Below are 72,089 nucleotides of genomic sequence, written 5' to 3' on the forward strand. Positions count from 1 at the left end.
ACCAAATGTGGTAATAGTTTTATAATTGGATTAATCAGATTTAAAAAATGTAAAAATAGATGGAGATCTATGAAATTATATCACGGTTGTGAAAATACAGCATTCCAGGGAAAGAGTCCATATTATTATAACAATAGCATTATTAGAATAGGTTATGTCTGTCACTTCCTCCAGCATCAGCGCCAATTTCAAAGGGAACTGTCCAAACAAGGAAATATGCTGTGAATAAAAATACAAAAACAATTCAAACTGGATATAGATAGATAGATAGATAGATAGATAGATAGATAGATAGATAGATAGATAGATAGATAGATAGATAGATAGATAGATAGATAGATAGATAGATAGATAGATAGATAGATAGATAGATAGATAGATAGATAGATAGATAGATAGATAGATAGATACTTTATTAATCCCAAGGGGAAATTCACATAAGCCTTTCTGAGTGATCTTATTGTTTTAGAAGGGGAGTTTGCATTTTGATTTCATAAAGAAGAAGCAACAACTACACTCTTAAAAACAAAGGCACCGGAGCAGTTCTTCAGAGCCGTGATATAGGGGAACCATCTGTGGTTCCCAAAAGAGCCTTTATTTATTTAGGTCCATAAAAAGTTCAATAAGTAGTGATGAACAGATATAAAAATTTTGTGAAATACCATTGCATTCATGATTTTAATAGGAATCTTGCTGCATACAATAATACAGGTTAAGTTTTCATGATCTGTTGTATCCAGCTAGGTAGCCTACTAACCAATAAAGATTTCTGGATTTTTTTTTCCCCACAAAGTAGGAAATTTTCCAGTATCCAGAGAACCAATTTCATATGCAAACACCCTTTGTGAGGTGCCACAAAATATATATTGTCACACACACGCGAGTAGGAGTCAACTAAAGGGCCTGAATAATGACAATTCTACATCCGACCAGGGAGTGGTGGGGTACACTAACTGTCTTTCTTGATCCCATGCTGACCATTCTTGGGGTAATTCCACAGGGTTCCGGCACCTTTGATGACATCACCTCCACTTCCGGCGCCGTTGATGACGTACTTTTTTCTGTCCTGCCTTTGATAAAGTCACTCCCTGTCCCGCCTCTGATGATGTCACTTCCGGTCCCACCTCTGATAACATCACTTCTGGTCTGGCCTCTGAAGATTTCACTTTCACTTCTGGCCCCGAAAACGTCACTTCCTACACTGGCCTTTAAAGCCGCCATTTTTAATCAATATTGCAGTTCTATTTTGGACTCAGTCAAGGGAACAACTCACAACCTTTAAAATACCTTTTTGCAGCCAAGGTACATTATATGGGTGGCTGCCCCAAACCTTTATCATGTCTACTAGTGATGAGCGAGCATGCTCGGCCGAACATGTATTCGGCTCAAGCGTCGCTATGCTCGGAGCATGGCGCTACTCGAACGAGCGCCACATGTGCTCGTACACCATGCTCGAGTCTCCGCCCCGCACGTTTCGCGGGTTGGAGACAGCCAATCAAGGGGCAGGTAAATACTGCCCTCACTGTAATGCAGGCACTCCCATATCATGTTTTAGAGCGTCAGCTCACCTGCAGGCACTGGCATATAATGTTTTAGAGCATCATTTTTCCTGTAAAATTGATTTTTTTGGGGGGGTTTTGGGCGTGTTTTTGTCAGTCTGTAAAAGTGGCGTACAACTCAGACAAACTGATTCCCAGCAGCGACTTGGGAGTCCAAGATGCATCCGGACATCGTCCCCATGCTGTTCCCGGTCCATTTGGGTGGTGTTTATGTCACTTTCAGAACTTTTCCAATGGACCAGGCACCCTCCCCTCTTCAGAGCAGGGGGTGCCTGGTTGTCTCCCATTGACTTACATTATACTCGGGTGCTCGGTAGTGCACACGAACATCGCGATGTGTTCAGGCTGAACACCTGAATACTTTGGTGCTCGCTCATCACTAATGTCTACGTGTTGTTCTTCTCACAATATATATATATATAAAAAAATAAAGAACCAGCATTTTAAGAGTGTATGTCCTGGTAGCCCAGGTTGGTCAGCGCTATACTGGACAGTGTGGAGTTGACGGTTCTCCACCCGTGTCTATGATAGTGGGTTAGGATATTTGGTGTACCCTCTGCCCCCACTAAAGAAGCAAATACCCAGGAGGTGGACCTGATCCAACTGCTCCCAGGTCTCTCTACTTGGAGGTGTGTTTGCTGAACAATCATCATCAGAGTGAGCGTCAGCAGAACGTGTCAATTCATAGATTTTTCCAGGAGTTGGTTCGGTTTCATCAAACATTCTGATAGATTAGATTATTTTAGATTATTTATTTATAAAAGCACTAAGGGGCTTTGCCCCCTGGTTGCTTCACTTGCCAACCCCCCTGTCTGCACTACACGCCAGCCACTTCACATCTCTGCCATTAGTGTGTGTGGATTTCACTTTCACCAAACAACAAAACTTTTAATTCTTGTGGATACGCCTCTTCATAGGGAAGAAACACTCACTGATGGCAACACAAATTATTAGACAATCTACAAATCTCCAACTTTAAGTTTAAATCCGAACAATACATTCAATATCTTTTCGCTGTTTCGAGTAAGAATTTCTGTTTGTTTGCGATAATGCAATCTTTATATCATCTTTTTGAGACTTTCGAATTTTCGTACTTCCATTATTTCTAGCCAGCTCTGCATGTGTATTGCGCCAACGTTTTTGAATTCTTCACGATGTTCTACTTTGTCAAATACTCTTTTGTCTTTTATTTCCGGCCCCAGGTGTGGTTAAATCTGTTGACACAAAGTCTCGCAGAACATGAAAGCATCTCTCTGGAAAAGTCACATCTCGTCCCAGGCTAAAAAGTCTCGTCTCATCCCAGGATTTTTTTATTATAATAGAGAGACATTTAAAACAACAGGGGTTGCACCAAAGTGCCATACAAAGACGCATTAGAGTAAACACAATACAAACAGTCATACAGAAAAAGATCAATAAGACAACTAATTATAAATCCACCACAATCCCATCATACATAGTGAAAAGCAGAGGAAAACAAGTAAGGCTTAAGCCGACTTTTAAAACCTCGATAAAGGATGAAGACCTGATGTGAAAAGGCAAGTCATTCCAAAGCCTAACAGTAACAACTGAGAAAGCTCGGTCTCCCCTCGACTTCAGCCGAGATCTTGGAAATACAAGGAGAAGTTGTCCAGATGACCTCAGTGCTCTTAGTGCCTTATAGATAGATAGATAGATAGATAGATAGATAGATAGATAGATAGATAGATAGATAGATAGATAGATAGATAGATAGATAGATAAGGCACTATATGATAGATAGATAGATAGATAGATAGATAGATAGATAGATAGATAGATAGATAGATAGATAGATAGATAGATAGATAGATAGATAGATACTTTATTTACCCAAGGGGAAATTCACAAAGGGATGAAGGAGGTTACAGATATATTTTAGAGAGAGACCATGCAAGGATTTAAAAACAAACAAGATTTTAAAATCAATGCGACCCCTCACCGGTAGCCAGTGAAGAGAGGGGCTAAAATGGGGGAAATGGGATTCTTTTTTCTTAACCCAAATAATCTCGCTGCAGCGTTTTGAACCAGCTGAAGACGCGACAGAGCACATTTTGGCAGACCCACATATAAGGAATTACAATAATCTAGGCGCGATGTAGTGCGGTGGGTTGGCACCCTGCCTGGGGTTTGTTTCTTGACTTGCGTCCTGTGCTGGCTGGGATTGGCTCCAGCAGAACCACGTGACCCTGTAGTTGGAATATAGCGGGTTGGATAATGGATGAATGGATAGGTGAGATGTAATAAAGACATGAATGACTGTTTCCAAGTCCTTCTGTGATAGAAAGGATTTTAGTTTAGAAATTTGCCTCAATTGGTAAAAAGTGGACTTTACTACCATGGAGATTTGTTTTTCAAAACTTAGTGACGACTTGAAGATGATACCTCGGTTCCTGATATCATTATGAATCATTGCTGAGTGACGATGTCAAATGCAGATGTGGTAGGAAAAAATAATGACCTCGGTTTTATTTTCGTTTAACTGTAAGAAATTCTGTGCCATCCAATATTTAATGTCCTCAAAGCATTTCAACAGCTTTTTTTTACACATGAAGTGATGCCAGAACTAACTATGACGTACAGCTGCGTATCATCAGTATAACAATGCTATTTAATTTATTTTGAGCTGAAAGTCCGATGAGCATTCTCCTCCTGAACTTCTGCCTACAAACAAGAGCATAGCCTACCTCTCGCCTTTCATTATTTGAACATGTGTTATATTGTATTGGGCGAATAAATACTAAATTAAAGGGCGCATCATACAACACAATGACTTATAGATTGACATAATGGCATGATGGTTAGTTCCACTTTGCGCTGAAAACTGTGTGAGATATTAAGGGAGGAAACTGGTTTAAGAGATTACAACACAAAACCAGCGAATGGATCCGGTCTTTTCCAATATTGTCCTGTGGTGTTCCGCCCACTAGAGGGCAGGCGTGAGTTTGAAACTAGTTGGTTGTTGCCATGGAGACGAGCAAGTTGCTAGCTGTCGCACGCAGATTTCGTCTTTCATGAAGTCTTGGCCGACTTCTTACTTTTTCTTGCGGCGAAGTCTCGTCCCAGCCTAGCACTGAGTTGTCCCGCTGGCCTCTACCACAGTATCTCGTCTGGACGACGGTGAGTTCCGAACAGCTTGCGTCGCAGTACCGGCTGGCCGGTGGGCTAATAAAAATAAGACGCTTGACACTTACTGGTGTGCTATTTAGATCAGCACGCGGGAAGCTGAAGGCTCTGCTGCCTTTATAAGAATAAAGTTTCACTGAATAGAAAGAGTGATAAAATGCATGTACAATGAACGCGTGGAAGGAATCAACTAGACAGCCGGCGAGACGCGTTTATTTTGCCTGCGCTTACCTCTGCTAATTATGGATGGGAAGATCGATACCACAGTAATCGATACTTCAGTACTCAAAGTGTACTCATTTGGTATCGAGTACCATTCAAAAATACCGATTACTACTTTTTTTATGTAAGACACAGTAGCAAGGTTCATGCAAAAGGCGTAGAGTGTATTAACACACTTTCCGCGCTCACGTACTGATATGAGCAGACGCGCTGTGACGCAACAGCACCATAAACCCCGCCCCTTACTCAAGCGCAGACTGTACGCCAATGGCAGACCGAGAGCTTAGTTGTATGCTGCTACTTTTTGCAGATGGAAAACAATACAGCCGCCCCATACCATGTTTGTGAGGAGAATCAGCAGTATAGTGGCAAAACAATCAACCCATTTAAACAGTTAAAAAATACACATGCTGCTCAACAAAAAGACGTTTGTAAAACATCAAAGCGATGCAAATCTGAAGCCTGACAATCTGACAATTTAGCTGCAATCAGTGTCAGATAAGGGAGGTTGCAGGAGAGTTTTCAAAGATGCACGAGACGTTATTCAGGTAACTCTGCCGCATAAACATAAATAAGAATGTTAAATAGTCTTAACACTATCCAAAATACTAGCTAATATCTAAAACTAATTTGAAGTTAAAAACTTTAACTGAAAGTAGTTTTTCTTTCCGAAAAATAAGTGCCTGAGTAAATGTTAATAAAAATATTATTTTGCAAGTTTAGTGGATTCTTCACTAAAGTACTTCAATTGCATTAGTAACGCATCTAGTGTAATAAAATACTGTATATAACTTGCTTCTTAATTTTGTATTGTTAAAAGTGCATTGTGCTCCTGTTTCTTTCCACAGTTCAAAGATACCAAGTTAGGTGTATTGATGTATTAAATTGGCCCCTGGTGTGTGTGTGTGTGTGTGTGTGTGTTCACCATGTGATGGGCTCTCGCCCTGTCCATGTATTGTTCCAGCATTGCACCCACAGAGGCAAAATAGGATTAAATGTAAAAATGTCAGCATTATTGTTTCTAAATACATATTTGAAACTTAACTAAAAGTAAAACTAATATGACAAAATCTTTCTCAATAAAACAAGGTCAGAATATAATAGAAAATGCAAATGTGGAAGTATTAGTTTTTGTAAATGTTAGTGTTCTAAGGGGACCAGTTTAAGTACATTCGTGAAGTGATTGCCTGTTTTACATGTATTAAAGAAATAACCAAATCTTTATAAAACGTACAAATTAATATTATCTTTATTACATCTATGTTCATGCTTTGCTACCCAAATCTTTCCTGTGTGGAGTTTGCATGTTGTCCCTGTGGCTGTGCAAGTTTCCTCCCACAATCCAAAGATGCGCAGGTTAGGTGAACTGGCAAAGCTAACTTGGCCATAGTGTGCGTTTGGTGTGTTTGCCCTGTCCACGGTTTGCTCCTGCCTTGTACGGCAGCAGGGATAGGCTCCGGCACCCTCCCATAGCCCTGGTCTGGATTGAGCAGGTTAGAAAATGACATGCCATGTTCATTCTATTAGTATATATTTTGTAATAAATTTGTTATGGTGACCTTTATACTGTGTTGTGATATTAGTTCATTTAAATAGAGACACTGACCCCTTAATATTAGCCATTATAAACACTATAATCATTTGAGCATTTCAGTATCGGTATCGGAAATCTGACACACAAAATACTTGTATCGGTATCGATTTCAAAAACAGTGGTATCGCCCATCCCTACTGCTAATACACTGTATTATGTCCATTTAGTTTTTAACCAGCGTATCCAAACCCACAGTGGCGTAGGAGGGGTTGGTCCACCCCAGGCAGCATATTTTTGTGAGCGGCATTATTGGCCAAAAGGCTCAGTACAATTCGTGTGTAAGCGGCAGGGTTCGGAAAAATATCACTCATGAATGAAAAAGTAAAATTCTCTGATTTTTATCTACAAATGCTTCAAAAATAATTTTCAGACTATCCTTCTGTGACGGCATCAGACATAGCAGTTGAAATTTATGAGGCAATAACAAAAATAAACAGAAACATTACACCGATAATAATTTCTAGGAAGATACACAACTAATATTACAATTCATAATTTCCTTTCGTTATCAATCCGAATGCGTTCTTGCTCTGCGCAGAAAACATCCCCAGCTATCACTTGTACATTACACTGGTTCTGGTTTTCGCAGCGTAATTATATTAAACTAATAATTAGAACATGGCTTATCAGTGCGTCTATACTATATTCTTGTCTAGTTGATGCTCATAAATAATTATTTGTGAAAAATATTGCTGTTTCTCTATATATGAATAAATCTATGCAAAATGTATCTTAATTTTGCTCTATACGTCATTTTAATTTTCTATTTAAATAGGTTAGCATATTCAGATATGTTGGAGGGCGGAAAATTGAAGCACCGCCCCGCTCAGAGCGGCACGAACTCGAGCTACGCCACTGCAAACCAGGGCTGAAGTATAACATTCTCTATGCCGTTAATCTATTTAAGCACCGTGGGGGACTAGTGACGATGCCAGGAGAACTCGGTGCAAGCCAGGAAACAGTCCTTCACAGGGCCGCGTTGGAAATACCAGTCAGGATAACCAGCATCTCATGGGGGCTATAGGAGAAATTCTGGAGTATCCAGTGGAAAACACACAGAGACAAAGGGAGATCATGCAGACTCAACATAGACAACAACCAATCTTGGGATCTGACCCCAGGGCAGTGGATCTGTGATGCAGTTGTGCTAACCACTGTGTCCGTATTGATGATATAATATAACCATCTTTTTTTTCCAGCTGCTCTGTCATGGAGTCTTCATCCAGTAACTTTATGCTTTCTTTGAGGAGGGATTTGGCTGCTGTGGTGAGTTTCTTTGTCAGTCTTTGCCTGTTTAAGCACATCTCTTGAATTTTTTATATGTCTGTGCTAAAGTATTAATGCACTACTTGATTAACTTGATTTGTCGTGCTTTAGTGTTATAAATGTGCTCACTAAGATTCTTTTTACATTTTGGTAATTTTTAATAGCTGGTTTATCTTAAGGTGAATTGCTCACAAAAATTTAATTGCCATTACAAATTTCTAAGTTCAAGTGTAAGGTAAAATATGGATTGCAGCAGACCCCCGTGACTCTGTGATAGGATATAGCAGGTTCGATAATGGATGGATGGATTGGTGTGTATCTGCATGGATGGTAGCAGATAAAAACTGATTTTTATGGATAAAATGTGTGAAGCATATCAACTGTGTCGATGGACAATTGTGTATCTTGTAGATAGACAGGCTGTAGTGGCAGCTGGTGAAAAAAAAGCAGTTTTTAGGAAAGACAAACTGAAACAGCACTTCATAGCTCAGGAGAAAAGAAAAGAAAAAACACAAACTGTAATGTTGCCTACACACAGAGTGCTCTGAGTAGTTAGAAAAGTGCAACATGGTAAACGGTAAATGGCCTGTATTTGATATAGCGCCTAACTAGAGTTCAAGAACCCCCCTAGGCGCTTTACAACACAACAGTCATTCACCCATTCACACACACATTCACACGCTGGTGATGATATGCTACTATGTAGCCACAGCTGCCCTGGGGCACACTGACAGAAGTGAGGCTGCTGAACACTGGCGCCACCAATCCTTCCGACCACCACCAGCAGGCAAGGTAGGTTAAGTGTCTTGCCCAAGGACACAACAGCTGCATTCTCATGCCGGGAGCCAGGATCGAACCTGCGACCCTCCGACTGAGCTACTGCTTTACATAAATGTAAAGAATTATTATTAGTAGTAGTAGTAATAGTAGAAGCATAGCCAGAAATTTGTTTGGTGGGTGGGCATATAAAATGTCACGTAGATGAGACAGTTTATAGAACTTGACCATCAGCAGCTGGATGAGGGCGATCCACTAATAAAACCCTGCTCAGTAATGCACACAACGGTGGAACACGCACACACACAAATTCAAAGACCCAGCCATTAAAAATAAAAATCTATCCTTCTTGGCTATTATGCGAAGAAAACTAAAAGTATAGTCTTACAATCATGCAAAAAACAAAACAAATAAACAAAAAAAAAAAATTAACTGGCATGACAGCAGCCAAACTGTAGACACCGATAATACCTGCCTATGCCTGTGGTGAACAACACTGCCACGTGAATGTTTTCATCTCTCTCTTTTATCTCATTTCTTATCAATACAATACAATACAATACAGTTTATTTTTATATAGCCCAAAATCACACAGGAAGTGCCGCAATGGGCTTTAACAGGCCCTGCCTTTTGACAGCCCCCCAGCCTTGACTCTCTGAGAAGACAAGGAAAAACTCCCAATAAAACCTTGTAGGAAAATGGAAGAAACCTCGGAAAGGCAGTTCAAAGAGAGACCCCTTTCCAGGTAGGTTGGGCGTGCAGTGGGTGTCAAAAGTAGGGGGTCAATACAATACAATATACAGAACAGAACAATTCCTTAAGACAGCATAATAATAAAAATTTTAGAAGTACGGTTTAACAGTAGATGATATGACATAATAAGGTTTGGATATTTTTAGAGTCCTGGAGACCTCATCCATCTAGCTGCCTCCCCATTTGGCCATGCCACGGCTGAAACGTTGCTCCGATGAAAGGACCCCTCTTTCCCATGATTCCTGTGATCCTCCATCAGGGATGACTTTACCATAGGGAGGCAAACAACTTGGCAGGTGGGCCGTGGCACAATGGCCACATTTGGGTACCGAGAAAAGAAACAGAATAGGTGAGGGTTAGTATTCAAATATAATTATCATGTTACTTATGTTATAGTGCTAATGACTAACAACAGAGATGCAGTATGTACAGTTAATCAGCAGCTCTAGTCAGGATATGCTAAACTGAAGTAGTGAGTCTTCAGCCGGGATTTAAAGGCTGAGATTAAAGGGGCATCTCTTATGGAAGCAGGAAGACCATTCCACAGTTTAGGGGCCCTGTAACTAAAAGCTCGACCTCCCACTGTTATTTTATTAATCCTTGGAATCCTAAGCAGACCGGCATCTTGAGATCTTAATGTGCGCTCAGGTTTGTAAGTCATGATAAGTTCAGACAAGTAAGCCGGACCTTGGCCATTTAATGCTTTATATGTTAAAAGGAGGATTTTGAAATCTGCCCTGAACTTAACTGGGAGCCAGTGTAAAGATTTAAGAACTGGGGTTATGTGTTCATATTTTCTTGTTCTTGTAATAATTCTTGCAGCGGCATTTTGGATTAACTGGAGGCTGTATAAAGAACAGTTTGAACAGCCAGTGAACACCGCATTGCAGTAGTCAATCCTACTAGAGATAAATGCATGAATTAATTTCTCACAATCCTGTTTATTTAGAAAGCGCCTTAATTTCCTAACATTTTTAAGATGGAAAAACAGGTTTTGGACGACTTTGTAATATGCGCTTTAAATGACATGCTAGAGTCAAAGATAACTCCTAGATTGCGGGCTGATTCAGTAAAATTAATTTGGATTCCAACTGAGTTAAATGATGACAAAATATTGCTGTGATCAGCGTCATTCCCTCCAACAATTAACATCTCTGTTTTATCTGTGTTTAAAGGCAAGTAGTTGTCATTCATCCATTCCTTTAATTTACTAACACAACTAATTAAAGACAACATCGGAGAAACTTCATTTGATTTAAATGAAAGGTATAACTGGGTGTCATCTGTGCATCATCTGTATCAATGCCCGTGTTTTCATTTTTTAAACATGATAAATACATCCATCAGTTTTTGTTTTTCCATCTGTGAACACAGCAGACAGTTTTACTAAAAACAATTTATAAACTCTACTTACATGGACACAAATTTGAAGTAGTCATACTGTGAATGACCCAAAAGATGGGAAAGGAACACCACAGAGACACCAGTAGTGGCTGAAGGCCCCTTGCAATACCGATTGTTTGAATTTTCTCCTCAGTATTGTTCTGCCCTCAGATAAAATCAGTCATAAGCCACCCAGCTGCAGCTCCACTGGATTTCTCCTCACGTTATATATATTTTGCTTTGCATGCTTTTTTAAATTACACATTACAGTTACTCCTTATTAGCTAGCATATTTGTCTTTTCTATGTTGAGCACTTTTATTGATGTGCCACATTTGTATATACTTTTCAAATTGAAAAAAGTTTTTTTAACCAATAACGTGTATTAATGATTAATGTTGCACACACAGACACAATTATTTATCTGTCAAAGCCTTGTCAATGCTCTGCTGCTCAAATGGAGTCAACAGCAAGTGCCTCTCCAGCCTGAACGGATAAAATTGCAGCTTCTTCCCCACATCACTCACATCACCGCTACGAAAATACTGGATAAGGCAGAGTTTTTTTTTCCCTGTCCTGATTTCCCTGGTTCAAAATAACCAGATTTAAAAATTCATGATTTCTCAAACACACTTAATAAAGTTCAGAGGCACAGGGAGTAGACAATCATGTTGAACAGAACATCCGTATTAAGCATTATTCTTTAAGATGTAGGCTTACTTATTACATACTGTCCAATTTTAAGTCCATCCACATAGATATTACCTCTAAGACGCTAATACACTGACTTAAAACTACAATTCCTATTTCCTTTTGCATACACATATTTTCATATTTTGTGATGATTGTTTCCAGACTTTACACATTTTTTTTAGCATTCCAGTAAAACATTTTAAAATCTGTACTGCAAGAAGAATTTCATCCAGTGTAAAAATTCAACTAGCATTCTCCACTCACCTAAATCAGGTCCATAGTATTTGGACAGTGACACAGTTTTAAAAATTTTGGCTCTGCATGCCACCACAGTGGATTTGAAATAAAGCAATCATTATGTGAATGAAGTGTAGACTTTCAACTTTGATTTAAGGGGTGTCAGGGATGCCAGGGGCAACAACCCGGCCGGGACACCGTGAGGTACCGGATGGGGGTCTGAGCCCACCCTGGATCACGTGGGGGCCGCCTTCCTGGTTGCTTTGGGGGCCATGGGTTGAGGGCATGGAAGCCCCACCCTGCAGGAGCCCGTGGTCACCGCCAGGAGGCGCCCCAATGCCTTTGGGACCTGTTGCCTCAGCACTTCCGCCACACCAGGAAGTGCTGGGGGGAAGAATTATAAGGATACCCGGAGAGCTGCCGGGAGGACAGCCGGCACTTCCGCCACGCTGGGGCGTGGCCAAGAGGGGAATGCTGGGAACCACCTGGAGTTCATCCGGGATAGTATAAAAGGGCTGGAGTCGGGTGGAAGAAGGACAAGGCATGAGAGAGGTGTGGAGGCGGCCCGAGAAGAGGCATTTGTGTGGCCAGGACTGTGTGTTGGGGTTTGTGCACTTTTGGACTGGGTCTTAGTGACCATTTATTGTAAATATTGTACATAATAAAACGTGTGGTGGTGATGAACAACATGTCCGCCTGTCTGTGTCTGGGTCAGCTCTACAGGGGTTTTCAAAAATATCTCAGTTGGGCGTGTTCTTACTCCCTGTCACCTCTGATTGTCCTAACTGACAAAAAAACTCATTTTTCCAGCCCCCAGCAGCAGAAAAGAGCAAAACATACAAGCAGGGAAGCAGTCCTAATAAGTATCAATCTTTAAGTATTACTATAGCCATAAACAAAAGCAAATGGAATGTGGCAATCAACACCACATCACCTCATTCATTCTGTAGTTCTGGAAGCAGACTAAGAGACCAGCAACCCGATCAATTTGTTTGTCAGTTCCAGGCAGTGTTCATTTTATTGTTGCTTGAAGTCTCAACAGTAACGTATGGCATTCTTGATGACATATGCTCTTCCTCAGAGAATTTTTATAATAACTCAGCTCATCTAACTTAGCAGCTCTACTGCTTACTTCCTTATCTCCTAAAGTGGTGCACCTGCCTCTTATCAAAGTGTCATAAAATGTAAAATTCTGCCTATCCCATCCCCTATGCTTTCTTTTTTGGTGGGGGGGCTCATAAATTTAAAGCCTGCCCCCCTTTGCAGAGATCTATATTCTTTTCTCATAAAATGAACTCATGTGCATACTTCTGATGTCATAGATGGAGTACTGAAGTGTGCTTTGTACCCAGAAGCAACACCTGTGAAATAAGTCAGAAATGGAGGCTATCAGGTCAGGTTTGTGTTACTTCACACTTAAACTTTGTACTTCTAAAACCAGACAGAAGCAGAACTCACATACAGCAGGAGTGGGGAAGGCTAAGCGGAGTTATAGCAAAACACTTAAAACTCTTTTATCATCCTTTAAAGACATTGTACAGACAATTATCACAAAATGTCAGATGTTACACATGCACAGTAACAGGTGAGGGAATGCTGGTGGAAGCATATTGCTGCCGCTTCTCCTTGTTAACACTTTTGTTAAGATTCGTGTTAACCTTGCACTGTTTGGATTTCTTTCACTTTCTCATTCTGTATATATAGTTCAAGGATGCAATTGATTACTTTTTGTATTGAATTTTGATTTATTTGTATGGACTTTGTTTGCCTTGACTGAGTTTGCAACCTCAGAGACAACTGATCTGAACCTGTTTGTGGTTCACTGGACGAAACTTTCTTTTGATTGCCCGCACTTGCCTGATGCCCGATTTGTGAATATTTGTCTTTGCATTATGGAGAACTGGGAATATTCTGTGTTCTTAATTAAAATGGATATCCTGGATTGCTGTTGATTCCTTCTATACAAGCTTCAACTGGGCAAATGATCTGATGTTCACACCCACCTGATTTGCGGTGCTAAGGCGATCACACTTGTAATGTAACCGGTTATACTGTATGTATGTGGTTATATGTTGGAACCTTGGAATTCTGATAATTATCTTAATGTGCATCTTATAATATCTCCTACTTTTTTTTGTATTAATCCTCCAGTGGCATCAGTCTATGCTTCTGGATTTCTGCTGTGTTGCTGTCGCAGCTCATTTACTCAACCCCACCCTACTAGTCTCACCTTCTCCGCTCTGCTCTGCTGCTTAAGTGTGTTCTTCTACTGTCAGAAAAGTATTGTCTTTCTACTGTGTTGAAATAATCTTGTGATAAACTCCTGCATATTAAACACTTTGTCCAGAGCAAATAGTTAGATTGAAATGTCCTAAAAGACACTGGTATTGTGTGCCACCCAGATCTAGACGCCAACACCACCATGCTGTGAAATACCATCCTACTCATGGTTTTGGAAATAAGAGTGTCAGTGCCAAATTTGCAATATGCTAAAATAAACTCTGATTATGGGTCTGTGCACAATGAACCCTTACTGGCTAATATTGCTTTATTTAACACAAGATCTCTTATTAGCAAAGCATTGGTGCTATCATATTCATTGCAGATCCCAACCTTGATATGCTATGCTTAACAGAGACAAAAAATGAATGAATTTACATGTCTTACAGAGGCAACACCATCCAGATCTGTTTACTTCACAGAGGCTTGCAGCTCAAGGCAAGGTGATGGGGTTGCAGGGATTGTTAAATCGAAGTTAAATATCAAAAGAATCCCAATTGAAAATCTGTTGTCTTTCAAGTGTCTGACTCTTAAACTACCGTATAAGTCGGGTCTTGAAACCCAAACCCTTATATGCCCGTTCAAAAATGCGATACTTAAATCATTTTTTTTAAACGTCTTCTTGCTTCCTCCAATCTCACACCAGTTTCTCAGACACATCGAATTTTGTTGCAGCAGCGCAGTTACCGATTTCTTTTGCCACTTCAACGACTTTTAATTTAAAACCAGCTTCATATTTTCTTCTAATCGAATTCTCCATCATAAATAAGGGATGCTGTTACGATAAAAGTGTATGAGGGTGTGAGATACAAAAAACACGAAACAGTGCAAACGTCGCTTCAGAATAGTTCAGGTATTACCGCGTGGTCATGAAGTACAATACATAGAAAAAAAAAGGCAGTGTTCTCCGTGGTTACTCTCTCAGGTGGGCGTTTGCATATCGTAATCTCTTGGACCAATAGCGTGAGTTTTTCACATTCGACTTATACGACCGACATTATAAAATGCCGGAAATTATACGGTAAAATCAAGCCCTGACGTATCCGCGGGAGAACTTACCGTAAATATGAGTATATACAGTAAAAAGAAAATCTGGTCCTATGTTACTTGTTGTTCTCTATTGACACTTGTTTATTATGACTGCCTCCGTGGCGCAATAGAATCAGCCACCGACTGGGAATCAAAAGGTCGCGAGTTTGATCCTGTACCACTCCATTTTGAGAAGTAAACTGTTCTTAGTCTTACTATTTTAAAATAAAAACATACATTTGATTTCAGTCTGTAACAGCCGGTGTAACTTATGATACTTGTAAAGGTTAGCTTTGGTTTTCTTTTTTTTTTTAGTCAGTTTTATTATCTCAGCCGCGTTCACGAGCCCAAACACACCCCACCCTCGCATCTGACACTACTGTTTTCACATAGACGTTGTTCGTTTTCAAATAATATTGCATTTCTCTCTATGTTGCGGTTTCACACCTGAAAGAAAGAGACAGTATATGTGAAAACATCATCGCACAAATGCAATATTATTTGAAAACAATCAGCTGTAAAAGTATGGCATTTCTAAATGTTTGCTTTTTTTCAGTCTGGTTCTCTCAGTCAGACTGTATATTTGTCTCTTATTCAGTGTGCGCAAGAACATGCAGGTGGCCAGATGCTGTGTGCTACAACATGCTGACGGCGATCAACGCACATTTTAAAAAAAGAAAGAGACAAATATATGTGACGTTTTGAAGAAATAATTTTATGACACAATTTACCTTTATTTATTTACTTACTTCCTAAAGCCTAAAGTCACAAGTACTGTGCAGAGGGCATGCTCAAAAATGTGTGTAATGCCACGAAAAGTGCCTGCTGACACTTTAGTATGCAAGCAATGGTATGTGCATTCTTGCTCCGATGTAGAAAGGAGCTGAGTTTACCTCTGTTACAGCGCGTCTATGTGGAAAACAGCAGTGTCAGATGCAGGGGTGGGGTGTGTTTGGGCTCGTGAACGCGGCTGAGATAATAAAACTGACTAAAAAAAAAAAGAAAAACAAAGCTAACCTTTACAAGTATCATAAATTACACTGGCTGTTTACAGACTGAAACCAAATGTATGTTTTTATTCTAAAATAGTGAGACTAAGAGCAGTTTACTTCTCAAAACCGAGTGGTGCAGGATCAAACTCGCGACCTTTTGATTCCCAGTCAGCAACTGATTCTATTGCGCCACGGAGGCAGTCATAATGAATGGCTGTCAATGTCACATGTTAAGGCGGCTTTTTGTTTCTGCAGTTATATTTTTGAATAAAAGCGCAATTGTTGTGTTAGATTTATACCTTTTGTGAAAGTATTTCTTTGATATTTGGACTTCAGGCTACATACATTATATAATTTATGTCTACATTTTGTCATTTACTACTAGAATATGAAAAACGTTTCTGTTTTAACAATGTGTTTACACAGATTACTGTAGAAATGGAATAGACATGAAATGCGTGTGTTCCAAATAAGGATCTATTATTTCCACTCTAAAACTCCACTTCACTCCCAAAAAATCAATCAAGGCATGAGCTGGGAGAAGTTTGTGCACGTTCTAAGTCAGTGGGGGGATGGAATAACCGGGTGCTTGCAGCCTGATTTTATCAGTACATTTAAATGACAAAGGATGCTGGTGGAGAGCTGTGAACGATTTTAAGAAGCGATTTAAGGTGGGACCGATTTACGAATTTTTTCGTAGGCTCTGGTAATTCTAGTGTAAAAACATAAGGAGGTTTCCTTCAAGCATTAAGCTCCATGGTACAGCTCAGAATTATGGTCTATTAAAGAAGTTGGCCTAATCCTTGAGAGAATGTAACATAAGACTGGCCTCACTGTGCACGTCCAGGCATTCTCTGACCATCAAATGGCTTACAGTGATGCACCAACTGCAGCCAAGAATATGCATTATGGCAGAATAACATAAAGTGGCAATGATAACCTGAGAGATTTGTTCTGTGTAGTTAATAAACTACTTCAACCTGTATCTGGCCCAAATGTCTCCTCTACTGAAGTCTGTGAAAAATAAAATTTAAATTCTAAATGATTCAATGAATATAAATCCATCATCAATTTATATCTTGCCCTATCTTCCCACTCCGACCAGCTCCTTTTCTAAATTTTCACCAGTTACGACTGCATTTGTTAATAACCTGCTTTGTAAGATGAGGCCAACTATTTGTATACTGTACCCTGTCCCTACCACTCTTCTTAAATCTTGCCTTCATGCCATAATCCAGACTGTTACAACAATAATAAATACGTTCATCCCTTGACAACGGCTTTGTGTCAGTCACTTTTAGAATTGCTTCTGTAACCCCAATGTTAAAAAAGTCTTAACGATATTCATCCTAAAGTCCTTAAGTGTGTTGTAGCCTTCCAACTCACTAATTACTTAACTTCTAATAATTTGATGGAACCATTTCAGTCTGGTTTCAGAGCACAGCACAGCTGTGAAACTGCTCTTCTTCGGGTAATTAAATGATTTGCTTATGGCAGCAGACTCTGGACCAACCAGCATATTAATTCTATTAGACCTCAGTGCAGCATTTGACGATGTGAAACATGGTATTCTACTGTACAGTGCAGAATGGAGAACATTCTGGGTATCCGTGGATCTGCCCTCCAGTGGTTTAAGTCCTATCTGACTGATAGGCAAGACTTTGTTAGTCTTGGCCACAGGAGATCCAGCTCTGCACCAGTTATACAAGGTATTCCTCAGGGTTCTGTCCACGGCCCTCTGCTTTTCTCTTTCTATATACTTCCCCTTGGCCATATCATTTGTAGCTTCAGACTGGGTTATCATTTTTATGCAGATGATACTGAACTCAATTTCATTGTTAAAAGTGAAACTTCATCAGAGCTTTCTCAGCTCACAACTTGCCTCAGTGGAATTAAAACCTGGGTGGAGCAGAACTCTTTAAAATTAAATTTCCACAAAACTGAATTTTGGCAAATTGGCATTAAAATGCAGCTTAAGAAAATGAGCTCCTTTTCACTCTTGGCAATGATCTCATCAGTCCTTCTAATGTAAAGAATCTTGGTGTCATTTTTGACTCCTCCCTTTCTTATTTCGCCCATGTAAACCACATTAAGAAACTTTTTTACTTCCACCTCCGTAAACATATCACGTGTTTGCTCATTCCTCTCCTTTTCTAATGATGAGAATCTTGTCAATTTTTTTTTATCACATACCGCATTGATTACTGTAACTCCCTACTGACAGGTGCCCTTTCAAATCTTGTATCACAGCTCGAGTAGATTCAAAACTCTGCTGTAAGAGTCCTTACAAGAACCAACAACAGTGAGCAGTAAATAATACCCATACCGCTTCGCCTTCACTGGCTCCCTGTGTCTTACAGGATTGAATGTAAAAATTCTTTCAATAACCTACAAAGCTTTAAATGGCCGTGCACCAACCACATCAGTGATCTTCTCCATCATTATGCTCTTGTTTGCCTACCAAGGTCCTTGTGTTGTGCCTCACACTAAGCTGCACTGTCCGGGTGACAAGGCCTTCAGTTGCATAGTACCCAGACTTTGGAATGACTTCCCTAAATTAATTAGATTAGCAGACTCAATTCATTCTTTTATAAAACAACTTAAAACTCATCTGTTCAGGAAGGCTTTTTAACTTGACCTAACATTCTGCCCCTTCTTTCAGTTTACCTCTCTGCTCAGATGCTCAGGATAATTTGTGTGTGTATTATATCACAAATGATGTTATTTGTTCAGGCTTTTCTTTTTATTATTTAATTAAGTATTTTACTCTGGTTTATTGTTTTTACTCTATATAATGCTTTGTATATCATGTATTTATCCATTTTAACAACCTGACTACAGATCTGCATTGTTTTGAAAAACTCATCACAAACTTCAAAGGACTTTATTGGACAGTTATCTTATCTAAAGATCTTGACCATACATTGTTCTTCTATCTCCTGTTAAATTAATCTTAGCCTGAATGAACCTATTAATTTTTTTACATTTAAGAGTTTTCATTTAAAAATTTACCAATATTGTTTCTTGTCCTAGTATGTGGATATAAACACAGGAAACTTCAGTTTCTGTATTACATCTTGCCTGAAGAAGAGGCCTGAGTTGCCTCGAAAGCTTGCATATTGTAATCTTTTTAGTTAGCCAATAAAAGGTGTCATTTTGCTTGGCTTTTCTCAATGTTCTGTGCAGAAAACATTTGTATCCACTGCTGAACTCTGCTGTTCTTTCTGAGACTCTGTGAAGCTCTTTGGGCATAGGAAAGGCACTATATAAATGAAGTGTCTTACTATTATTAAAGTCAAACATGAGAAAAAGACCATTAACAAAAGAAGTCTGAGAAAACAAAAGCCCTTTGTACAGTCCTTAATATTTCTCTTCCTTCCTGAGTATTATTTTCATCCACATTACAAGTCTCCAGACAGGTCCCGGCATTGAAGCTCTTTCACATTGCAGATGTTACCTGTGCAATCCCAGTCTGGCCCAGATGTTGCAATACATTCCCAAATCAACATCTGCTGCATTTCTTTATTCTGTATCAGGGGTTCTCAACGTCAGTCCTGGGGACCACCTGTCGCCTCAGGTTTTTGTTCCAACCAGCTTCTGTTGCTGGGCTAATTAAGTGAACTGATATTTCCCAAGTTCTGGGTTTAGGGAACAATATATTAATTAGAAAACTAAATTTTCTAAAATATATATATATTTTAAAATGTGCCAAGCAGTTATATAGGAATAATGTATTTTTTTCTTATTATCATTCTTTTTTTTTTCAAGGTGTTCTAATTGTTTAATTAATCCATTATTTACTAATTAGTGTGTCTGATGCTAAAGTAGTTGCAGCCTTTGATTATTCTGTGTTGTTTGCCAGGGTGTCTGATCTGCTCGTTTTAAGTTGTCATTATTAAGATACAATGAAAGGGGAAAAACTGCACAGAGAAAGTATAATGAAATCAACAAAAGAAAGTTAAGCATTTAAATCAATAGCAAAAGCAGAAATATTTATAAATGTCTTATAAATGTAAAAATCCTGCTGCTATGCTTTTCTGAATGTCGAATAAAAAAAAAAAAATACCAGCTAATTAAATGAGCTCAGTGTTATCAGGTGCTGTCACTAATTAGGAATCCGGTTAGAACAAAAACCTGCAGCCACAGGGGGTCCCCATGACCGAGTTTGAGAAACACCATTCTATATGTTTGCGTATTCTGTAATTCTGTCAAGTCAAATTCATTAAATTGACAATTTTAAATGAAACATCATGGCAGACAATTTCAAGAGATTCAATCACTATTTGTTATTGCACACTTGAATTAATGGCATCCCATTCAAAAGTTGATTCTTTCTATTCACGTATAAACTTGTAGTGTACCGGCACTGCTAAAAAATTTTTTTTTTTTTTTTGGTGGAGATTCCAGGGACACACCCAGCCTTGGCCCGACCTGCACACACTCCCTCACAGAGACAAAAAAGCAACCGGTAATAAAACAACAATTAAAGAATAAATTAATGATGAAATGAAATGATGGTAGATAGTACAGACATCAGCATGCTGTATATGAATGTAAAGGTCAGTCCTAACGGTATTTCCTGATGAGATGATGGCATATGAATGGGATCAGGAGCAGTCCTTTCTTCGCAAGACGACAACAAATCCTGAGACAGTCCTCATGCATCAGGAAGACACCAGACAGTCCATACACCCTAAACAGGAGACGATCCAAGACAAAACAAGAATCCACAAGTATCAGACAGGCAACTCCAGATACAAAACACGAAAGACTTCCCCCCTTTTTGTATCACTGGCCCCCTTTTCAATGTCGCGTCGGCCTCCTTGTACCCAGTAGCCCCTGCACCCTCTGCAGACAACCAATCAGAGCCACTGCAGGGACTGGTGGGAGCTGAAGTTTCAATCCACAGTAGCACCGCTACAATCATCACCCCCAGGCCATGGTGTACTGCCGAACCAAGGCTTGAGGTTAGAGATGTTAATAGTGTCTACCTTTTGGGTCCCTGGCAATCCCCATTCTAACGCGTAGGTCACCGGACCCATCTGTTCTGTTAGACGATAGTTGCCAGGCCGTACCACTTCGGAGCCAGTTTAGCAGTGAATTTGTTGGAGGCTTTGGAGAGGGGATGCATCCTGATCCAGACTCTCTCCCCAACTTAGAATTGTACAGGTTTATGTCTCTGGTTGGACAATTGAGACAGTCTGGACTGAGATATCACCATCCTCTCCTTCACCCATTGAGTAATTTGTTGTAATGATTGTAAATGATCATGAAGCAATGTGTCTGGTTTGGTTAGATTGTGATTGATTATTCTGTCCAGACGGCCATCACATTGTCTGCCTGAAGTTAACAATGCAGGGCTCTCACCTGCAACCTCATGCACCGCTGTGTTCAGTGTGAACTGGAGCTCTGGCAGCCACTTAGTCCAATCCTGATGGTGGTCTCAGATGAAGGATGTCATTGTCTTCAGGGTTTGGTTCACCCGCTGCGATTAGATTGGGGGTGGTATGCTGTCATCTTCAGGTGAACCACCCCCCATTGTCTCCAAAATTCTTCAGCCACTGATCCAGTAAACTGTAGGCCCCAGTCTGTGATGATATTCTTCGGCACCCCTATTGGGTAAATATCTTGTCCTTCAGGGTGGAGCATATGTTCTTGGCTGTGGCATTAGCCATAGGGAATACTGTAGCTCCACCTATCGGTTAAATTAATCAAAAACCACCATCTGGTAGGTCTTCCGGTAGGAAATGGTACCATTAGGTCCACACCTAGGCTCTCCCCTGGGGTAGTGATGGTTACTGGCTGAAGCTGTCCAGAGGGGAGAGCAGGTGGGGTTTTGTATTGCTGACAGGTGATACAAGACTGGTCATAGGACAAGACGTCGGCCACCATGCCGCCTCCAGGATTTTGAACAGTGTCTTCGTACATCCAAGGTGATCACCGATCGGACTATCATGGTAAGATTGTAGGAAAGTGGGCACATATGTCTCATGCACTACCAACTGATAGTGGTAACCACGATCTTTTGTTGGTACACAGCAATAGAGTGCTCCTTGAAGTTCCCTATAATGTATGCGGTCAGATGGATGGATGACAAAAATAACTGAAGGCAAAGAAATGAAGAAGTCGGCATATCATGAGTGGTGCATTTTCAATAATAGTGAGATGGAATTATCATTTCTATTGGTGGTGTGGAGGCCATTATACCCTTCCATTGCCAGGCTCAGAAGTGTCCTCAGTAATTGCATTACCAGGTAACCAGTGGAGATTACCATAGAGATGTGGCTGGTGCATGTGATGTAGAAGTAGGTCTTGAAGGTACACCATATTTAGCTGACATTGTGGGTGAGCTAAAGAGTACAGCCCAGAGTATGTATTTAGTAAAAGGGCTGTTGTTTAAATTTTGTTCTGTATTGCCTGTCAACTTAGTCACTCATATCTATTGTAAGGAATTTGTAAATCACCCAAGATAAAGTTATCTGCTAAATAGTCATAATGAATCATGATTTGGAATGACTTTCTACAGAAATAACAACCAGCATCATCCAACTGACCAGGATGAGCAGGTTATGAAAAAGGTCATATTTACCCGTCTTTCCCTTTTAAGTGCTGGTGGAGTTGTATATTTTGAGGCAATGTGGCCTGACATATTTGTAAATCTATTATTATGGTTATGTGATGATGATAGTTGCATTTCACCGTATTGACTGTTGTCACATCACTGATGAACTGTTTGATCTGACTGCAGAATTACAGTCAGTGGGAACATCGGAGCAAAAGGCACCAAGAGAAGAAGTACCTGGGGACAAGAGCAAAGCTTCCTCCTCTTCAGAGGCCTCCTATGATCGATAGTTCAAGGGCGTCCAGCAGGACTCCACTGCCTTCCAGATCAGGTCCTTTATATGCTAATTACTTTACACACTGCTCAGGGTTTCACAATTCTACTTATGACTTGTATTCTGGAAAGTATGCAGCTAACAATGGTTTTATGTTACAGTAGCACAGTGGTTAGTACTACCATCTCATATATCCCATGAACATCTTTGGTTTGAATTTCATAAGTAGTTGTTTCCTATGTGAAGTTTAACTTTTTTCAGATTGCTCCATTTTTCCTCCCCTGTTTACAAAGATCTGAGTGTTAAGTTAATTGGTGACTTTAAACTGGCCTGTGTAAGTATGGGTGTAAGAGGGCCTTGTGACTGACTGGCACTAAGTCTAGGGTTGTTTCCTGCCTTGTGCCCAGTGCTCTATTAGGATAGGTTCCAACCTTGGTGATCCAAACTTAATCTGACAATGTATGTTGTAAGAACAAGAGGACACAATCATGTGGGTTGGGGCACCCATGGGCAAACCCAGTATAACTGAATTTTGAAAATAAACAAAACGTGATTCAAAAGGGTTAAGGCAATGTCTTTTTAGATGGGAATCTGATATTTAACTAACTTGAAGATGGCAGAGCTTCCAGTTATGATGGTTTCCAGCAGGAAAAGGCAGGTCCACATGGACAAACAACGGAAGCGATGACGGTGGAGGAAAAGCCGCCAATCTTCCAGTCTGCAGAAGGAGGGAAAGAGAAGGTGTTATCACACAACAACAACAACAACATTTATTTATATAGCACATTTTCATACAAACAGTAGCTCAAAGTGCTTTACATATTAAAGAATAGAAAAATGAAAGACACAATTATAAAACAAAATAAATCAACATTAACATTGAATAAGAGTAAGGTTCAATGGCCAGGGGGGACAGAAAAAACAAAAACTCCAGACGGCTGGAGAAAAAATAAAATCTGTAGGGATTCCAGACCATGATACCGCCCAGTCCCCTCTGGGCATTCTACCTAACATAAATGAAACAGTCCTCTTTGGATTTAGGATCCTCACGGAAGGGCTTGATGATGATGATGGTCACGTAGACTTCTTCCTTTTAATCCATCCATCATTGTTGGAGCATCATAAAGCTTTGAGTAGGTGGAGGTGGCGCAGGCCACCACCACAAAGAAACCGGAAAAAGAAACAGAAAAGAGAGTAGTGGCACACAGTGCCAACCTCTGGAGCAATGGAGTATAATCATCACCAGAGCCCTTAAACTGTCCCCTAAGCGCATGTGCATGACAATGTATAGGTTCGTTGTGACGATGTGGGTTCTGGCTCCACACTCCCTTTGATGTTTGGGAACCCTTGAACCCAACACCGTCGATAATGTAACCGAGTGAGCTAGTCAATGGAGGCAAATTACTGAGCAAGGGGAAGGTAGAAAGTGCAACAGTACTTTTATTAAAAACCAACAAAAACAGTGTTCCATAAATAGTGCAGTTTCAATTCAAATTCTTCATCAAATAATCCATAAAAGAACGTGGGGGATAAAACCAATAAATAGAAAAAAAACACATCCTTAAAACCAGAGGTTAAATTCTTCTCTAGGAAGCAGTATTAAAACAACAAACAAATCCGGTGCATCGTTTATTAGCGTCTCACCTGCTTATCCCATATGGGCCAAGCAGCAGGCAAGACGCTCTCTGCAGCTGCCTTCCTCTACACTTCCACGAGACCGGAGACCTCCCGATCCCTGGCTCCGGTATGGCACTCATCCCAGCCTCGGAGAACTTGGTTTCCACCAACGGCCAGGTCGCCCACGTTGGGGACTCCACCACCAAGCCCCCCGACTTCCGCTGCCTTTCCGCGGCTTCTCTGCGGCCCGTCGCTTTCACCTGATCACTCCCGCTACATGGTCGCTCAGCGGGAGCAACCTCAACTCAAGCGCCTGGGTGTCGGCCTAACACCCAGCTTCCTTGCAGCTGCCCATGAGCGCTCGATCGCGCGCTCACCACACGCACGCTCCACGTGTCTGTCTCTCCTGCACCGCATGCTTCCTCGCTCCCTCTAACCTCCGTCCTCTTTCCTTTCCTTTTTCTCTCCGATCGTTTCTTACACCTTCCCGCAAAACCAACTCGCGCTTCTTTTAAAACGTGAGGGGCCATTCCAGCTGTAGCATTAGCCACGGGAGCAATCATGAATGTGGGCAGTTCCTCACCTGTGCACACGGTGAGAAACGCCCACATCGACGACTGCCCCGCGGCTCGCTAAACAACGCCCCTCACGAAGCTGCCTCGGGTGCGGTGATTATTTATTTAAAATGAATGGCCTTTTCTCAATGAGCTGTGGACCCATAACACCACATTCCACCGCCCATAAAACTCCAGTTGCATGGGAAGGCTCCACACCACTGCCAACCCAATGCAACTGGAGCTCAGGTCCACAGCTCGGCCACTCTACACTGCACTAAAACCAATAAAAGCACTAAAACAATCCCCCACAATAAAACAAACCCAAGCCCCTTCATAAAACAGGACATTAAAAGAATAAGAACTTTAAAAGACAATTAAAACGACAGCAATAAATAAACGTACTTAAAAAGCTCAGTCTCTTAAAAATGTCCTCCTCCGGCTTGGGTACGTGGGTTCTTTCAAAAGTCAGTTACCAATCCCACTTGCTGCTCTGTCTCCTCTTCTGGCCTCCACTGCTAGCTCATCCCACCGCTGCCACCAAATGTGACGATGTGGGTTCTGGCTCCACGCTCCCATGGCTGACTTGCATATTACCTTGATTGGAGACTGCAAATTAGATGTGACCTGCATTGTACTGGCACTGCATCCTGGGTTAGCACCAGTTTTCACTCTAATAGGCTTGTACTCCGGTTGGAGTCTGTATTAGAAAAATAGGTTCAGCAAATGAATGGCATGGTAGTATTTTAAGCTTCCATCCATTATCCAACCTGCTATATCCGAACTACAGGCTCACAGGGGTCTGCTGGAGACAATCCCAGCCAACACAACATGCAAGGCAGGAAACAAACCCCGGGCAGGGCGCCAGACCACCGCAGGGCACACACCTAGCACACACTAGGGACAATTTAGGATCGCCAATCCACCTAACCTGCATGTCTTTGGACTGTGGGAGGAAACTGGAGCACCCGGAGGAAACCCACGCAAACACGTGGAGAACATGCAAACTCCACGCAGGGAGGACCCGGGAAGTGAACCCGGGTCTCGTAACTGCGAGGCAGCAGTGCTACCACTGTGCCACCGTGCCATCCTCATAAGCACAATGATGTGCAAAATTAAAAATGTCTGCCCAACATCCATTCAGCTCTCTGGGAGTTGGTTGTTAGATTATTCTGCCATGATTGAAAAATGGCAGACACAAAAAATATTTGTACAAGGACCAGGACAATAATTACTTAAAATTGTCTAAGATCAAAAGCTTAGAAAATCATTAAACCAAATTACAAGTCCAACTCGCAAAATAAAAATGAGAAAAGATGAAAAAAGAGAAACATGTGCAACGTCCTGACTACCAAAAAATAAACACACCACAAAGATTGATCGCAATAACGAGAAACTTGGATACTGAAAGTAGTTGCCATGGACTAGGAATTCCAAAGCACGTAAGTCCAATACGTTCCAAAAGCACGTCTAAAAAATGCCACACTGTCAAGTAGTAAGGAGAAACAAGATAATAAAAAGATTTATTATCACAAAGTGGTCTGTCTCACTAAGAATCTCAGAAGAAGTCAAAAACTCCATAGTCCCAATAAGCACAGCAAAACACAAGTAAACTCATCACTCCCAAGCACATTTGAAATGAACGATCAGGAGCTGTGGGAGACCCTCCAGATTTATAGAGTGGAGTGCAGTTCCTGGTGGTGATTGATAGATTTCTCTGCCTCTTGGGGGACCACCCACAAAACACATGAAACTCATGCATAAACAAAATCAAAAACAAAGGAAAATGCACATAATCAGAATAAAAAGAATAAAAAATGAGCACAATAGACATAGCACATGAATTTGAACCCCAACCAGGGGAGGAACCATGTTTGAGATATGAGAGTAGAGTTCCGCCATCTTATATAGGTGAGAAGTGATGACACTATGCATAAGGTGACTGGTAACGGGCATAGCAACCATAAACAAAATGGCCTCAAAAACGCACAAAATGTGTTATGCCAGATGCAAGTACACAAAGCGGCTGCAGCACAGATGCTATCTGACAGCATTTTAATTTCTGACCATCGTCTTTGAATAGCGTGCAGACAAAGTGAGAGACAGAAACTGCTAGATGTTATTAGCCACAGACCAAGTGATGTGTGGAGTTTTTGAAATAGAACAAACAGATGTCTAAATAGAATATGAAATGCTATCAAAAACTAGTGTTATGGCTTGGAAGAGTAAGAGGGAAATTTTAAATGGAATGAGCGGGCGGTAAACATAGACAAAGATCTGTGACAAGTAAATCAAGCCAGTCTTTTGTCGATACTTAAAACACAATCTGAAATTCAAAAGTCTTCAAGAGAGAGCTCAGATCAGCAATGTAAGCAGTTCAAAGAATGTCACTCATATGCATGCTACTGAAGTATCCTAATCTTGGATGATTCTGCAATGTGTGAGTTCTGATCTGTATAACCATAGTTTCAGTGACGTTACAAGCTGCGCATTCCAGTAGCCTTATGGGAGAATCACCATGGAAACAACAGTGCTAATACCTCAACATGGTGGTGCCCAAGTTCAAAACAAAATGGTGTGGTTGATATAACACAAAAATCTTATAACCTTTAAATTAAGCTATAAACAAATTTCAAAAACTGATTCTTTGAGGTGAAACACTTCAGAAAAAAACATGCCTTATCCCAATTATATACAAAAAAGTCGCACAAAAAATCCATCGTAACAACTAGAGAGCTTAACCGTAACTGTAGGTGTCATTAACAACAGCACAGTAATTCAAGTGGAGTCGTTATCAGAAAAAAAACAGGCCTAAAGCACTTAACCAACAATTGTTAATGGTTCAAATCTGCAATCTGAAAAAAGACTAAAGGTGCTGTTCTGGAATTTATAAGCAAGTTTTTGTACATGAATTCGGGTGCCGCATGATAGGCAGTTCCTAACAGCTATGCCGTGCTTCTTAGCAAGCCCATTAGGTAGCCATTGAAATTCTAAAATGACATTATTATGCACTTAAGAAAGTGAAATTTAAAAAAAGTAAAATCCTTCTCAGTTATATTGGGATTATATTATATGAAAGTAAAGCTTGTAAAGTGACCTTTCAAATAGTTTTGAGTCCCACAACCAGAAAAAATGTATCTAAGGCAAAAAAAAAGTACTAACGAGAACACAGGGGGTTTGCAGTTCTTAGCAGTATAAATTAAAACTCGATAAAACTATACAATGGTGCTCGACTGTTTAACAAAACCTTCATGATAGACCTACAAGCAGACATTTGTAGAGAAAACAATGCAGTGTCAAATAAGTCTTTGGAGTTCCCATACAAAACCCATGCACTTGTAGGGCCACATTATAGAACACTTTGGTCTCCATATTACGAGATGAATATTATGTCTTTAGAGAAGCAGGGCTTCTGATCTCATTCCACAGCCTCAGGAGTCATATGAACAGACTGAAGGAGTCAATCAAACAGAGACTAAAATTAGACATGCTAGTCATGTTTTACATTATCAAAGAAAGCATTCATTTGAACACCAGTGGCTGGCCGAAAACGTAGACTTGAAGGATTCATGGCAATTCAGAGTAAATTTCGCAAAGCTATTAGAAGGTCTTTAGTCATATGGATGACAACAAATATATAGAACATGTTACCTTATAGTGAAGTTGGAAGGACTGTAGTACTTTGGAGACCTCAGGGCATTGTTTGACATTCATGCAGGTATGTTAGGTTGAGGTAAACTGGGCTGAATGGTTTGTCCTTGTCATAGTCTTTATTTATTTTCTATGTTTTGTTCTTTCAGACAGCACTCGGCCCAACACAAGTAGTGCATTGCGGTCAGCTTGCTCCTCTCGATGCCATCATTTGGACAGTTTGAACGAAGATAATAATGGACCTCTTGAAAGGAATGATGATGCTGTCAATATTCTAAAGGTGGAAATGTTCATGCTAACAAGCTGATGTACTGATGAGGCCTGGAGGGGGAGAGAGAGATGATGGGGCATTTTCTAGCTTTTACCTTCTGCTCCTTAATCCATTCATAGAAACTGATACTGTACATTTCCAGTAGTCATTCATAAGAAATGGCCACTAGATCAGATCAGATTCTTATACTGCTTTTAGTCATGTTGTGCTGTTCTACCTGTCTTAACTACATTGTCAAAACCAGAATCTGATTCGTGAGACAGCACCTCCTGATCTAGTCATTGCACTAATGCCTTGGTGGCTTTTTTATTTTTGGTAGATACTGACCAAGACCAGGAGGCAGGCAGTTCTCGAGTATGAGACACACTGTGCCACCCTGCAAAGCTCGAATCGACAGTTAATGGAGTGGATTGAGAATATGGAGCAAGATTCCGCTAAGAAGGCACGAAAAGAGATACTTCAGCATAGCAAACTGGGGGTGAGTATTTCTTAGATCCACAGGGATGTCAGAGATTTTAGGTTTCAACAAAACAAAATTTTGATTTTGCACCAAAATGTACTAGACTGAAATTTGTTGCTAAATTTCCATGGTGGCACAGTCAGTAATAATGTTTTCACATAAATCCAAAGTTCATGGTTAGAATCCTGGGTCCAGACTTTGGCTCTGTGCAGTTTGTTTTTCCCGTGTTCCCATGAGTCTGCATCAGGTACTCAGACACTTCCTCACATCTCTAAAGATATGCAAGTTATGTAATTAGTCAGTTATAAGCTCATCCTTGTGTAGTTGTGGGTGGGCTCGGCTCTCACTGTCTCGTAGACTACATGGTGCCCTATTCACTCTCTGTTGTTATTCCCCCCGGATGACCCTTGTCTCTGATGAATTTACTTATAATTTTTGGTTGCACTTATTAGCTAACCACCAAAGGGCACATTGGCGATTTTTGTAGTGTTTTACTTGTCACCTGGCAGTGTTAGTGCTTACTCTGTGTTTTTCCTAAAGTGAAATACATGTTGAAGTCATAAGTGTCTGCCAGACATGGTGAGTTTCACCTTCACATGGAATTGTATTACTGTGCTGTCATCTCTTTGGCTCACAAAATCCAAAGTGAGGCTTAGCCTCGAAAATGTAGCCTCAACCTTCAAAATGAGGCCTAGTAAACCAAATCCAGCTTCACCCTAAACTCAAGTAACAGGCTATTAGCTTGTAAGGGCCCAGGCAATCTAAAGGGGTGAAGGCTTCTGTAATAACCAAACATCAGAAGGAGATTGAGGAACCGCAACACCTCTGTCAACAATAACAAAAGAAATGTTGGTGTAAAAAAAAAAAAAGAAATTTTGGGGTAATTGATAAAACCCGCGTCATAGATGTAAATCTAAAAAGAAAAGCAGACCACAGAAACAGTAGCACTGCTTTGATACTGGGTTCCGCCAGTTTCAAAACCGAGTGGAAACATGTTTATGGAAGGAGGGACCCTTCCAAGAAAATGTGCATGGCTTTACACCAAGTTTAGTTTTTATACATCTCGAAGTGAGTCTGGAAACGGGAGTAGGCAGCATTTTTGTGAGTATGCACCGTTTATACATGAGGACCCAGGAGATGATAAACGATAACCAGGACAGGAAAAGATTAACCTAAATCAGGAAACCAAGAATCAAAGTACCAGGTAATCCTAAGTCTGAGCAAAGTCAAAACCAAAATAAAGAATCCTACAGCTAGGGTCTACTTGACAGAAAAACTAAATATCGCTAGGAGAAAATACTAAGCTATTTTATCAACCAAGGGACAACACACATTGTGATCAGTGTCATATTTATAGCATCACTTCCCTAACGTCATCTGATGATCGTTGTCCAGTGACATTCTAGACAGCATCGCGTAAATAAATAAAAATGAGGCAGTAACATTTTTAAAATTTGTAATCTTAATTCCAAGCATAAAATTCATGTCAGAATTAGAATCATGAAAAAAACTAAACTACAGGAAGGCACACTTAACAAAAAATATCTAATACTACAAAAGCTAGTCCAAAATCGTTAAACAAGCTCCATATTGACATGATAGCATCACACAGTTGCTGAAGATTTGTCGGCTGCACATCCAAGATGTGAATCTCCCATTCCACCACATCCCAAAGGTGCTCTATTGGATTGCAATCTGGTGACTGTGGAGGCCATTTGAATACATTGAACTTATTGTCATGTTCAAGAAACCAGTTGAAGATGATTTGAACTTTGTAACATGGCACATTATCCTGCTGGAAGTAGCCATCAGAAGAGGTGGACATGGTCAGCAACAATACTCGGGAAGACTCTGGCATTTATACAATGCTCAATAGGTACTTAGGGTCCAAAGTGATGAACCAATTATCCCTCACACCATTACACCACTGCCAGCCTGAACCATTGATACAAGCCAGGATGGATAAATGCCTTCATGTTGTTGATGCCAAATTCTGACCCTACCATCCAAATATGGCAGCAGAAACCAAGAATCATCAAACCAGGCAAAATATTTCCAATTTTTGGTGAGCCTGTGCGAATTGTAGCCTCAGTTACCTGTTCTTAGCTGACAGGAGGGGCTCATGGTGTGGTCTCCTGTTGCTGTAGCCCATCTGCTTCAAGGTTTATGGTGTTGTGCATTCAGAGATGCTCTTCTGCATACCTCGGTTATTTGAGTTACTGTTGCCTTTCTATCAGCTCAAACCAGTCTGGCCATTCTTCTCTGGCATCGAGACATTTTTGCCCAGAAAACTGTCACTTACTGGATATTTTCCCTTTTTTTGACAATTCTCCTTAAACCCTACAGATGGTTGTGCTTGAAAATCCCAGTAAATCAGCAGTTTCTGAAATAACCAGACCAAAGTTATTTAAATCACCCTTCTATTCTGAAGATACTTGGTTTGAACTTCAGCAGGTCATGTTGAACATGTCTACATGCCTAAATGCACTGAGTTTCTACCATGTGATTGCCTGATTAGATATTTGCTTTAATAAGCAGTTGTACAGGTGTACCTAATAAAGTGGCCGGTGAGTGTATGTTTAGTATATCTAAAAGTTTTTTAAGATTATTTGAGTAAAGAAAAAGTTACCAAAATGTTGTCCTTTACAATGACCACAAGTAAGAAAATATATTTTTGTTTTTTCAATTACGGCTAGCCTAAGATAAATGATTTTAATAGATTTTTTTATTCAATTTATATATTTCTATATATAAAATGCCCCCCGTGACCCTATTCGGATTCAGCGGGTTAGACAATGGATGGATGGATATATATAAAATGCTAAGGATTGTGTCCATACAGTATGTCACACAACTTATACATGAATCACTGGGACTAGAACCTTGATCTTGGTCTTAAGTGAACGCTTATGACATGATATGCGCTGGAAGGAACTCGGTGAAGTTATCAGGGTTTGTGTCATTCTTACTGCCAACTACATAGGGATACTAATCAACAAGGTGACATGGCAGAGACAAAAAGAAGAGCTGGCGACAAATTGCAGAGATTGATTACATGACAGGAAGAAGAAGAAGAATGAAAACCCCGGACTCTGCTGTGCACAACCTGCTGCTACTCTCAAAGTGTCACTAGTGCAGCATTCATAAAGTTATTAGGCTTCATGTTTTTCTTACAGTAAAAGGGATGCAGAATGCAAGCGCAAAACAAAGACAGATGCATGCCTGCACAAACTAAACTTGATTGTTCAGAGCTAAGTGACCCATTGATTAGCACAATGATACTGTCACTCCACAACACAGACTGCAGAAATAATATTAATAGAGAAATGTCTGATGCCAAACAAACAGATCATCAGATACTCACAGCTTCTAACCATATGCATTGCTTTAACACCTATGGGTCAATGTTTGCTTGAAGAGGAATACTACGAGAAGTTAGATCATCACTTTGGGTGAAAACGAAAGAATGTGTTGCCAAAATGGGAAGGTTCAGCTTGCACTATATGAGCCAACAGAAGTAATTAAATCTCTTGACATTTTCACTTCACTTTTATTTTTGGAATGGAGGTCTACACTAGTTAATATCTCTCTATTATAAAAAAAAATCTTGGAAGGAGACGAGACGTGATTGTCTCAGAAACACTTTCACGTGCTGCGAGACGAGTCTTCATGCCGAGTGATGTAACCACGCCCGGAGCTGGAAGCTCCACGGGACAAGAGCTTATGCAAAGAGATTTGGAAAAGTCCTGCGTGGTTATGTCAGACACATTTCTTGTAGACAGAAAGAAAAGATATTTACTCACAGGCAGTTATACGTTGCGTTGTCACGGTGTAATTCCAAATAAGGAATCAAAATTCAATACGATTTTGACGAAAAGGTAAAAGCGAAAAGAGATCAAATATATGGACATAGGTGATATGACAGAAGTGCAGCGTGCGAAATGCAGATCACGCGGCACGGCAGCAGCAGCAGCAAGCCAGCAGCTGATAACGCAAAGAGGAGGTAAAGAAAAAATAAATTTAATTGGTTTCCCATTGTATCACTGTTTAAGAGGGGGTTTTGGTGGAGCGACCGCATCTCCTTGGGGTGCGTTCAGCCCCCCCTTCACAATGCGAGCAGCAGAGACGCAAAATGGTTGGCGCACAGCACAGGCGGGGGTAGGGGATCGTTGGCTGAGCAAAGCAAGCAGGGGGCAAAGCCCCTTAGTAATAATAAAGTATAAAAAAATCAACAAAATAATACTTACTTTAAAAAAGAAGAAAAAAATTAAACTTAAGCTAGGGATAAAACCCTGGCTATCCCATAACACATAGTGTTGTTGAAGCAGCATGTCTTCATCAGCCATTTTCTCATGCAGAGCTATGAACATGTACCTGAGGCAGGTGACGTCACTTTTCTTTTAGGTGTGGTACAATCGATGGAACAGCTTACTAATATACTTCCCATTTCAAAGATGTATGTGCTGATTAGACTCTTAAAGAATTAGAATGCCATCAGAGATGAGAAAAAAACCCTGACAGATCATTTGGCCACTCAGTCCAACACAGGGCACTACACAATGCACCACAGTACAATGATGTCACTAGAATCTGATGCTATACAGTACAACAACAATGTTTATTTATATAGCACATTTTCAGACAAATAATGTAGCTCATCTGATGACCAGGGAGAACAGAAAAAACAAAAAAACTCCAGACGGCTGGAGAAAAAATAAAATCTGCAGGGGTTCCAGACCATGAGACCACCCAGCCCCCTCTGGGCATTCTACCTAACATAAATGATCAGTCTTCATTGTATTTAGGGTTCTCATGGAAGGACTTGATGATGATGGTCATGTGGACTTCTGGCCTTTAATCCATCAATGTAGGAACATCACGGTGCTTTGATTAGGTGGTGGTGGTGGCGCAGATCGCCACCACAGAAAACCAGGAAAAGAACAGAAGAGAGAGTAGGGGTTAGTATGGATTTTGGAGCCAATATGAATAGTTATGATAATTAATTGAATATACAGAGTATCAGGATTAAACTAAAAGGAAGTTATGAGAAAGCCATGTTAAAGTAATGTGTTTTTAGCAGTTGTTTAAAGTGCTCCACTGCATTAGCCTGGCAAATTCCTATTGGCAGGCTATTCCAGATTTTAGGTGCATAACAGCAGATGGCCACCTCACCGCAATATATAAAATGGAGTGAGATTATTTAAGGCTTTGTAAACCATAAGCAGTATTTTAAAGTCAATCCTGAATGACACAGGTAACCAGTGCAGTGACATCAAAACTGGAGAAATGTGCTCGGATTTTCTTTTCCTAGTTAGGATTCTAGCAGCTGCATTCTGCACTCGTTGCAAACGATTTATGTCTTTTTTGGGTAGTCCTGAGAGGAGTGCGTTACAGTAATCTAGTCGACTGAAAACAAAAGCGTGAACTAATTTTTTCAGCATCTTTCAATGATACAAGAGGTCTAACTTTTGCTAGATTTCTTAAGTGAAAAAATGCTGTCCTAGTGATCTGATTAATATGCGATTTAAAATTCAGGTCACAGTCAAAAGTTACCCCTAAATTCTTTACCTCCGTCTTGACATTTAATCCTAAGGCATCAAGTTTATTTCTAATAACCTCATTAGATCCATTATTGCCAATCACTAAAATTTCTGTTTTCTCTTTATTTAGCTTGAGAAAATTACTATTCATCCATTTAGAAACACGAGTAAGACATTGTGTTAGTGAAACAAAAGAGTTGGGGTCATCAGGAGCTATTGACAAAGACAGCTGTGTGTCATCAGCATAGCTGTGGTAACTCACGTTGTAACCTGAGATAATCTGTCCTAATGGAAGCATGTAAATCTAAAAGAGCAGCGGACCCAGGATAGAGCCTTGTGGAACACCATATAGAATATCATGTGTCTTTGAGTTATAATTAACACAACTAACAAATAATTTTCTCCCTGCCAGGTAGGATTCAAACTAATTTAAGACACTGCCAGAGAGGCCCACCCACTGACTAAGGCGATTTCTAAGAATATTGTGATCAATGGTGTCAAATGCAGCACTCAGATCTAAGAGGATGAGAACAGATAAATGGCCTCTGTCTGCATTCACCCGCAAGTCATTTACTACTTTTAACGAGTGCAGTTTCTGTGCTGTGATTTGTTCTGAAACCCGACTGAAACTTATCAAGAATAGCATGTTTATTGAGGTGGTCATTTAGCTGCATAATGACTGCCTTCTCTAGAATTTTACTTAAGAAAGGCAGGTTAGAAATAGGTCTAAAATGTTCAGTACCCATCATTGGGAATGACACATCCAGATCAAGGGAGATGAATTTGTCAGAATGGCTACATAATTCCAGATGTCTCTATGGAGGGCCCCAAGAAGATAAGACTGGGAATGAACTTTAAAAAGGCAGTACAAAAAACACTTCTGCCCACACAATGAAATAACCCAATCTGTAGTAGCATGTGCCAAAGAGATATTTCATGTGCTATTGGCCATTAGGAAAACTACCTGCCTTGTTCATGTACTGTAACCTGCAAAGCAACCTACCTTCGAATGTGTATTAACAGAGGTCTATGAGGAGGAGTTTGTATGTTTTTTCTGTGGTTTACCCTCCAACCAAACCCCAAAGACAGTAGGGTGGTCCAAAAAAACAAACAACTAACAGGTTCAAGTTCTCTACAAGGCTATTTTAACCCTTGTGGTAGCCGGCCCGGACACAGACAGGTAGACATGGTTTTAATTCACTCACACACATTTATTTACAATTGCTACTATTTAAAGGTGAAACACACAACCCCCCAAAACTCCCCCAAAGTCCAGGACTCAACCAAATGCCTCACTCTCTTCAGGCCGCCTCCTTTCCTTTCCTCCCGAGCTCCGTCCTTCTCCACTCCCGACTCAAGCCCCTGAACGGAGGGAGGCAGCCCCTTTTATCCCCACCCAGATGTGCTCCAGGTGCCTCCCAGTAATCTTCCACTGGCACACCCCAGTGTGTCTTCTTCTCCCCCAGCACTTCCGGTTGTGACAGAAGTGCTGAGGGCCACGGCTCCTCAGACATTGGGGCGACCCCTGACGGTGACCACAGGTCCCTATAGGGTTGAGCTTCCAAGCTCCGTTCCCGTGGTCCCCAAAGCTACCAGGGCAGTTGCCCCCTCGTGATCTGGAGGAGCCGCAAGCCATCCTCTGGTCCTCCTGGGTGTCCCGGCTGGGTACCACCCCCTGCCACTTGCCACACCCTTTATCATATATATAACAAACACAGAAAATTTTGATGAAAAAAAGCAACATTTAGAGGTCTCTCCATTTGGCAGTTTTTATGTCATCTGAACTGAGCAGCAGACAATTGTTTCACACTAGTGAAGCAAACTGGATCATCTGTCCCCTGTTCTGGTGCATTTTGAGAAACAACTGTGCTTATTTTAAATAAGGACATCAAAGAAGAACGTTGTTGTTTCTGTTACCAGATCTTCTAACTTCAACTGTTCAGGTTCCCTCCTCATCTTAAGACGTCTGGTAACAGTGGCTGCATCATCTGTTCCATTGTTTCTGCTGAGACTCTGTCATCAAAAAAACGGCCAAGATTGTCAAATGTTATGACAAAAAACAGAGGTGCCTTGAAAATACTGCATATGCATTGCTGGCAACAGCCTGTTTTGGACAATTCTTAAGAACTGATAAAAACTCAATGGCATTGAAAGGAACCTGGATTGCAAATCATGCTTCATTCCACTGTTTGACATAAAAACAAGACTGACAAACAGAGCAATATTTGTGATAATCTTGGATTCACATTTGGTCATCTTAACATGAGATTTAAAGTGAAAAATTTTCAACACATAAACACCTGGACTAGTTACAGCATGTTTAGTCCACCTAGTAGTTGCTGTGAATTAATGGAAGATTGGCTTTCTAAGAAATCAGTTTTCTGGGGTCAGACCTAAACTAGAGGAACCCATATTAGGTCAATAACTCCTTTATTAAAGTAACACACTTTTACAACTGTTATTAGTTGTGAAGTTTACAACAATTTACATACGCAACATTTGTTACCAAAAGCTTCTAAAAATGTTATGTGTGCACTAAGAATAAACTAGAAAATAAAATAGAATATCCTACTTACTACTAGCCTGTTCTTGAAATTCCTACTTAATACTAGAATGTTCTGGAAACTTCCACTTACTACCAGAATGTTCTGTGAATTCTACCTTAGTGCTAAAATGTTCTTTCATTTTTTTTTTTATAATTGTTTACTAATCACTTAGCCTGTAAAGAACCCCACACGAGAGTATGTACAAAGTAACAATACACATACAATTTTCAGAATGAGAAATGTTCACAGTCAGGACTAAATTTTACAAGTAAACAAGCTATCCCAAATTCACAAAAATAAGCCTTGTGGAGAAATGATTTTACAAACCTTGACTTTTTTCAGTGGTTTGTGGACCAACTATTAAAGGCAACCATACTAGATTAGTTTGTACTGGCTGTGTGCGAGTATGTGCATGAGAAGGCCCTGTGATGAACTGCCACTCCTTGTCCAGGATTAGCTACTGCCTTGTGCCTAATTTTTCTATGATAGGCACTGAATTCTAGCATCACTGAACTGGATTAATTCTTTCAGGGCTGAGGTCGACTTTTGTCAAAATTCAGGGGTAGAGGACGGTAATCAGCTGTAAACTGCAACAAACCTCTCCCTTACATTGTAGTTTGACTGTCTTTGATAGAAGATCAGTTACGTAGCTGTAATCTCGAATACCTATACGTGAGTAGCAACGAGCAAACAACCTCTAAAATGGCATCGGCATCTGGTGAGAAACCAAAGCAAATGTGCAAAGCAAAATACTCCATGGATGTTTCACGTAATTTCGTTGTCGGACTCCTACCTAGAGATGGATATGAAAACAACAGTGAGGTACCAGCATTGTCTGATCGGTCCACAGCTGATCTTGGCGCTGAACACTTTTATGTAGCTGATGCGCCTACGGCAGCGTTCACCTGGGATGACCACCACTTATGATGACAAGAGGTACAAACCAGATGATTGTGTCTCACTGCGACTGTCACCGCCACCCACCTGCTGTGCGAAGGCAGCCGGCCCACCGTGTCTTACTGCTGACCAGTGAGGTGCCCATGCACAGCAACTGCCACCAGAGATGCCAAACATGCGCCAATAGCAGCCACAGCACATAGCAACAGACGTTTTATGTTGATTTAGGTGTGAAAACCATTGCTTTGTGTGCTTTTCAGAAAACTGAGTTTTTTGGAAAAAATATTCAGCCCTCAAAGAGTTAAAATGGTTTATAGATAGATCACTTTACATGGAGTCAACTGAGTACAAGTACCACTCAGTCAGGTCCTTCTTGGATGGACCCATCTTAAGCAGAAGGGGACATACTTAAGAATAATCTTTATTGGGTATAGCTCAGCATCTAAAACACATAAAGCCAGCGGGCTGACCATAAATTGCTTGACCTGGGTATCAGTCAGTCAGTGTGCATGTACATTAAGGACATTCTCATGAGACCCTCACCTCTCCTCCAGCCTGATACTCAGCACTGGTGTCCAACGAGGCTGTGTGCTGAGTCCTCTCCTTTAAGCTTTATATACGGTATATTATGAATCTGCACCTGGACCTGCAAATGATAAAATAGTAGTGAAGCTGACCTCAAATAGAAATTAGACAGCCTTCAGGAGCAAAGTCTGTAAATTGGCAGTATGATTCTTAGAAAATAACCTGTTACTCAGTACTAATGTAGGTGCAGTGGCCGCTCTGAGGCTAGGGATCTGTGCCGACAGTCAAATCCCGTAAATGCCAGAAGTGCTTCCACTCAATTGGACCGTCGAGCAAGGCTGTTAACCTGCAATTGCTCTGTCCTGGGTATGACATTAACCTGCATCCAGAACTGTGAGCAAGTCCTCCAATTTGCAGAGAAAACTCAAGTTTGATGGCACGATTGGCACTCCAACTACTGTAAAAAACCTCACACTATTACACTCCATTCAAACTAGCATGGGACTGAGGTGTCACCTGTTGCACTGCTCTGCTTGGGTCCTAATTTGGGAACCTGAGGTGGAAAGTTAAAAAATTCAATCTGCCACCCAAACCAAAACCACCCCCAAACCCCATCAACCAGCTGCTTGTGTCCTTTTACGACTGCTAAATAAAAGGATTTCTGACATTAATGCATCAACAGGTCGTATGCAAACTGTCCAGCTTCATATAGAAAAGCTGTTCATAAAGTGGAAGACTGTAAAAAAAGTAAGTGGACACCATTTGTCTTCAATAGATGACATTTTTAGATCACAATGACTTTGCAAAGCATTGTGAAGCACACTACTTATCCATAATCTTTTTACCCAGTTGCCTTCTGGGAGACATTACAGAGCCATAAAAATATTCCAGCTGCATCCCCGGAACCACTCCAGGTGTCCTAGCTCATCTTTCGCCCCAGCACTTCCAGGTGTGGCGGAAGTGCTGAGGTCCAGGGTCTCCAAGGCACTGGGGCGCCCCCTGGCAGTGACCACGGGCCCCTACAGGGTTGAGCTTCAAAGCTCTGTAACCATGGTCCCCATAGCAACCAGGGTGACTGGCCCCACGTGGTCTGAGGTGGGCGTATGCCCTCTTCCAGTCCTCCAAGGCGTCCCAGACGGATCGTCGCCCCAGGCATCTGCCACAATGTATAAGTCTATCTATCTATCTATCTATCTATCTATCTATCTATCTGTCTGTCTGTCTGTCTGTCTGTCTGTCTATCTGTCTATCTGTCTATCTATCTATCTATCTATCTATCTATCTATCTATCTATCTATCTATCTGCACAGAAGCCAGTAGTTGAAACACCTCATAACTCTTTTGAACCTCACTGGCTCCTTCTCTAATCCCCAGAACTCCATTTCAGCCTTAAAGTGTTGGACTCAAAGACAGAGAGAGAGCGCAATAGCTGACATGGAAAGCAAAGCTGCCACCACCAAGGAGGACCTGAAAGGTTAGTAAGAGCCTGGACTCCATTCTGCTGTTAATCAAGAGGGAACAAGTCAGTCCATAAAAAAATGGTGGCCATCCACCATCACATACCGACCCTTAATTAGCATAATGTGATAGATATTTTCATGATGTTTGAAATACTGCAGCTATTCAGATTATTAAGCCAGGGTGTAATGTATTCGGTACAAACTGGGGTTTGTTGCCATGAATCCAAACTACCATTTACTCAATTTATTGCTTTAGTTTTCAGGAATATAAAAAAGGCACAGCAGTTGACACATGTCCTTTGGACAGTGTAGAGGTGACCGATAAACATTTGGTTAATCAAAGAGTTAATCAAAAGAATAATTTTTATGTGTGGAAAGCATGTATGTTTTGGCATGAAATTGAACAAACTGGCCAACATAGGCGGAAGTTTTGGCTAGGAACCAAACTTAAAGATGAACGCTCACTTAAAATTGGAGCTGTTCTCCTAGGCGATGTGCTGTTTGGGTTTTATATTGCATGACACAGATTGTGTGTCATTCTGGCCTTTATCATTTCATCCATCCATTATCAAACCCACTTCTTCCAATTCAGGGTCACAGGTATCTCACAAATCTAAATAACAGAAAAATCATTCTCATGCAACAATTATTTTTAATTGACCAGTGACCAAATGTTCAATTGCATTAAAAATATGTTATCATACTCTGTGTTTGTTCTTTGAAGCATGTTTTGGATGGCACTGTCTTATATATATAAACGTCTATACATGGAAGTGTATGCGTCTGTCCGGCCCAGAAGTGAGAGGTGGAGTCGGGGTAAGGGCTCTACCTCCAAGGATACGCAAGCGAGGCCAACACTTTGGTAAAGAGAAACCTCTGAAGGAAGAATCACTCGCTTAGCGGCTAATACAGAAGTGATGCGAGCACATGTGCAAAAGGAAACCTCAGAAGAAAAACAGTCGCTTAGCTGCTAATGCACAAACGATGCAAGTATGTCGGCCACACGAAAGCCCCTAGGAGTATACCCAGAATAAAACTATAACCCAGAATAGTTGACATCTCTACATTTCAATTTTTTTTCTGACGATTTCAATAGTTCCTAGGGCCCATGCGGCTTACACAGCTCGTATTAAGTTAAGGTTGATTAATACCAAGCAGACCTCAGTTATAGAATACTAGGAGGAGATGGCCTGCTAAAGTGCGAAATGTTCAAATGGCTGGGATGGCCACAGTTCTGCTCTGCATCATACATATGTGCTTGCATGTGCTTCTCTGTGTTTGCGTGTCTTGAGTGTGTGTGGTTGATTAGCCCCATCCAACAACATGTGCCTCTGGTTGTGTTCCCCTATGGCCCATTGAAGGGCCATGTGAACAGCTATGTCATTCTGGCTTTGTGCCTCAGTCTTGGTTGTGAAGGTAAAGGTTAAGAACAGTAATAAATATATTCCATTAAAAAACAACAAATTTAAAACAAATCAGAGAGTTCCTTTAAAACAGTCATGATCCCCAATGCTGCCTTCTCAATGCAGACTTCTCCTCACCTTATCCTGTGCAGGATCAGGCAACTGAGGAGACGCCCAACCAACGGTTTGCAGTCAATAATTATATCCAGGCTCAGGTCCCTAATGCCAGGCCCGGCCTGAGCCATACACTTCTCCTACACCCTGATGATCACTCAGTGGAAGTGCCCTTTCTTCAGCCTCAGGCTCCTGCAGCCCTGAAGCTCACTCCTGACCATCTGCCTCTCGTTCTTGCACTATCACTCTCTCTCTCCCCATCTCTGTCTCTCTCTTCTCTTCTTTATTTAACCTCCATCTCTCCAACGTCTTTCTCTCTCATTGGTAAGTCTATTTTCTTTCCTCCTCTTCTATCCTTCAGGCTTCTTTTCAACTATCCTCTCTAACTGGGTGCAGGAGTGACAAACCACCTCTCTAAGTCACAAATGAGGTACCCAACCAATCCACCCACGCCGCATTCATATGTGGTGCTATCAGACCAGTACCCCAGTTAAGCCAATTAAGCACCCAATTGGTGCCCCGCATAAGATTATTTATTTAAAACTGCCTAATGCCATGGACCATCTCTCACCTCTGATTCCCACATTCCTCTGATCACCAAGCTCATGTGAGATTGCCACTTTGCCCCCTTTATAGGCTCTTACAGGTTCACAGTGACCTTATTAATACTGCCTAGCTCTTCAATGACTGCGCACTATTTTGTTTTATCCTTACATGTCTCTGTCAGCATTGTGGCATTTTCTTGTCCATTTTCACAGTACTTGAGGAGCGCCTTAGAGCTCTGAATGCAAATATCCTAGAAGCAAGGGAAGAGCTGCACACCCTGCAAACCTATGAGGAAAGCCAGCGCCCTGAAAAAACCCAGAGGATTTTGGACCTGGAGGAGGATGTTGCGCAGCAGAGACGGGCTCAGCAGGTACAACCATGGCGCTATGGCGAACTGACATTAAAATGGAGGCAAATAAAAAATGGATGCCACTTCAGGGTAGCTACTGGCATTCCTTACTAGCATCTAGGTTATGCAGAAATCACAAAATTTGGTTGTATCCCACGTATTGTCTACTGATCAAGCGGCATCTGATAATAAGGAAGATTACAGGGACTGTTGGCCATTTTGCCTTTTAATCGAAGGGTAACCATGGATGGAACAAACTCGCTATGTTTTTCTCTAATGACTTCTCTTGGTATGAGGGGCCAGATGCGTCTGCTTTATCCCACAGGCTAGGAATTCACTCTTGCATTCAGCTAAGGGTTTAAAAAAGTAAGTCACTATATTCAGTATCCAGAACTTTCCATGAGAATTAAGAGGCTAACCGCATAGCAAATTGTAAAGTGTGGCCATTCCACATAACAAAATAAAATGTTTGGTTTAAAATATAGTCTTGTGCTGCAAGTACTTTTAGCGTTCTTTTGTATAATTTCTTATGTTCATTTTTACATACATCAACCCCATATATTTCACAGAAGCACAATAGGAGCCTAATCCCTTAGGCTCTTCTATGCTCTCTTCCTATTTCCCCCACTCCAAAACAGGGAAAAGTACTGACATATATCTTTCCAGGTAAGACTTGGCCACCATTGCCTATGTTATCTCAAAATGCTTGACCTTTTGAATAATTCACCTTAGCAAAATGTAATCCTGCAGAAGGAAGAACAAGGCATTGAGATGGTGGCTGAGGCAGACGTGGCCAAACTGGATGAGTCCTCTCAAAAGGAGCAGAAGCAGCTCCTGGCTTTGATTGCAAAGGTAGGTGAGTATTGGGGTTGCAGTTCTAGACTGTGGAGAAATGCCTGGGCCAGGACTAGCAGAACATCAACACCAACCCACAGTAGTAGAATTTAACATTACTCTGCACACATGGCCCCATGTAAACTTATAAAGTGACTTTTCTGTAGTGGAAAGCCATCCAGGGCTTCATTCTGTATATCATCACCCTGGAAAGGATGTTACCCCAAAGACCATTAATCTCAAACAATTTTTATTTTTCATAATGCCTTTCTTAGATGAACACCATCCCAAAGCATATCAGTCAGTGATCCATCAACCCATGAGTGATGCTGTCCCAGAAGTAGTGGATCATAGATAAACTTGTTTTATTTTGTACAGTGCCCTTCAATAATGAAAATCATTCCAAGTGTAACCACTTAGTGAAATATTACTCTGTAGACGGTGGGTGAAAATTAAATTTATTTCATATAGTGTCTTTCTGCTAGGAAAACACTCCGAAGTGTGTCACTGTGCAAATGATGAAGCTCAATAAACAGTTTATTAAAAATAAATTTATTTTGTGTAATATGTTTCAATAGTAAACACCATGCCAAGCTATAAATCAGCATGCACTAACCAAACAGTTCATTTCAAAGTAAATCTATTTTGTATATTGGACGTCAGTGCAATGTTCTGAATTAAAATCCTACACCTAGTTGCCGTACAGTTGTTTAGGATTTTGCGCATTCTCTCTGAGTTTGAATGGACTTTCTCCAGCCCTAAATTAGCCCTGTGTGGGCATGCGCATCAGTGACCACTATGATGGTCTGCCATCTCACCCAGTACTGCTGAGATACGATCCAGCCACCCTTAACCTCTAACTGGACTTGGAGAATTTAATGTTATGCTACTTTTCTCTTGTGAAAACCAACCTAAGCCCATTATCAAGTGAGGCTTAATGCCGCAGGTGACGCTGCCTAATAGACAATAGATCACAGGAAACTAATGTTGTATAGTGGCTTTCTATAATAAAACCCCTCCTAAGGCAAATCCTTACACTGTGGGTGATATTTCCCCATAACAAGTGGATCATAAGCAGACTGAAGTTTTATATAATCCCTTTTTTCAAGGAAACCATCCCAAGGTGTGTCACTCTTTGAATAATCACTGCAGTTGTTCAAAGATAGTCTAAATATATTCAGTATACTGCCTTTGCATAGTGAAAATCATATCTGCTTGCCTACTTCAGTGAATTATCATGCTGCAAGCCCCAGAAGCAGGAGAATGCAAATACGTGTAGTGCCTTTCTGTAGTCGAAATCATCCCTAGGTGCTGTTATTGATGGGTAATGTTTACCTAAAGCAGTTGATCACAAATAGACTACATTTATTTTATAAAGTGCCTTTGCATAGCTAACGTGTTGCTGTAGTAGCATTTGTTCAAGGTGATCACAATTAGGTTAAGTGATTGTCTCCATGTCCACTGCTTCATCTGCTAGGTCACATTGTCTGACAGCTGCCAACTAGGCCTGGTTCTTAAGATTAGGCTCCAGATCACAATTGTTGCCTTGCAAATGTGTCCACCGAAGCCCATGTGAGCTCAGCAGTGAGGTCCCACTTGGGTTATGGAGAAGTGTTGTACTCCCATCCGGTTATGATGGTGCTCAGTATCCACAAGTTCATGTCACCTCACAGCTGAAGTTTACAGCTCTGTCCGGAGAGAAATAGGCTTGGAGTGTGTCGCATATTAGTCCTCTAAATGTGAAAGCTTCATGGGGCAAGCCCTTCAACCTCTAATCTAACTTACCTTGCTTTTTTTCTCAATGCACCTGAAACCTGAGGGCAACCATTATAGCAGCAGCCTGAGGGCACATCTGGTCAGTGCAACAAAGACTTATGTTGCTTTTCTTACTTTCCAGACCAAGATATCATCTATGCCACGTGAAGTAACACAAATGGCCTTAATGAACTCCTCTATGAAGAGACAGATTGACATCTACAAACATGTGAGTTTTTTTTCTCTCTTTTTGGCCCTTGGCTGGGTGACGTCTGGTTATTTTCTGTTACATTTTTATATGAAAAGCAATCTGTCAGAGGATTTACATCTGCTCCCTCTCTTTTCACTTTCACGTCCATGCCCTCTGATCCTTTTCCATTTGGACTCCTCTGATTTCTTTAGTTTCAGTCAAGCAAAAACATATTAAGAGAATATTAACAGAATAGTAAAAAAAGACCACTCCGGTACAGAGGAGTGTTACCCAAAAAAATAACTCTATGTGCTTTACTGCAGGCTACATGAAATTCATTTTATCCTTTGTTTTGCAGATAACCAGAGCTCTAGAACTTGAAAATGATGAATTGGAGAAAGCTGTTGCAATGCTGCTACAAAGTAGAGTGGACCCGCGACAGGAGATTTTTAGTGACATCCCACTTAGAATAACAAAGTATGTGGTAAGATGGGCAAAGGTAGACCCCAGGGGTTAACAAGATCAATTAAGTGATTTTGACATTGTTTGGTTTTCATCTTCAACCAATCAGCTTTAAACTCAACCAGGAACAACAATGAAGACAGATCCACAAAAATATGTGCAAAATGCTCTGAGCCCGGACAAAAAAACAATCTCTCATTATTAAATTCCTAAGCAAGGCATTTTGTTTTTAATTTAAAAATATGAAGTCAGGTGCTACTGAGCACTAAGCCTCTTCTTTATAATGTCCAAGGCCAACTTTAAAGCTGATTGGCTAAATGTGAATGCAGTCCTGGAACAACTAATGATATCAGATCAACTGAACCTCATCTACCCCCTTACAATGTTTGTAATCACTGTTGTGATCAGGCAACACAAACATAGTAAAAAATGGTGAAAACTCCCAAACAAACACACACACATACACACAATACAAGCCAGCATACTTAATGACTGACCTAAAGATAGGCCTCACCCCAGGAAGCCTGACCTCAGACTCAACAGGCAGGCTTTGGCCAATAGGGCACAGGTCTTAAAAGATTTCAAAAGTCTTCTTTAAATGTCCCAGAAATGCAAAGTGTACTAAATGACCCTCAAGAGAGAGGAAAACCAGCAAACCTCAAGCTTGAGATGCATGGTCAACACAAAAATTCTTATAAATAAAGATAATTTTAAATAGCAAAAAGCAAGCACAAAAAATAAGGCAAAACACAGAAAAACAGGCAAAAGGGGTTTGCTTAAAAACACAACTCAAGTCTATCAAGTCCAAATTGAAATCTAAAATTCACAACCAATAAAAAAGTGAAAAATATTTAAAAAATCTCAACATGCCTTCTCACAATCAGTAAAAAATATAACGGCAGTAGGCTGTCCCAGCAGCACTGACATCAGAGTGGCCCTGCCTGTTGGGGTTCCTCCAAAAAAAGACAAGGGACATACTGAAAAACACAATATAATTAATACTAACAAAACAAAAAAAAGTAACAATATGAACAAAACCTGCATAAATGTAAAAAGCCAATGAAAAATAACTACAAAAATAATGAAACAAAAAATGTGTGTGGGAAGCAACGGTAAAGATGGCGCCTGTGTCGGCATGCCGTCTACTGCTCTCCTGCCTGATAGTTTGGTTGAGTGCACTGTATTCTAACTGTAGTGCCCTTATAGTCTATGATCGTCAGTGTCTCTTGGATATTAGATCAACTTTTTTTAATTTTCCCAAGTCGGAGATGGAGTGTGTTCTTAATAAACAACATGAGAATTTCAAAATTGTCATTCCGAACTGTATTTGCCGCTGGCCTTTAAACATTATTCGGAGAAAGCGGGAGGAAGCGTGGATGCAGGGGAGGATTCGCGATCAAGTTGAAAGCCCGCCTACATGCGGGCTGTATTACAAGTCCGTTTTCCGAGCCGCTACAAGGTGGCTCTGTGATTTGGCGTCTCGTAGATCAGGCGCACCGGTGGCTTCAACCTGCTCTTCCCCTGCCCTCACCCTCTACCCCCCGGCTTGGACTCCCTCGGTCCCTGTAGACTATACATTTTTTAATTCCCCCCGCCAAAACGGACGTGGGGGTGGGCTAGCGACTGTTTTGAAAAACTCTCATCGTGCGCAGTGTTCCTCGATCTCTCCGGATATTTATACCAGCTTTGAAGCTCAACTTATTCACCTCGACTGGAACGGTCCTATCTGCCTAGGGCTGATTTACCGTCCTCCTCACTCAGATAAGGACTTTCTTCAGCAATTCACTGACTTTATTGGTAATATTGTTACTAAATTTGATCGCTTTTTATTGATGGGCGATTTTAACATTCATGTTTGTTGTCTGTCAAACCCTCTCTCGAGGGAATTTCTTAATCTAATCGAGGCTTTTAATCTGACACAGTGGGTTAAAAGTCCCACTCACATTCATGGACATACTCTTGACCTCATCCTCTCTTATGGAGTTGATATTACTGAGGTTATTGTCTCTGACTTTATGCTCTCTGATCACAAGCCTGTTTTATTTTCCATGTGCCTTCCTAGCCTTCCTTATGTTTCTTCTAAAGTGACATCTCTGACTAGGGTATACTCACCTCAGTTTAGTGTTAATTTTAGTCAGTGTTTTACAAAGCTTTGTTCTCATCTACTGTTGGACTCTCCATTATCAGACTTGGATGCAGACGAACATCTCAGTCTGTTACAAAATGCCTGGCTTGATGTATTGAATGAAACTGCTCCTTTTAAACTTCTTAAGCTCAAACCTAAATCTGAAGTGTGGCATTCTGCAGAGACTCGGCTACTAAGGCAGATTTGTAGAAAGGCTGAGCGTAAGTGGAAAAAGGACAGGTTACACATTCTCTACAGCTGTTCAAAGATAGTCTATCGGCTTATCAGAGAGCTGCCAAATCAGCTAAGGCAACCTATTTTTCTAATTTAATTTTGCATAATCAGTCTAGACCTAAGGTCATGTTTTCTGTTATTAACTCTGTTGTCAATCCCCCGGTACACACTGGGTCAGTTGCTTCTGTTGCCCTTTGTGAAAGCTTCTCGAGATTTTTTAAAGATAAAGTAAGTAAACCTGGTCTGGGAGCCCATATCTTCTCTACCAAGCAGCCTGCTCCTCTGCCGTTGTCTATGTCTTGGGATACTTTTGAACCAGTCTCTATACAGTCACTCAAAGATACTATTGTTAAACTGAAGCCATCTTCCTCTCCATATGACGCTATCCATCCTAGATTTTTAACACAAATCATTGATTCGATCGGACCGGGCTTAGCGTCCTTTTTTAATAAGTGCCTCTCAACAGGCGTGGTTCCTTCTAATTTGAAAGTGGCTACTATTACTCCCTCCTCAAGAAACCTTCACTCGATTTGTCAGTTTTAAAAACTATCGCCCTATCTCGGTCCTACCGTTTCTTTCTAAGGTTTTGGAAAAGATTGTGTTTTTCCAACTTCAATCTTTTCTTGCTTTAAATAATTTGTTTGAGCATTTTCAATCTGGTTTCAAGGCCCACAGTACCGAATCAGCCCTCTTGAGAGTGTTAAATGACATCTTTTTAGCCACTGATACGGGGGATTCTGTGGTCCTTGTTCTATTAGATTTATCAGCTGCTTTCGACACTATCAATCATTCGATATTACTGAATAGACTAGAGTCCTGGGTGGGTCTTTCTGGCACAGTTTTAAAATGGTTTCAGTCATTTTTATCTGATAGAAAATACATGGTTAGGCTAGGAGACTTCTCCTCCTCAACGTCCTCTCTCTCCTGTGGTCTTCCTCAAGGCTCTGTGTTGTCTCCCACTTTATTTTCTCTGTATATGCTACCTCTAGGCTCTATTTTTAGAAAACATGGGCTATCATTTTACCTTTATGCTGATGACACACAAATTTATTTACCTTTTAAGAAAAATGATCCACTGGCTATGAATGCCTTGTTGCCTTGTTTAGATGAAGTTAAATCTTGGCTATCCCAAAACTTCTTATCCTTAAATGAAGAGAAGACTGAGGTGATAGTCTTTGGCCCTTCTGAACATATGAAGGCCCGAATTTGACCTGGGACCTTTATCAGCTTTCAGGTCTTCACAGGTTCGGAATCTGGGTGTCCTGTTAGATGACTCATTAAAACTTGACAAACAAGTCTCTGCGTGATCGGATCGAGCTTTTATCAGCTTGCGCGCTTGCAAAATTAAACCTTATCTCACTGACAAGACCCTGGAGATGGCCATACATGCTTTTATTACATCTCGCCTCGACTATTGCAACTCTCTTTATTATGGCATCTCCAAATCCCAAATTGCCCGTCTTCAATTGGTCCAGAACGCAGCTGCTAAATTTCTTTTAAAAAAGAAAAAAATGGATCATGTGACTCCGCTTCTGAAGTCCCTTCATTGGTTGCCTGTTCAATTTAGAATACATTTTAAAATCTTATTATTTGTTTTTAAAACACTACACCAACAAGCACCCATCTATTTATCTGAATTGCTTCACCAATATACCCCCCTGAGAAGTTTGAGATCCGGTGATCAGAACCTTCTTTTAATTCCACACTCCAGACTAAAGCGTAGAGGTGACTGTGCTTTCTCGGTAATTGGGCCTCGTCTTTGGAATGATCTGCCTATTGAAATCCGAATGGCTCCTAGTCTGACTATTTTTAAATCTATTTTAAAAACACATCTGTTCTCTCTGGCTTACTAGGCCTTATTTTGCCTACCTAGATGTGTGTAAGTGTAGATATATGTATATGTATAGATATATTTATACAAATTATTTTTATGTGTTTCTGCTGTGCTTCTTTTGGCTAAATCGTATATTTCTATTTTATGTTGTTGTTTCTAAATGTACAGCACTTTGGTCAGTCGTGTGGCTGTTGTAAATGTGCTATATAAATAAACTAAACCTAAACCTAAACCTAAACCTGTAAGCTGATACATAACAATCAGACATATAATACAGTTGGGGGAAATAAAAGGACAACAAAGTTAGGAGGCTTCCGCTCCTGCTGATCAGAACTTTTGTAATAATATAAGCATACTTGGGGGCTTTGCCCCCTGCTCGCTTCGCTCCCCCCCTTTCCTAAAAGGGCGTGCTACTCTTCAGCCACTTCGTGTCTCTGCCATTTGCGTTGTGAATGGAGAGGGCTGAGCGCATGCTAAGGAGCTGCGGTCTGATCAGCTGCTGTCGCCGAGCTGTGTGTTCTGCTTGTCGTGCTGCGAGTCTATCATTTAAAAGACGGTACAGCAGCTGTCCTTTTGTCTCACTGCCTTGTTTTGCGGGATGTCAAATTGTCTTCCGAGAAGATCACGTATCATCTCCTTCCAAGCCTTCCAAGATTTTTTTTTATAATAGAGAGATGACCACAGTTGAAAGACTTGATCACATCAATAACTGTTGCACCACTTTAAAGAAGGTGCAGGTCCAGTGCCTATGCCTCCCATGTGCTATGCAAGGGTGGACAGGGCACTACAAAAGTCTAGTAAGAAAAGATTAATCAGTCAGTCTCTGATATGCCATATTTCTTAGCAATCAATGGTGGAGTGGTGGCTCTGAGGTTAGGGGTTTGCACTGGCTGGCTGGTTTGAATCCCATAAATGCCAAAAGTGACTCTATTTCATTGGGCCCTTGAGCAAGGCCCTTAACCTGCAATTGCTCAGTCCTGGGTATGATGTTAATCTGCATCCAGCCCTGCATGTCGGCCCTCCAACCTGCAGGGAAAAACCTGGGGGTTGGTGGCAGAATTGGCACTCCAGCCACCATAAAATCCTCACACTGCTCCACTCCATCTGAACTAGTGTGTTGCTGAGGTGTCACCTGTCACATGGCTGCACTTGGTTCCTAATTTGGGATCCTGAGTTGGTTTGTTATGTGGTGGGTGCGGCAATGCGCTGTATCAGCGTGGGCTCCTAACTGTCTCAATGTGTTTTGCAAAGCAAGTACTGAGACCACAATTTAACATAAACTGACATTTCATATCTGTTGTATTAGATTATAGCAGAAGCCATAATTGAGGACTATATTTTACATGTACACTTCCCTTTTTCACCTCCTGCCTATTTTTTATTTCATTCATTCGTTCATTCGTTCGTTCATTCATTTCTGGTCCTCAATGAAAATCTTTAACTGCCAAGTCTGCAATTTCACCACTGAAGGCAGTACCGTGGTGATGGGTACACTGCTTTTTAAGTAGGTCTACCTTTTGAACCCTACACTATCATGTCAATCTGCTTGTATAAATTCTTGATTTGAGCATAACAATATTAGAAAATAATCAAAGACGTTTCCCCAATGGACTGGGTGTGGGATACAGGAGCCTATATTTTGACCAGAACTAAGACGAATATATATACAAAATTTATTGTAAATTTGTTGAGCTGTTCTCAAGATTAACTGCTTGTTTTTCTAAGTGCTTTACTATCAAAGACGCTAGTAAATCACATCTGCTCCTCCCTCACACCTCATACCACTGCCATTCTTGTTCACAGTCTTGTTACTTCTCGTCTGGACTACTGCAATTCACTCCTCTTTGGTCTTTCTAATAAATCTCTTCATAAGTTTCAGCTAGTCCAGAATTCTGCAGCTCACATCATTACTCGAACCTCATCTATTCACCTTATTACTCTCGTCTTGCAGAAGCTTCATTGGCTCCCGATTAAGTTTCGAATTGATTTTAAAATTCTGCTATTAACATTTAAGGCCATTCATAACCTCACCCCTCCATATCTGTCTGACCTTCTTCATGTTGCCATTCCCTCTCGCCCGTCTAACCTCCATGGGGAGCAGAGCATTCTGGAATTCACGACCTACTGAGCTCAGAAATATCGAATCATTTTCAACCTTTAAATATAAACTTAAAACGCATCTGTTTAAAATGGCTTTTTCATTATGATTACAGTGGCTTTGTTTGGTTTTAATTTTTATATCTTCTGTTTTTTTGTGATGTTTATAATGTGTCTTTTTATTTATTTATTGTTTGTTCGGTGTCCTTGAGTTGTCAGAAAGGCGCCTTGTATAAATTAAATGTATTATTATTATTATAATTCTATTGTCGCCACAAGTTTCCTCTTATTGCCATTCCACCTGTGAGAAACTATCAGTGAATGGCAAACGTAACAAATGTTATCAAGCTGGAAACTAGCAATTGAGCCAAGAAGATATAGAATTATTAAATGGAGCAATTAAGAAAATGATCATTATTTGAAACATTATTTATTTTCTTCCTTCCCAGATGCACTCCGGACATGGATGTTGTACTGGACATTCCCATAGAAGAACAGCTTCCCATCTAACCTGGCTCTCTTCTTATCATGGGCTACGTACACTCATAGTGTCAAAGGAAATGGACAAAAGTGGATTTTGGGTCAGAACATCAGACAAAAGAGTACCATGTGCTGTTTTCATTAGGCCTAAGTGCAGGGGATATGAGGTTAAAACAAATGGCCGAGCTCCCTGATGTCAATGAGCCTCATACACAAATCCCTGTTTATGCAGCTCATCCAGTCACATGTAAAGGTTGTAGCATCATTAATGACTTCACCTTGATGATCCTGCCAAAACTGCTGAGGTCATTGCATTGGCAATAATGATTTCATTGTGGGATTGCTCAAGCGAACTGTGTGAAGATATCTAATCACAATGACGCTTCAGAGGGTCTGGCAGAAAGCCCTATGGCAGCAATAGTCCTCTCTTGTCTTGTTATGTCTGTCATTTATCGCATTTGGCAGCAATACCCCTGTAAGTTGCTGGTACTCTCTCACCCACAGGGCACCATTTGAGTTTAAATGTTTACATTTCTAGACTTACAGAGCCATGGGGATGGGATGTTATGATGTGTACAAAGCTGAAGAAGAACTGGCTCAGCCTTAGAGTGCATGTGTGACGCCATGGCTATGTTCTTGTTTATTATCATCAGTGCTATGCGTATCTGTATGATAACACTTGTGCAATTTGTGTTGTAATAAACAGACACTAAAAAGCATTTCATTTTATTTTGTACATATCAGAAAATTTCAGAGTTCATCTTCTTACCAAGGTGATCAAGGTGATTCAGGGTTGCAAGAAGCCTGAGCCTAAGTCTTAAGACAATGAGCAAGTGGCAGATACTTTGCCATCCATCCATTTCCTAAATGAATTATTCCGTGCATAATTTCAGGAGACACCGTTTTCACTAAATGCAGCTCTGCACTGGCCATTTAAAACACCTGTTGATCAGATGTGGCCATTAATTCCAATCCAATTTGAAAATGTTTCAAAAACCCATAATCTGCAGATACTGTTTATACAGTGGGATGCAAAAGTTTGGGCAACCTTGTTAATAGTCATTATTTTCCTGTATAAATCGTTGGTTGTTACAATGAAAAATGTCAGTTAAATATATCATATAGGAGACACACACAGTGATATTTGAGAAGTGAAATGAAGTTTATTGGATTTACAGAAAGTGTGCAATAATTGTTCAAACAAAATCAGGCAGGTGCATAAATTTGGGCACCACAAAAAAGAAATGAAATCAATATTTAGTAGATCCGCCTTTTGCAGAAATTACAGCCTCTAAACGCTTCCTGTAGGTTCCAATGAGAGTCTGGATTGTGGTTGAAGGTATTTTGGACCATTCCTCTTTACAAAACATCTCTAGTTCATTCAGGTTTGATGGCTTCCGAGCATGGACAGCTCTCTTTAACTCACACCACAGATTTTCAATTATATTCAGGTCTGGGGACTGAGGTGGCCATTCCAGAACGTTGTACTTGTTCCTCTGCATGAATGCCTTAGTGGATTCTGAGCAGTGTTTCGGGTTGTTGTCTTGTTGAAAGATCCAGCCCCGGCGCAGCTTCAGCTTTGTCACTGATTCCTGGACATTGGTCTCCAGAATCTGCCGATACTGAGTGGAATCCATGCGTCCCTCAACTTTGACAAGATTCCCAGTCCCTGCACTGGCCACACAGCCCCACAGCATGATGGAACCACCACCATATTTTACTGTAGGTAGCAGGTGTTTTCTTGGAATGCTGTGTTCTTTTCCTCCATGCATAAACGCCCCTTGTTATGCCCAAATAACTCAATTTTAGTTTCATCAGTCCACAGCACCTTATTCCAAAATGAAGCCGGCTTGTCCAAATGTGCTTGAGCAGACCTCAGGCGGATCTGTTTGTGCTGTGGGCAGAGAAAAGGCTTCCTCTGCATCAGCATCAGCATCTCCTTGTGTAAAGTGCGCGAATGGTTGAACGATGCACAGTGACTCCATCTGCTGCAAGATGTTGTTGTAGGTCTTTGGTGCTGGTCTGTGGGTTGACTCTGACTGTTCTTACCATTCGTCGCTTCTGTCTTTTCGAAATCCTTCTTGGTCTGCCACTTCGAGCCTTAACTTGAACTGAGCCTGTGGTCTTCCATTTCCTCCGTATGTTCCTAACTGTGGAAACAGACAGCTTACATCTCTGGGACAGCTTTCTGTATCCTTCCCCTAAACCTTGATGGTGAACAATCTTTGTCTTCAGGTCATTTGAGAGTTGTTCTGTGACCCCCATGTTGCTACTCTTCAGAGGGAAGGGGAGGAGGGAAACTTACAATTGACCCCCTTAAATACTCTTTCTCATTATAGGATTCACCTGTCTATGTAGGTCAGGGGTCACTAAGCTTACCAAGCCAATTTGAGTTCCAATAATTAGTTCTAAAAGTTTTGGAATCAATAAAATGACAACGGTTCCCAAATTTATGCACCTGCCTGATTTTGAACAATTATTGCACACTTTCTGTAAGTCCAATAAACTTCATTTCACTTCTCAAATATCACTGTGTGTGTGTCTCCTATATGATATATTTAACTGACATTTTTTATCGTAACAACCAACGATTTATACAGGAAAATAATGGCTATTAACAAGGTTGCCCAAACTTTTGCATCCCACTGTATCTAAAATCAGATTTTCTGCCCACGTTACTATACATATTTACAATTTTATGAGGACTAAACACCCTCTGGGTATAATTTCTTCACCAATAGTATTTAATAGTCTGCACATCTTGAACACACTATTGTGGATCACCTTTGGGACATTAACCACACATCACTGGATTACTGACTCTTGGAGCTCTGTGTAGTATTGGGTCAAACTAAAAGATGTACAGCTGAAGTCAGAAGTTTACATACACTTACGGTGAATTCTTTAAAACTCATTTTATAACCCCTCCAGAGATTTTATACTAACAAACTACAGATTTGGCATATCGTTTAAGACGTTGCCTTTTGCCCTTCTTGAAGTAATGGCTGCTTTGCAGTTTTCTTAGACTGGGCTAAGAGCATAGAGCCTGTCGTAGAGAGGGTCTTAGAGCTTGTTTAGGAGGTCCAGCTCTAAGACTCTATGGAGAGTAACGTCCAGGCCAAAGAACATTTGTGAGCTTTTTGATGCACAGAGTGAGTCGTGTCTCACCCTAAAGCACTGGTGTCGAACTCCAGTCTGGTGGGCCGCAGAAGCTGCAGGTTTTCATTCTAACCATCTTCTTAATTAGTGACCAGTTTTTGCTGCTAATTAACTTCTTTTGCCTTCATTTTATTTAACTTAACTCAGACCCCTTAGTTTTCTCTTTTTCATTAATTAGCAGCCAAATAATAAAGACGCACAAAACAAACCACCACATGACCAACTCACCTGTGTCCACCACACAATATCTGAAAATAAAGAAAGGTGAAGGTCTCAGTAAGGCTGATCTCTCAGGTCACCAAAACATTTAGAAAAAACAGAAAAATCAACACTTTTGGAAATGTTTGCTGTGGCAGAACGAGAGCAGCAACAGGCCATGGAATTAAATAACGGGTTTAATTAACAGCAAGAATCGGCTTCTAAGAGATTGGTTGGAATGAAATTGGTTGGAGTTTGAAGCCCCAATTTAGCTGGTCATCTGTTGGTTTGTTTCACATCTCATTTCTGTTTGGCTGTCATTTAACAAAGAAAACAATCAATTAAGAGGATTGAATCCTCAAGAACAGGGCTATGAAAATGAAGGGAAAAGGAGTTAATTAGCAGTGAAAACTGGTCACTGATTAGGAAAAGGGTTTGAATGAAAACCTGCAGCCACTGTGGCCCTCCAGGCCTTGAGTTTTAACACCCCTGCAAAGGGAGTAGCTCATCAGCTTTCAGACTCCCAAAGAGAGAGAAGTTAGTTTTGAAGGAAAGTGTAACCTCTGGTGTCAATCAATGTCCCTTCTAGTTACATATTCAGTGTCTGATTAAAGGTGTGTTATTTTGTGTTTGACATCTAGGTAGAGTTAATTCTGTGGGTATAAGCCTAAAATGAATGTTTTTTGGGGGGGCATTTTCTTCTTAAAGAGTGTGTCAGTTCAAATCTGATTTATACTTTTGTTATCAGATGAGGTACAGAGCTGACCAAATTGTTGGTAGAGATTCAGTTCAGCCATTCACTTTAGTGTTCACTCAGAAATGAAGGTAGGACTGTAGCTGGTTTTCTGTATCCCTGTCAAATCTACTGTTTTAAACTGTGCCACTAAAAGCTTAGAAAAAATTGGAAATGCCCACTTTGTTTGACTACTTGCCCAGCACATGCCAGGGGCAGTTGACGCTTTCCTTTGTGTAAATAAGCCTTGACACACAAAGAGTTTTGGGGCAGCCTCCCGTATACCATATATACTTGCGTTTAAGTTCTCCCGCTGATGAGTTGGGACCTAATTTTACTGTATAATTTCTAGTATTTTATAATGTCGGTTGTATAAGTCAAATGCAGAGAACTCATGCTATTGGTACAAGAGATTATGGTATGCTAACGCCCACCTGAGAGAGTCACCATGGAGCACACGGTCCTTTTTTCTATGTGTGTGCGGCAATGCGCTGTATCAGCGTGTGCTCCTAACCTACCTATCTCTCTCTATTGTGCCTATGTGACCACACGGTAATACCCAAACTATTCCAAAGCAATGTTTGCACTGATTTGTGTTTTTTGTATCTCACATCCTCATACACCTTTATCATAAGAGCATCCCTTATCTACAATTGAGCATTCGATCAGAAGAAAATATGAAGCTGGTTTTAAATTAAATGTCATTGAAGTAGCGAAGGAAATTGGTAACTGTGCTGCTGCAACAAAATTCGATGTGTCTGAGAAACTGATGAGAGATTGGAGGAGGCAAGAAGATGTAAAAAAAAAACCATTATGTGTCGCATTTTTGAATGGGCGTTGTTGTGATGTAAGATTTTTGCATATAACTTGATAAATATTTTGTATATCTTTATTTGTATTTTAGGTAAAGTAAGTAATTTAGTGTTACATTGGTGAGAAGCATTCATGTTTACCCCCCCTTTACGACTGAGTCTCTTTGAATTTTACGACAGAGTTGGGGGAAGTGCTTGACACAAATGTTTCTCTGCTTGAGTCTTTCAACCCCGCAAGAAAGCCAGGTTGTCTAACTGGTAAGCTGTACTTTAACATATGGTTTGGGGGGTAGGTGTTAAGATGTTCCATTTCCCCATTGGTCTGAGGTATGGCTTTTTGGAATTGGCTTGTCTCAGAGGCCTTTAAGTACTATGATGCCCTATTGGCTCTAGGGGTTGACCAGAACATCTATAAATTTACTTGTTTAACCTCACACTATCTCTCTTACTAACCTCTGATGATGAAGAAGCATCTCTTTTTTACTAACAACTGATGAAGACCATCACACCATGAACTGACAAGAACAACACAATGAAGAGCACAGTTCGGCAGCCATATTGAACAGGCATGTAGCTGAAAGCTGTCTACAAATGATGCCTCAACTAGAGACATTAAGTAACAAACAAGTCTGTGTGCCGCCTGAACTACACATCACCATTTAATCAGGTTGTATGGTTTCCAATATTCAAATGTACTTTGCATATTGCTATTATTTATGAATATTACAAATAATACATTGTTTAAATTGTAACTTAACTCCTGTTTGTCTTTTACTATGCCTAATTGCCTGAGGTTATAGATGTAGAAGGGAATGTGGGGAGAACTTATATACTTTAATACCTTATAAACAGTGGTAAGTCTGTGGGATTTGAGGCGTTCTGACAGAGGCTACATATTAATAATACAATATATTACTCTACCAAGACAAAACAGGCGTATAAGTCGGGGTCTGATTTTATGACGATTTTTCGGGTTTCAAGACCCAACTTATGCGTGAGTATATATGCTAATTGAGAATTGGCTGCATAATTTGAAAAAAGGTTCAGAAAATGGTATTTAAAGACAGAGTCTTTAACAGAACTGCCCAGGTTAGTAAACATTGCGGATATATAGAGAAACAGCAGGAAGAGGGGGGATTTGGGACCAGACCCAGAAATTAAGACATCAGGCTGCAACTTCTTGGAAGGCAGAACCAAAAGTGAGGTCTTCTAGGGTCCAACCAGGCGGAATTCCCCACATTTGGTCTGCAGGAGATAAGAGAAAGTACTAATACACTCTGCCACCCCTGATCTGATCAGGAATTACCTTCTTTTGAGCCCTTTAGCTGCCTCCCAGGTACACATGTGTATGACACCTTGGAAAGACAGCAAAACCAGGGTGGAAAAAACAGGGGATTAATGGGGCAGCATTCTCCCTCTAATATATCTGCAATGAATGTTAGGCTTTTAAAGGTTAAGTGAAGGGTTAGGGTCAGAGGTCCAGTAATTTTAGAAGCCTCTAAAAGGAGTTCTAGCTTGGTGTCCCTGGAGCAAATGAAAGGCTGTTTTGGACCATAGAAGTGATTTACTGTATGTGTTTAGCCAAAATCTGCCAAGGATGAGCCTCCTCACAGTCAGAAACTTTTGAGTTTTGAGTGATGAAGAAAGTATAAAGCAGTGGAAGTGTGAAATGAACAGACAATAAATGCTCATCTGCCAGGAGAAAGAGTGTCACCATGTAGAGTAGGCAGGTGAAGGTGTGAACCTACCATATAAACAAAGAAGTCGTCTGGTCAGAATCAGATCGGCAACAAGTTTGTTTTATTTTCTGTATTAGTAGCTGCCTCCAGCGGTGGTTCCTGTCTTGTACCCTCCCTGTGACCCTTTAACAGAAAAGAAGATTAAGAAATTGAATAAACAAATCTTTGGGTTTAATCAGTTCATATCTGTCAGAGCCTCAGAAACCTGTGATTCGCCCATCATGCAATAAAAGAAGTCAAACAGTTAGGACATCCCATATGATAGGATTGAGGGACAATTTCTGATGACATCATTCTCCATAAATGAACACTAATCTGTGCCTTTCACCCTAAACTGTGTTATTCTGAAAAAGACCAATATGTATCACCATGGAAGCAGGCCTCATTGGTTCTGGGGCAGGAGAGGTTGTCAAGTTGTTCAAGCTAGGAGATGGGCCATAACATGCTCAGGTTAAAGCTGCATTGACAATTGATACATGTCTGATAGTATCACCCCTGGAAAACAAGAATAATGGAAGGAGTAAAGGATAATGAAATTTCCCTAATGCAGCAGGTGGCAACAAGATGATATGTTAATCTGTATCTGACCTGAAGCTATCTTCTTATATAATACTCTACCGTGGCTGTCGTTTGTCTGTCCAGGATTTTAAATCACCAAACCATTTCACCTATTGACTTGAAATTTGGTACACATATACTAGGTGACGTCTACTATCCGCTTTTGGGGTGATGATTGACCTCCAAGGTTATTCCTCTTTTTCTTTTATTTTAATGTAGAATCAACTCTTGGCAGCAGCCAGCAGGGCAGACGTGCAGCACATGCGCACGGGCGCCATTCTCATCCCTACCACCTTTGCCATCACTTCACCTACCTCTTCATATCTTAAATCATTCTTGAAGCAGATTGAAGACTTAATTGCCAGCTTAAGTGAAAAATTAAGGAAAACATACTATGTATTTGCAACACAAACACAGACTTAATCACTTTTAACGCAAAAAGATGCAGACGAAAGAATAGAAGAAGTGGGTTGCTAAGGTTGAGAAAAGAAGAGCCGTTCAGCAAGCAAATGAATGATAAACATGCAGAGAAAGAGGATGGAAACTATAAGTCAAGTGTATTCACAGCACGATATCATTCAGTACGCCATTACTGGTCCAGTATAATGGACAAGTGACATGAGTGTTACTTTGGCCTTTAAATTATTTAGGAGTCCCCCAGTATCCCAAATGTAAGTTCATAATCATGGAAATAATTCCAGGCTTGATCTTAAAAGTTCCACTTGTTAAGTCAGTGATTGAGCTCGAAGCCACTCAGTATACTGAGTCCCTTTTGTGCTTCTTTGGTCTCATTAGCACTTTTTCTTGGTTGTGATGACTTCCAAGTGTCCCATACTGACTAACTGACTTTGCAGCAAACAAATTAGTCCTTTAAACTTCAATAATGGGTGGCATGGTGGCGCAGTGGTAGCGCTGCTGCCTCGCAGTTAGGAGACCCGGGTTCGCTTCCTGGGTCCTCCCTGCATGGAGTTTGCATGTTCTCCCTGTGTCTGCGTGGGTTTCCTCCCACAGTCCAAAGACATACCAGTTAGGTGGATTGGCAATTCTAAATTGGCTCTAGTGTGTGCTTGGTGTGTTTGTGTGTGTCCTGCGGTTGGTTGGCACCCTGCCCAGGATTGGTTCCTGCCTTGTGCCCTGGGATTGGCTCCAGCAGACCCCTGTGACCCTGTGTTCAGATGCAGCGGGTTGGAAAATGGATGGATGGATGGACTTCAATAATTCTTGACTTTACAGCCCAGGACAGAGGAACGCAAACACATTGCACTTTATCTATTTGTAGACTGTAATACCTCAGTGGAGGGGATAATAGTATATCTCCATATCACACTTATACACAGCCTGACATTTTCCCATATTTCTGATATTGTTTTTGCAGTATCTATGACCTATATTCATGGATATACTTCAATAGAAAGGCCTGCCTCTCCCCTGACCCTTGCACATATTAAACAAATGAATGTGTGGCAGCAAATAATTGTATTATTGCTGTTTGCTTTTATAATCTGTATTGAGATGAATGAATACGAGTAGTGTAAGAGAATAATTTTAGGGTAACAGTTTGTACATGAAGTATTTTGGTTTGCAGTGCACATTGAAATATATAAGAATTTGTTTTAGAAATGTCATGAGGAGAACAATTGAAATGGTAAATAAAAGACAGGAATGTACTAGGAGGAAGTTTGATGTAATGCACAAAATGTACTAGGAAATAATTAAGAGATCAGCAGATGTCTGTAAACAATATGATGGACACCTTGGCATCAGCAAGCCCAAACCCCGACACAAACACAGAATCACAGTCCCAGTTCAAATAAAGGTTGTTTATTAACAAAAAATACCTCCGATATGGTACAAAAAGCACAACCCACAAGTCTTCCTCTCCTCCCTAATAACACTCTCACCTCCGCACTGCCCTCTTCCAGTCAAGTGCTGCCTCTCTACCACCCAGCGCCAACTCACCTGATAAAGGGAGTGTGACCCCTTTTATTACAGACCCGGGAGTACTTCCGGGCGATCGCCCGATAAAAGTACTTCCAGGTCTAATGGAAGTCAATAACAGGGAGCTTGTCTCCCTACAGCGCCCTCTTGTGGTACCCAGAGACCCCAGCAGGGCTGCACTGACGGACTACATATCCCGGCATGCCCTGCTGGTTCCTTACGGTGCACTGAACTGGGGAGCTGCTGCTCCCTTGTGTGTTGGGGAATAAAAAACACTCCATCCACATTTTCTCTTTTTACTTGGCTGTCCTTCCACCTTTTCCAATTCTTCCTTCCAGGTCTATTGCCTTTCCTGGCCGGGATGTCCATCCAGCCCATGTGGCATCTACATATCTCCCCCCTCAGCGGAGACCTATTGGTCGTAGCGCCTAGTCCCACAAGGGGGTTAGTGCAGCATAGAGTTGGATCGCCAACACCCATGTCCGAATCTCTACAATAACGAGAAAAAGAATGTGTGGGAGTATTTGAAGTCCATGTTTGTCCCCCATGCAAATCCCACCGGTGTGTGCATTGTCTCCACCGGTGTCCCTTCTTGTCACAGGCAAAACACCCGCGTTGATAGTTCCTGAAACACTCTGGGAATTGAGTAAACCCTGCCCTTTCCGGGTCATTGTCCTTTATATAGTGCCTGACCTGGAAGTGCTTCAGTTCTTCAGAAATTCTGAAGTACTTCCGGGCTGACAGAAAACTCAACTTCTCCATTTGACCTGGAAGTGCTTCAGTTCTTCGGTCCATATGACTTTCCAGCACTTCCAGGTCAAATGGAGAAGTTGAGTTTTCTGTCAGCCCGGAAGTAAAGCACTTCCAGGTCAAATGGAGAAGTTGAGTTTTCTGTCAGCCCGGAAGTACTTCAGAATTTCTGTCCCCATGACTTGATAGTACTTCTGGGCTATGTAAAAAGTATGGGTTCCCAGGTCCCCCTGCAGCGTCACCTGGTGGTACCCATGGTACCCAGCAGGGCTGAGAAGCCAAACTCCAGATCCCTTGGTGCCCTGTGGGAATCTGGGGCACCGCTATGCTGCAGGGAAATCACCATCTAGCATCTTGGGAGAGGCAGTTTTCCACAGTAGCTGCCTTTCCCCATCTTTCCCCTCTTTGGGCGTCCCGGCCAGGTTGAGCAGCTGGCCATCCGCCACAACAAAAAGACTGAACAGTTGTTACTTTTACTTAGATAAGTTTTTGGGTGTAAGTCAACTAACCAATCAGAGTAAATTCATTCATTAATCAGCAGTGTTATGTAAATTCAGTTGTTTATAAAATGGACCTCTGCCATTATTTTTTGAACATATTCTAGCAGACTGCTGTGATGAAAGCTCCCTCTTGCTGAATGGATAATTAAAGACACAATGAATAGGTTTCCTCCTGCCCGGTTTCTGACTCAAAGAGGATTTTTGACATTTGTCCTAGTAGAGGATACATTTCTTTCTTAAATTAGAATGTTGATTTCTTCCACAGGTAACTGTCTGCAGTGTATTAGAATGCCTGAAGCAGTCCGTGGTCCATATCTGCTGACGATCTTGTGCCTTACAGAAGGTACCAGTTGTCATAATTCAGTTTGAGCTTTGCCCTGGGCTTTATTTGGTTTTAATTGTTTGCTAATTATGGTTAATTATGACCTCAGCTGGTTAATAGCTTTGGAAGTCATCTAAAGGTCTTCAAGTAAATAAAAGGCTAAGCTTTGCCTAAGGACAGCACTGTAGCCAATACCCCTGTCCCTTCAGGGGTTACTTTCTCCCTCTAGTGTCATAGTTACCAGTTTACTCATGGTCATGTCTTATGGTCATAGTTTTGGTTATGGATTACAAAGGTGTTTATGGTCACAATTGTACTTATTAACTATGATTTCAGTTTTGATTACAGTTTATTTTACATTATGATTATAATTAGTGTGACAGATAGGGGTCACTGTCGCTCCCTTGAACCCTTGTCCAATACGCCAGCCACCAGATAAAAGTCCAAAAGTAGATTTTATTAATACTGCACAGTGCACAAAGCACCCTCCTCTCCACAATACTCATTAATAAACCAATCACAAATACAATAAACTCTCCACCATTCCCAGACACGTTGCTACCCTTCCACCCAGCTCAGCTCTCCGTCTGGGAGCTCCCACAATCCTTTTATATTCCCTGACCCGGAAGTGTTCCAATCCCCAGTCCATGTCATCTCCTATCACTTCTGGGTCAGATAAAGAGTCCTTTTCTTCACCCCGGAAGCACGTCATTTCCCTTGTCCATGTGACTCGGACATACTTCCGGGGCGTAGGATAAATAAGCATTGTTCCTCCCTGCAGTGTCTCCTAGTGGCCCCCATGGTATCCAGCAGGGCTGTGGATAAAGACTCCAAAGTCCATGATGCCCTGCTGGTCTTCAGGGCACCTCCACGCTGCAGGGAGAGCTCCACCTGGCGGCTTGGGGGTATTGGCCGAGATAAACGGCCGGCCATACACCACATTAGTGATGACCAAATAAGCCATCACAATAAAATAAAGCCTGCTTATAATAGCTTATACTGAATGGTAAGTATAGGTAGCAGAGTATAGAATAATAATATCAGAAAATAATCTATATAAATAAAAGCTATTGTAATTAACACTTCTGTGTATATTAGTGAAGGTTTAAAACACCTCAGTGATTCATCCTGTTATGATTTGCTCAATAAGAACCTCACTCTACATATCACTGCTTTAGTGATATCAATGATATCATCAATAGTCAACCTCATTCTGTTAAACCAATTGATGCAAAAACAGAAAAATGTTTGTTTAGTCCACATCCCTGTCTACCTATGTTTAACAGGTTGCCAATAATACACAAAAATCTGGTAATTCGTCTGGCAGATCCTTAGTCAGTCATTTTCCAACCCGTTATATCCTAACACAGGGTCACAGGGGTCTGCTGGAGCCAATCCTAGCCAGCACAGGGCACAAGGCAGGAACAAACCCCGGGCAGGGCGCCAGCCCACCGCAGCAGGGGCCTCATGTATAAACGGTGCGTACGCACAGAAATGTTGCGTAAGAACTTTTCCACGTTCAAATCGCGATGTATAAAACCTACACTTGGCGTAAAGCCATGCACTTTTCCACGGTACCTCATGCCTTGTCGTATGCAAGTTCTCCGCTCGGTTTTGCAGACTGGCGGCACCCAGCGTCAAAGCAATGCTACTGTTCCTGTGTGGTTACACCTTATTTTCCTGATGCGGCTTTATAAATACACTGCAACTAACCGCATATTGTTTATTAGTGTAATGCATCTAATTGTAATTATCTTGTAACAATATAATGGTCCAGGGAATAGCCATAGTATTCCAAATACCATAACTGCTTTAGCGTTGTTACTCTCCCTGCACCTTCTTTTTCTTCTTCTTCTTCTTCTTTCAGTTTCCTCCCGTTAGGAGTTGCCACAACGGATCATCTTTTTCTATATTACTCTCACTGCACCACTTGGAGTATTTATATCACTGTATCTGAGTGTGAATCACAGCAGCAGCTGATCGGAAAGAAAATTATCGGTATACAGCTTCATGGACACGCTGTCTCAGCCACGGAAAAACATTTCAAAGCCTTTCCTGTACGGACCTCACATTTCAGAAACAGTTTCATCCCAAGAACATTAAATGCACTTAATCAATTGCTCCTTGTAGAACTGTTTGTACTTATAAGTACAATCACCCCACTGTAAACTTGCACTACAGTTATAATATCGCACAACCTGCGCCACTTTATAAAGCGAGTATTTACATATGATGACGATATAATTTTTAAGATGAAATGCAGCAAAATATGTTTATTATATTATACAGGTAAAACTTTAACTTCATTTAAATAATCTAGATTCTTCAATGGGAGTGTCGTGAAGGATAGAATAATTAAACATGTACTAGAAAGATATTTCAATATTCCTTAAACGTTTTGAAGAATCGGTGCTCTAAGCTTACAGATGGCTTAACTTCTATTACAAAGCTGATTGTGTGGTGATTAGGTATTTGGGGAAAGAAAAGCAAGGACTGCAGTGGCGGCTACGCCAATATATATTGAATATAACACAGAAAGAGAAAATAACAACACAACTAAAAACGCATCGACAAATTTCGGCAAAAGTTAAATGCTTGTGTCATGAGCACGAGGCGGCTATGCAGTGTCTGCAACGGACGTGGCCATCCACCGTGCATAAGCTGCCTTACTGACATTGGCGGGAAGGAGCCACCAATTCTTCCTCTGCTCAGTGCCACCACAACCCTAGAGCCGCCCCTGAGTACTGCTGCAATAAATTATTTCATCGAAGGTCGCACACAATCACTGCGCCGTGAAACTCATGTTTAATAACGTGCTTTGACTCCTATCATCATAAAAATGATATCACGTATATATCTCAGTATTTTAGTTATTCAGAGAGTTGTAATATCACAAATGTAATGGACTCTGTGTCCAGTCGGAGGAAGAGAGCCAGTTTAAGAAGCAAGTAGTGATTCACACACATAGAGCACAAAGAAGATCAAATACAAAACAAAGCATTTAATGTGCTACTTTAATTACGATGTGATTTGAGAAACTGGTTAATTAAACGATTTTAAGATGAAGCTTATGACGTTCTACTTTAATGACAAAATAAACTATGTGATTAAAGTGGAAATGTCGAGATTCAAGTTGACATTTCGTGCTTTTTCCCCACTGTGTGCCTTTTTTTCTCTGTACCCTAATAAGCTTTCATATGACACTCAGACTACTCAGTGGGCTTACAACTCGGCTTCTCACGGCGACTTTGATATGTGACTTCTTTTTTATTTCCGGCACTGTGTGACTTTGTGAACGTGAGCTTTCAAGTTTCTCCAACACGCTATGTCACTCGATCAACTTCCTTTTGTTGATTATACCACGGTTTATTTGAACAAATAGTATGTTTTTCCTTTGCCTCCACTTGGTATTCGCTGAAATTCTTATAATTTCCCCCGTGCTTTTCCCATTGCATTTTCACAGAAGGCTAAGCTTAAGGGTGATTTATATTGATTTGCATATTCAAAGACGCGTAATTCTGGGAGGAGATGGGGCGTTACATAAAGCGCGTGCACGAGCGTTACTTTTCAAGCTGATCGGAATTTATGTAGCAGAAGAACGTGGAAGTTGGAGTACGCACAGATTCCTGCATCTGGATTTTTCTGTGCGCAAGCACATTTTGGCTTTTGTGCTTACGCCATGTTATAGTGCGAGTTCTACGCACGGCGTTATACATGAGGCCCCAGATCCTTAGTTTCAGCCAACAATTCAGTTTTATAACCCCGGCCAAATGGATTCACTTCTACATAGCTCTGTTTGTCTCTTTGCTGCTCCAGCCATGTTATAAGTCTCCTATAAGATATTTCCCATAGTGAAGGTTGTAGTATTGCAATTATGGATACAGAATATATACATACCAGCATCCCCAAAACACTGCTCAACACATTGTTCAGGGCACTCTGTTACACTTTTCTGCAAACTTATCAATATTACTCTCAATTGCATTTTCTTTGTCTTTGATTATCAGATTTTTGCCAACATAAAGATGTTGGTATGAGTGCAGTTTTGAGCCCCAGCATAGCTTCAATGTGTGTGTCTGATTTTGAAAAACAATTCATTTATTCTGGTGACAATATTTTTTCTAAACATATCATTGCATGGTTATGATATATTAATGATGTTTTTCTGATTTGGAATGGTGATTTAGTTTTTTTAGATTTGTTTCATGATTTTATCAATAAATACAGTATGATCCGTATCTGAAATTTGCTCTCAATTAAAGTCTACAATCAGTTATTTTTTTGGATATTTTAGTTACCATTGCCAATAATTCCTTCATTTTCTTTTTATATAGAAAATCTACCATTCACAGTACATCAGTACAGTACAGTGCAACTAGGTGATAAATTGGACTGGACTGCCAATACTGATGCTCTGTGTAAGAAAGGACAGAGCCGACTTTACTTTCTTAGAAGGCTGGCGTCCTTCAACATCTGCAATAAGATGCTGCAGATGTTCTATCAGACGGTTGTGGCGAGCACCCTCTTCTACACAGTGGTGTGCTGGGGAGGCAGTATAAAGAAGAGGGACACCCCACACCTGGACAAACTGGTGAGGAAGGCAGGCTCTATTGTAGGCATGGAGCTGGACAGTTTGACATCCGTGGCAGAGCAACGGGCGCTGAGCAAACTCCTGTCAATCATGGAGAATCCACTGCATCCACTTAACAGGATCATCTCCAGACAGAGGAGCAGCTTCAGCGACAGACTGAGGAGATCGTTCCTCCCCCACACTATGCAACTCTTCAGTTCCACCCGGGGGGGTAAACGTTAACATTATACAAAGTTACTGTCTCTCTGTTATACCTGCATTGTTATCACTCTTTAATTTAATATTGTTTTTTATCAGTATGCTGCTGCTGGAGTATGTGAATTTCCCCTTGGGATTAATAAAGTATCTATCTATCTATCTATCTATCTATCTATCTATCTATCTATCTATCTATCTATCTATCTATCTATCTATCTATCTATCTATCACACTAAAAATTTTCACCCTCAATCATTAATTAAGAACCTTCCTGTTTCTGAGTTATGTTGCATTAAGCACATTTACTCTACGCATCAGGATTTTAGTAAAACAGCTCTGCATCTTAAAACATGGTTTTCTAAAATAGGCTAGTTAAAGAAATGTATTGATAAGGCTCTCAAATGAGCAACTTTTATCAACAAAGATTTATCATGTTCACCACAACATAAATCTATTCTTAATATTTGTATTATTTATAACCTTACATACCATTTATATGCCAATCAAATATGACATATTATTTAAAAACATTAGTATATTCTTAACTTGAACAACACTTTTTCTGATACCCCTCTTTTTGCTTTTTGTTGCAACCGTAACATCAAAGACATTGTTATGAACCATACGCACACAGTTTTTCCACAGTATTCTGGCAACATTACAACACAATCTAATCCTGGTCATTTACCTTGTTCTCGTTGCAGTTTTTATAATAATTTACTTAAAGGAAAGCTCATTCAGACACCACATGGAAGTGTAACCCTTAGGTGCAGACCCAAATGCAGTGTCAAGAGGTGTAATACAGTATATCCTTTAATATGCCCATGTCTAGTAATTTATATAAGAAAAAATGTATTGTACCATTAGATACTGCATCACAGAGCATAAAAGTACTATTAGAACACAATCCCTTAAATATTCCATTTGAAAACATATTGTTGAGGCAAATCATCATAACTCAGACTTAAAATATATGGTACTTGGGGTAGTCAGACCACACCCCCAACAGGGCAATTTCAACAATTTTTTCTTTCACTGGGAAGCTGAATGGATTTTTAACCTTAACTCTTTACACCTGACTGCTCTAAATGAAACTCATGATTTCACCAGTTTTCTTAATATTTCCCTACTCCCTCTTCCCATGTAAATATCCGCTAATACATTACGCTATGTTGACTGAAATCTCTTTCGTGTTTTGGACATTGTTTTCCTAGTTTGCCTCATTTCTTACTTCCTTCTGTCTTTCTCTTTCTCTCTTTCTAACCCTATCCCTATCCCTGTCTCTTTTTTCTATCCCTATCCAAATATTTTTGATTATTTTGTTTTTTGCATTTCTCTAGATATTGCTTCTGTTTATTTTTTGTTTAGATGATTTCTGTTTCTATTTTCCTAAAAATTCATTTATGTATACATACATGTTTACCTATTACTGATTTCAGTCAGTTCATTAGACTTTTTTGTACTGTTACAACAACAACAACATTTATTTATATAGCACATTTTCATACAAACAGTAGCTCAAAGTGCTTTACATAATAAAGAATAGAAAAATAAAAGACACAATAAGAAAACAAAATAAATCAACATTAATTAACATCGAATAAGAGTTCAATGGCCAGGGGGACAGAAAAACAAAAAAACTCCAGACGGCTGGAGAAAAAATAAAATCTGTAGGGATTCCAGACCATTAGACTGCCCAGTCCCCTCTGGGCATTCTACCTAACATAAATGAAACAGTCCTCTTTGTATTTAGGGTTCTCACGGAAGGGCTTGATGATGAAGATGGTCACGTAGAGTTCTATGTTGCCATCTTTATATATGTGTGTTTATTTGCAATATTTTCTTGAATTCTGAGTATCAGTTTTCTTTTTCATTTCACCCTTAATTATCACTTATTTATGTTGAATGTTACTGTTTTCTGCTGTGTGTGTGTGTGTAGATATATATATATATATATATATATATATATATATATATATATATATATATATATATATATATATATATACTGTATTATTACCAAAATACTTTTTCATTTGCCTTTGTTTACTGTGTTCACATTGAATGTTATTATTTTCTGTTGCATACATATATTTGTTTGCATATATTATATTTATACTAGGGGGCTCTGTCCCCTACTCGCTTTGCCCGCCAACCCCCGGGTGGGCGCTATGCTCTTTCCACTTCATGGCTCTGCCACTTGCGTATGGTGAAGTTGATGTACAAGTTAAACAGATTGTTATTTTCATGGGAATTGTTACATATGCATTAAAGACCTAACTATTTTACATTACAGTGAGTACTTAACCATAGTAAAAAATAGTAAAATGTAATAAATTGAAAGAAAATTATGCTTCATGTTGTGTTAGAGATATTAGTTGCATTATACATTTTCATTCTGTTCGGCTTTGAAACTAACACGTAAATACTTTTTAAATTTACACTTTAACTGTAAAACTTCAGTAAAAGCAATATTTGGAATTTACTTTTCATCACTATCGCATTGAATTTTGAATTCGTGTTTAGACTTTCATCGTGACAACGCAACGTATAACTGCTCGTGAGTGAATATCGTTTCTTTCTCTTCATTAAATAAAACTTTTATGAATGTTTGGCTCTGAGATTTGTAAATTGTCTTTGCAAAAGCTATTCTAATGGGAAACTGTTAACGTTTTAATATGAATGGCATATCAAGATCTCCTTTGTTGCCTAATGTTATCCCCTAAAGATGTACTACATTGCCTTTCCTGGATACATCCTTCTTTCAACATTAATTCTGACGGTTGTAGATATTCTTCTGGATATTGTAAGTTGATGTTTTCATCTTCTGCATGATCACCACCAACTGCTTCAGCAGAGTCTACTGATACGCATTTAACCAATTTGCAGTGTAACCAATCAACACTTTTGGCATTAATTTGTTTGACTTCCCAGTGCTAGGATTGCCCATGTACTCATTTTTACTGTTAATAAACCTTTGTGATGAAATTTTTCTTAAAGTGAGGAAAACGTAAAAATTTATAAGAGCTGAGAGAGCAGGAACCGCATCTGACAAAAGCATTCACATGGATGAGAGGTGAGAGGGCTGTGTGCGTGGTTGAATATGGTTGAGAGGAGGGCGGGACTTAAGAAAATCTCATGGCCAAAGTCTCATCTCACGGGACTTGAATAAATCTCTTGGAAACTGTCTCGTCTTGTCTCATCTCAGGATTTTCTTTTATAATAGAAAGACATAAATAAGTATTGAGGATTTAAATGCATAACATATACAGAATGAGAAATTCAAAGTGTGTTTTATATACAAAATTCCACTACATTACATTAGATTAGATTAGGGGGTTTTGCCCCCTGCTCACTTTACTCGCCAACTCCAAGGGCCTGCGCTATGCGCCAGCCACTTCATGTCTCTGCCACTCGCATTGTAAAGAGGGGGTCTGAACGCACTCCAAGGAGACAAAACCCCCTCTTAAACGGTGATACAATGGGAAACAAATAGGGTTTTTTTTTACCTCCTCTTTGCTCGATCAGCAGTTGGCTTGCTGCTGCTGCCATGCCATATAATCTGCATTTCGTACAGTGCAATTCTATCATATCATCTATGTCCATATATTCGATCTCTTTACGCTTTTACCTTTTCATCAATATCACATTGAATTTTGATTCCATGTTTGGAATTACAATGTAACAACACAACATTTAATTGCCTGTGAGTGAATATTGTTTCTTTCTTTCTACAAGAAATGTGTCTGACAATAGCATTTACACAAATGAGAAATGATTTCTCTCGTGGGATTTCACTTTCACCAAACAACAAAGCTTTTAATTCTCGCAGATACACCTCTTCATTGGGAAGAAACACTACTTTTTTTCCCTGATGGCAACA

General features: G+C 40.5%; 1 protein-coding gene across 3 annotated transcripts; it reads left to right on the forward strand.

Annotated features, from left to right (window-relative positions):
- Positions 1-4,411: 4,411 nt before the first annotated feature.
- c14h20orf96 (chromosome 14 C20orf96 homolog) lies at positions 4,412-53,406 on the forward strand. 3 transcript variants are annotated; one of them, XM_039735762.1, is made up of 11 exons: positions 4,412-4,697; positions 7,719-7,785; positions 22,677-22,821; positions 28,736-28,866; positions 29,177-29,335; positions 40,200-40,299; positions 42,561-42,718; positions 43,448-43,549; positions 45,429-45,515; positions 45,835-45,960; positions 52,678-53,406. In XM_039735762.1, the coding sequence occupies exons 2-11, from the start codon at positions 7,729-7,731 to the stop codon at positions 52,900-52,902; spliced, it is 1,290 nt and encodes a 429-aa protein (XP_039591696.1). In that variant the 5' UTR covers positions 4,412-4,697; positions 7,719-7,728; the 3' UTR covers positions 52,903-53,406. The 3 variants fall into 3 exon arrangements, with proteins under 3 accessions (XP_039591696.1, XP_039591695.1, XP_039591697.1); XM_039735761.1 differs by lacking the exon at positions 4,412-4,697 and adding an exon at positions 5,191-5,473; XM_039735763.1 differs by lacking the exon at positions 4,412-4,697 and adding an exon at positions 5,194-5,473 and having other exon boundaries at positions 45,835-45,953; positions 52,678-52,829.
- Positions 53,407-72,089: the final 18,683 nt, after the last annotated feature.

The sequence above is a fragment of the Polypterus senegalus genome, chromosome 14 (genome assembly GCF_016835505.1).
Source record: "Polypterus senegalus isolate Bchr_013 chromosome 14, ASM1683550v1, whole genome shotgun sequence".
Lineage (NCBI taxonomy): Eukaryota > Metazoa > Chordata > Cladistia > Polypteriformes > Polypteridae > Polypterus > Polypterus senegalus.

What these genes read in the sequence shown, in the direction of transcription:
- c14h20orf96 (XM_039735761.1), top strand. Translation starts at nt 5,454, where the DNA reads ATGCACGAGACGTTATTCAG. An exon ending in AGATTGACATCTACAAACAT is followed by an intron (nt 45,516 to 45,834) that starts GTGAGTTTTTTT and finishes TTTGTTTTGCAG; the next exon opens with ATAACCAGAGCTCTAGAACT. An exon ending in TTAGAATAACAAAGTATGTG is followed by an intron (nt 45,961 to 52,677) that starts GTAAGATGGGCA and finishes CTTCCTTCCCAG; the next exon opens with ATGCACTCCGGACATGGATG.